Raw genomic sequence first — 72,089 nt, forward strand, 5'->3', positions numbered from 1 at the left:
AGTTAGAAGAGGCTCTGACCAAAGAGTGGCATAACATTCCACTGGAGACTACTTTTTTTTTTTTTTTTTTTTTTTTTTTGACATCAGTCTACTGACTGGTTTGATGCGGCCCGCCACGAATTCCTTTCCTGTGCTAACCTCTTCATCTCAGAGTAGCACTTGCAACCTACATCCTCAATTATTTGCTTGACGTATTCCAATCTCTGTCTTCCTCTACAGTTTTTGCCCTCTACAGCTCCCTCTAGTACCATGGAAGTCATTCCCTCATGTCTTAGCGGATGTCCTATCATCCTGTCCCTTCTCCTTATCAGTGTTTTCCACATACTCCCTTCCTCTCCGATTCTGCGTAGAACCTCATTCCTTACCTTATCAGTCCACCTAATTTTCAACATTTGTCTATAGCACCACATCTCAAATGCTTCGATTCTCTTCTGTTCTGGTTTTCCCACAGTCCATGTTTCACTACCATACAATGCTGTACTCCAGACGTACATCCTCAGAAATTTCTTCCTCAAATTAAGGCCGGTATTTGATATTAGTAGACTTCTCTTGGCCAGAAATGCCTTTTTTGCCATAGCGAGTCTGCTTTTGATGTCCTCATTGCTCCGTCCGTCATTAGTTATTTTACTGCCTAGGTAGCAGAATTCCTTAACTTCATTGACTTCGTGACCATCAATCTTGATGTTGAGTTTCTCGCTGTTCTCATTTCTACTACTTCTCATTACCTTCGTCTTTCTCCGATTTACTCTCAAACCATACTGTGTACTCATTAGACTGTTCATTCCGTTCAGCAGATCATTTAATTCTTCTTCACTTTCACTGAGGATAGCAATGTCATCAGCGAATCGTATCATTGATATCCTTTCACCTCGTATTTTAATTCCACTCCCGAACCTTCCTTTTATTTCCATCATTGCTTCCTCGATGTACCGATTGAAGAGTAGGGGCGAAAGGCTACAGCCTTGTCTTACACCCTTCTTAATACGAGCACTTCGTTCTTGATCGTCCACTCTTATTATTCCCTCTTGGTTGTTGTACATATTGTATACGACCCGTCTCTCCCTATAGCTTACCCCTACTTTTTTCAGAATCTCGAACAGCTTACACCATTTTATATTGTCGAACGCTTTTTCCAGGTCGACAAATCCTATGAAAGTGTCTTGATTTTTCTTTAGCCTTGCTTCCATTATTAGCCGTAACGTCAGAATTGCCTCTCTCGTCCCGTTACTTTTCCTAAAGCCAAACTGATCGTCACCTAGCGCATTCTCAATTTTCTTTTCCATTCTTCTGTATATTATTCTTGTAAGCAGCTTCGGTGCATGAGCTGTAAAGCTGATTGTACGATAATTCTCGCGCTTGTCAGCTCTTGCCGTCTTCGGAATTGTTTGGATGATGCTTTTCCGAAAGTCAGATGGTATATCGCCAGACTCATATATTCTACACACCAACGTGAATAGTCGTTTTGTTGCCACTTCCCCCAATGATTTTAGAAATTCTGATGGAATGTTATCTATCCCTTCTGCCTTATTTGACCGTAAGTCCTCCAAAGCTCTTTTAAATTCCGATTCTAATACTGGATCCCATATCTCTTCTAAATCGACTCCTGTTTCTTCTTCTATCACATCAGACAAATCTTCACCCTCATAGAGGCTTTCAATGTATTCTTTCCACCTATCTGCTCTCTCCTCTGCATTTAACAGTGGAATTCCCGTTGCACTCTTAATGTTACCACTGTTGCTTTTAATGTCACCAAAGGTTGTTTTGACTTTCCTGTATGCTGAGTCTGTCCTTCCGACAATCATATCTTTTTCGATGTCTTCACATTTTTCCTGCAGCCATTTCGTCTTAGCTTCCCTGCACTTCCTATTTATTTCATTCCTCAGCGACTTGTATTTCTGTATTCCTGATTTTCCCGGAACATGTTTGTACTTCCTCCTTTCATCAATCAACTGAAGTATTTCTTCTGTTACCCATGGTTTCTTCGCAGCTACCTTCTTTGTACCTATGTTTCCCTTCCCAACTTCTGTGATGGCGCTTTTTAGAGATGTCCATTCCTCTTCAACTGTACTGCCTACTGCGCTATTCCTTATTGCTGTGCCTATAGCGTTAGAGAACTTCAAACGTATCTCGTCACTCCTTAGTACTTCTATATTCCACTTCTTTGCGTATTGATTCTCCCTGATAGTGTCTTGAGCTTCAGCCTACTCTTCATCACTACTATATTGTGATCTGAGTCTATATCTGCTCCTGGGTACGCCTTACAATCCAGTATCTGATTTCGGAATCTCTGTCTGACCATGATGTAATCTAATTGAAATCTTCCCGTATCTCCCGGCCTTTTCCAAGTATACCTCCTCCTCTTGTGATTCTTGAACAGGGTATTCGCTATTAGTAGCTGAAACTTGTTACAGAACTCAATTAGTCTTTCTCCTCTTGCATTCCTTGTCCCCAGCCCATATTCTCCTGTAACCTTTTTTTCTACTCCTTCCCCTACAACTGCATTCCAGTCGCCCATGACTATTAGATTTTCGTCCCCCTTTACATACTGCATTACCCTTTCAATATCTTCATACACTTTCTCTATCTGTTCATCTTCAGCTTGCGACGTCGGCATGTATACCTGAACTATCGTTGTCGGTGTTGGTCTGCTGTCGATTCTGATTAGAACAACCCGGTCACTGGAGACTATACAATCATTATATGCCAGTATTCCAAGAAGAATCGCAGCTGTATTATGGGCTTATTTATAAGCCATTCCCAAGTAAGAACAGGTGTTCACAATATTTTGCCTATATATTACTTGCTTTAACTGCTACCTTCCCTAGGAAGCGTAGGACGACTGGGGTAGTCCGGGTTCTGCCGTGGAAACGTACGACTGACGTCTGTCCACTTGTCTTGGCGTAGTGTCCCTACACTTTCCAAAAAATTTTTATTTATTTTATTTTATTTTGTAGCAATCCGACCAGCGGATCTGTACTCACAACTACTTAAACGTTTGGTTAACTAGCATAACATAGTAATAATTAGGCAAAAAATTTATGATGGAGGTAATAATTACCCATATGACTAGGTTCACACGAATATATAAGTTTGGATTCAAGTTTTTGCGTTACAGTGACTAGTTCATAGTTAAATTGTAAATAATGGTATGTTTAAAAGAGCCCTTATCTTGAGTACTGGTCAAGATACACCGTCATTATTATAAAAAAAGAGCAAAACATTATTTACAATTTACAGTATTACAAAACACTGTTCACAATTTTGTTTGACCTGTAACATACAACATGAGTGTGTGATTACAATGTTTATAATATTGTACCTCGTATGTCTCCTCACACTGTGTAACTGACGTGCTAACAGAACTATCTTTGATGACTATCCATGTCCTGGTGATGGATATCATACCTGGGTAACTGACGAATTAGTGTTTTGGTTGAGTAAGAAAATTTGGTGTAAAATCTTTCAGATATGGAGCGGGTCTCTTCTATAACAGTTTTAATTTTAAATCATTGTGGCTTGATGAGGTTCCATGGATCTTGGGAGCATTTAATATTGTCCGCGATATCTTATTTTGGACAACCTGAAGTCTTTTGTTGTGGGTAGACGCAGCATAACCCCAAATGGAGCAGGCGCATTCCATTACTGCTTTTATTGTCGACTTGTAAAGTAGAAGACTCTTTTTCCTATTTAGTGACGACATTGTATTTGTTACGGGATATAAAGCAGCTTTCACTGTTTGCTTTCTTCGCTGAGTGTTACATGTTTGTTGAAGGTAAGGCGTTCATAGATGTGAACTCTAAGGTATTTAGCAGATTCAGTCCAAGAACTGTTTTAATTGCTGGCCACTGTGGCCGAGCGGTTCTAGGCGCTTCAGTCTGGAATCGCGGGACCGCTACGGTCGCAGGTTCGAATCCTGCCTCGGGCATGGATGTGTGTGATATCCTTAGGTTAGTTAGGTTTAAGTAGTTCTGAGTTGTAGGGGACTCATGACCACAGATGTTAATTCCCATAGTGCTCAGAGCCATTTGAACCATTTTGAACTGTTCTAATTCAAGAACGGCTGGGGGTTTGTAAATTCTGTCTTATACTTGTATAAAAGGCTGCCTTAGGTTTTACCACATTTATTTCGACCGACATTCAGTAAACCATTTTTCAAGCGTTAGTACACTCCTATGGCACTCGTCGTGAATGTTCGTTGCGTTGTTGTCGGTGTAACACACTATTCTGTCATCACCAGTGAAGAGAGCTACGTATAATCGGAGCATGTTCGGTATGTCAGATAAATATATTTTAAACCGTGTGGGTCCCAAAAGGCAATCTCGTGGTACTTCCGCGAGTGTAGGGTGGACATCAGCAACGAATACACTAAAACACGGCCTTTAAGATACGAAGTAATTGATCTGCCAATATAAAGTTGGAGCTTTGGTTTTGTTAACTTTTATAATAAGCTATTATGCCATGAAATGCTATAGTCTTGATCAACGAACAGATATATTTAACTTGCTGTGCTGCTCGTATTAATAATTGCTTCACGCGCTGTTTGCATTTTTGACAATCGCTCGTGTTGTTTCAATTTCAGTGATCGTTTACTATAATAATATTTATGCATAAAGTGTGTTACAAATGATGTACACGAAGGGTTGGGGTAGAGGTGGTGGTGGGATTCTATATATACCTCATAACCTCTTCAGAAGTATCAGGTGAATTTCCGTAAAGTGCGGTCAGAGTGAACTAACACAATAATGAGACCAATGGACTCGCGTTATGGAGGTAGAGGGTTCAAACCCTCGTCAAACCATGCAGAATTAGGTGTTCAATGGTTTAGCTAAGTTACTTGAGGCTAATTTGGGGAAAGTTCCTTTGAAAAGGACATGGCGTATTTCCTTACACTGTAATTGTCGATTACCAGATTGTGCTACTTCTCTAATGACGTCGTTGTCGGTGACATGTTACATCCAGATATTCCTTCCTGATATAGTGCGCATAACTACAACGAGGGCTTTGCCCTGTATTGTAGTGATTAATTATAGAAATTCAATCCTGGTGTACACCTTACTTTTCTACCTTGGGGAACTCCTAGCTGAGTATCTTCCTGAGTATCACTATAAAAAATGTCACATTTATTTACTTCATATTTCAGCGCTGTAAGGTCTTGCCAGGAGGATCCTAATGTGACGCCTGTGAACGTCTGGAGAAACTCTAAGTTTCCGAAAAATTTAAATGCACTAACCAAGAAAAATGTGAACTCTTAGCAGAATGAAAATTGAAGGACAATAGGAGCGTTTCTTGTTGAACATTTTACTATACAATTAGTTACACTAGTTGTTGAATTGACCTAATTGTAATTCTTTTTGTGAAGATCAATAAATTACATTTTTTACTTGTCAGTCCTGACTTGGAATCTGTGCACTAATTACTCGGACGCTTGAAACCTTAAGTACACATTAACAACATGTCTATCTAAAAAGCAGAGAAAAATCATGTAATTTCAGTTATAAGATTTATTCTAGAAATATCTAATCTGACAATCAAAATTATGGCTATTTTTTAAATTTGATCAGCATGTATGTTTCTTTCTGTTTATAGTACGTTAATGTCTGTAGCCGAGTTCCCTCCAAATAGTGTCCTAAATTCTAAACTGTATTTGGTCTGTGACTCATCTCTGTTGTTCCTAACACATTCCAACTGCATAATCGTCTTGATTTACATTTTATTCATCTTCTTTCCTACTTTTACTTTTTTCCATTGTTATTCCGTCTTCTCAATGACTCACTTTGCAGAACAGCCACTCTCATGGAATCAGTTGTCACCCGTGATGGTCTCCTGTTGAACCCAGAAAATATTCCTAACAACTCTAGGACTTTATGCATGCTAACTGACCCATAGTGAAACAAATTACATTCTCTAACACACATTATCTCAAAGTTTTGCGTCAAGCAGAGACTGTTTTTGGCAGGCGGTCCCTTATAAAATGGTTGAAACATTCATTCAAAATTTGTCTCTTCACATGCAAATATCATGACAATAGTTTCCTGCCACTTAGGTCCCCGTATGTAGGCTTAACTGCTTCTGACATTGCAGATGGCAGGGAGTAATGGTGAACGCAAACTTCACCAGTTTCAAGTGTTTTCCTTTATCCACAGCATGAGTCTACATTACGACCACAAAAACTGTGCTGTGGATTGTCATCTGTAGAAGGTTCACGAATGAAGATAGCCCAAACGCTTTCTTCATAGCTTCTACATCACCTTAATTCCTTCTTCTGGATAAACCATAACAGAATGTAGGTAACTGCAGACGAGTTTACAAGCAAAACATCGATGAAAAACCGAAGATATACAAGGGAAAACGTATGAGCATCGGCAAGCGTTTCCCTAACAAGGCTCCCAACTCGACAAACGGATATATAGTATACCTATCTCCAACGGGAGTCTAATGTCGACCATTGACGTGCGAAAGCAGCGGAAACATGGGTGCGGCCGCACACTGAGGGATCTTTAAGTTGTTTTTCAAACTACTTCTGAAGTCCAATTCAATTCTCTTAACTAGGAATTTGTTCAAAATACTTTTAATTTCGACTGATATGAGAACCTAAAGTTGATTTCTTGAAGCGTATTCACAAGCGAGTGACCGTAACAGACTGTCATTTTTATGAATGAAAAGCATCAACCACATCTGATGTTCTGGCTTACTTGTGTAGGGGCTTACATTCTGTTCGCATACATTATGTTTGGGATACACACAGTTCCTACGACACGATTACGGACAGGAAACGTAATGTGAACTTGGTTCAAATGGTTCTGAGCACTATGGGACTTAACATCTATGGTCATCAGTCCCCTAGAACTTAGAACTACTTAAACCTAACTAACCTCAGGACAGCACACAACACCCAGTCATCACGAGGCAGAGAAAATCCCTGACCCCGCCGGGAATCGATCCCGGGAACCCGGGCGTGGGAAGCGAGAACGCTACCGCACGACCACGAGCTGCGGACAAATGTGAACTATACTAGGCGTCATCCAAGAACAAAATCATTTCAGTGACGAGACGGTCATCTGTATTATACTCTGTTACTTAAGTAAACAGTTAATATCGTCTCACAAGGAGGTACATGAAGATGATAAGCGTAGTTCAGGGCGAACAGATACTGCGTTTCTGAACGTTGGAAAAAGTGCCACCTATAATTTCAGATGGAGAAGCTTCACCATAGTTGCTACGAGTGTCGTAAGATACATATTTTTTTGCGATACAGTTTATCCATGACATAGATGACCCCACGGTCGCCCGGCGCTGGCCAACGGTCGCTTTGTAAGCTGATTAGCCTTCAGTTAGCTGCTTGACTTCGTGACAGAGTGTTTAGCACTAAAGCAGACGCTACTATAGCTTTGGTGGTGAAGTTGGATACTTAAAGGTTTGTTTCCGGAAAGTTTACTGTAATTGATTTTACCATTGCTGGAATACTCTCTTTTCGTTCGTTCACAAAGTACGACAGTGAAAATAATTCAGTAAAAATTAAATGATTGTTGAATGACCCATGAAATGAACGCATATTCCATTGTGGGGCCTAGATGATTTAATATTCTCGATGTTGCAGATGTAGATCAGCGAAAATTATTGAAAGGCATGGAGATGACTTCAGTCGCATGAACTGCAGTGTATCTCACTGTCATTACCACTCTAGACTTGTTACCAGAAACACCGACTTTCCGTTGGAACAATTCGCGCTTCTTCTGTTTGTAGTATTTACGTGAGACTAATAACGACCAGGATGAATGACATGAGTTATGAAACGCAAGGTATGACTTAAGCTCTGCCCGGAAGATAGCTAGCCAAAAACAGTGAATACTGAGTACAATTGCGGTTTTCAGTGAAGACAGTCATAAAACGTGTGAAGACAATATTATGACACAAATTTTTTTCTACGACATATGAGAGGTAGTGGGAGCAAGCCACGTGTAGCGAGAATGTGTGCCACGTGCACAAGGACGATGGTTAACTTTATTCTTTTTAGAAAGTCGGATGTAATTTTTTGTGTATCTACTAACGGGTAATAATTCGCTTACAGTAGTCAGCGTGGTAGTAAGGCACACACCACTCTACACTGTGAAGAGAAAATGATAGATAGGATTCGTGTATTAGCACGTCAGACTGAATACGTTAAGAAAAGCACATAAGCGTAACGGGATACGCGCGTGGCAGTCCTTCTTCGATACGTCCGTTTAAAGCAGTTTCTTTTTATGTAAAATTGAGACGCAGCGAATGCACAGCATGCCATGTCTCGCAGAATATTCGTGTGGTGTTGCTGCAACTACTGCTGTTCGCTAACATTATTGCCTTCAGCGAGATAATTTCAAGTTATGAGAAGCACTTAAGTTGATTTCTCCATTATCTCTTCGAATACCGTTCATCAAGAGCGTATCTTCGTATTTCCACCTTAAGTGTTCACACTAGAGTAACACTTGTACTGTCTTCAGTAACTGTTTTTGAAGGCTCTGGCTCTGAGCACTATGGGACTCAACTGCTGAGGTCATTAGTCCCCTAGAACTTAGAACTAGTTAAACCTAACTAACCTAAGGACATAACAAACATCCATGCCCGAGGCAGGATTCGAACCTGCGACCGTAGCGGTCTTGCGGTTCCAGACTGCACCGCCTTTAACCGCACGGCCACTTCGGCCGGCGTTTTTGAAGGTGAAGGAAAGACGCCAACAAAATATCTCTGAGTATAACATACAGTGGAAGTTACGCTTCGAAAAAGTTCTGATCTCAAGGTATTCAAAAATGTTCAAATGTGTGTGAAATCTCGTGGGACTTAACTGCTAAGGTCATCAGTCCCTAAGCTTACACACTACTTAACTTAAATTATCCAAAGGACAAACACACACACCCATGCCCTGGGGAGGACTCGAACCTCCGCCAGGACTAGCCGCACAGTCCATGACTACAACGCCGCAGACCGCTCGGCTAATCCCGCGCGGCTCTAAATATTGTTAGATATGATACTTTCGCTATCGGGTATATGTAAAGGAACAAATAATGTATGTTATAGAGACGTTGTTGCAATTTCGCTGCACTAATACGTTCGTTTGTTTTTACCGTTGTATCGAAATTTACTTTAGCACTTCCGTGGAAGCATCATCTGATCAGTATCCTACGTTCCATCTTCGTGTTTTGGTATTCCAGGTTTGAACAGCAATTGAATGTTTAATTAAGCCCATAGAGACTGTTTTAACTGAAAAACGTATTTTTCTCGCACTGTTGAGAGATAAATTGTCCATTGTGGTGCGGTGGCACTTCTTCGAAAACATTCTGAAGAAAATTCGTGGGATAGCGTGGGAGACAGAGCAATGAGAGAAATGATGTATATTCTTTGTCGCAGAGTCATGAAATTCCTTGCACTGGTTTATACACGAAGATGATGTGCAATTCAGAGTCGCTGAAACAGTAGCAAGAAAACAATAAATGGTTTCATATATGAAACAGTGTAGCAACTTCTGGTACTAGAATTTACAGTAGGTATTATGGTGAATGTGCGCAGTTGCAAGCTGCGGTGATTACGTCACAGCCGATCCAACAAACACTCAGACGCCCACCACCACGGTAACAGTTGTGATGTCACTGCGTTCTGAGTGATGACACGATCGTTGACATTAGTATTTATTATCAGTGACTAACGATTAGGTACTGAGTTGCTTTACAGTTGCCGGCCGTTGTGACCGAGCGGTTCTAGGCGCTACAGTCTGGAACCGTGTGACCGCTACGGTCCAGGTTCGAATCCTGCCTCGGTCATGGATGTGTGTGATGTCCTTAGGTTAGTTAGGTTTAAGTAGATCTAAGTTCTATGGGACTGATGACCTCAGAAGTTAAGTCCCATAGTGCTCAGAGCCATTTGAGCCATTTGCTTTACAGTTATCAGTGTACTGGGGGACTAACCATTGCAGACAACGAAAACATTTGAAATTAAGTTTTACTTATTTTCAGAGACAATGAGACGAAACAAAAGTGGATAAATTCTTATAAACATGCAGATTCATTTAGAGTTGTTAACGCCTGTGTGTACTCAGTATATTTTTTCTGGTTAGTGTTATGAAAGGGATCTGAAAAAGTGAACTGTTGAAACTTCCTTCAAGAGGCTAGCTGGAAAATGACGCTTTTCCAACTCTCGTATCTTCCATCATTCAGAGTTAATTTTGGTGATAGTAATGAGTGTAATATCGAAAAATTCGAGCACAGAAACGAAGCTCCTGTAAACAAGTAGAAGCGATTTTACACGGAAGTATATTACCAAATAACGACGAAACTGTTAGTAGAGAAAACATTAATTATGAAGACAATGTTGTAAATGCGACAATATGCCTTAGTGTAAATAACTAGAAGTTAAGGAAAAAGAAATAAAGGAATTTAAGCAAAAGAATACAGATTAAAAAGGCTCGTCTCTCTCGGTTTTTAGCCCGCATCTCGTGGTCGTGCGGTAGCGTTCTCGCTTCCCACGCCCGGGTTCCCGGGTTCGATTCCCGGCGGGGTCAGGGATTTTCTCTGCCTCGTGATGGCTGGGTGTTGTGTGCTGTCTTTAGGTTAGTTAGGTTTAAGTAGTTCTAAGTTCTAGGGGACTTATGACCACAGCAGTTGAGTCCCATAGTGCTCAGAGCCATTTGAACCATTTTCTCTCTCGGTTTTAATGCTGAGTTACTTAAAGGAGTTTGGGGATTATTTCCCTGACTGTCAACAGCAAGTGCTCATGAAAGGACAGTGTCCTAAATGGTCATCTGAAGATTTTGCAAGTATTGCACCTTCATGACGTATGTATTTTGTTTTTAAATAAGGGGTATTTTTAACTAATAAATATGTTAATTATAATACTAATAAACTGCAACACGAAAATGCCGATTGTATTCACAATCGTGTATGAGTTGAACATGTTTATAAGATCCTATGTGACGCGATGAAGCGAGAGGGTCAGCAAATATGTCAGCTCTCACTGTATATCTGCGCATTATACGTACAGCTTATTCCAGCAGCCGTGGTAGCAACAGCACGAACAACACAAGTGGAGTGAGAAAACTAATCCATCACTGTTACTACTCAAGCAGTTTTCCTATAGGACATAATCACTCTTGATAGTTTCATTCTTTGCATATTAAGCCTGGCAGCGTCAAATAAGTGTAGAGCTTTTTATAGCTCGTATTAGATATCGTATTTCATTCGTGTAAGGAAACCATAATTGCAAGTAAAATAAAACCTATACGAAAATTCGCACTCTTGTCTTTCGTGTGGTATCACTATTACCACTGAGCCGCTGGAACTCTCATAGATCAGTTCATAGCATACACTTCTTACTTTCCACGTTTAACATGCACCATAGAGGATCTCTCCCACCGTACACCCAGTTGGAAATATAAATTGCGGAGAATTTGACCTCGCCACAGTGTCCGAGCTATCATTGAGACTGAACTTCTTTTAAAGCAAACCAGCTATTCGTACACGTGGCTTTGTGTTTTACAAAAATACAGTAATGCTCGAGAAATACAGGTTCCAAATCATGTACGATTTTAAAGAAGTGTTAAACCAGATAAAATATACGTAGAGACATCATTTTCAGCATTTCTGAAGGAATACAGCGACTACTTTGGTACCCGTTAAGACATTTTTGACTGCAGATAAATCTCATCTTTGGATGTTACACGTTTCCGGGCATTGTTCAATTTCTCCTGTGTGCATTTATTTTATGTTGTGAAGTCAGAATCTGAAATATGATGATTATCTATATTAGGAAAAAGGTAACAAGGTTCATGGTGCAGGGTCCGAGTTGAACGTTGCCTGCCTAGCAGCTTTTAGGGTGAAAACCATTATTTTCTATTTTGTATTTTATACATATTATAAAAATGTATATAGGTGCGTATGTAAGTATGTGTGTTGCACATAGTCCGGAACCGCGCGACTGCTACGGTCGAGGTTCGCATCCTGCCTCGGGCATGGATGTGTGTGATGTCCTTAGGTTAGTTAGGTTTAAGTAGTTCTAAGTTCTAGGGGACTGATGACCACAGTAGTTAAGTCCCATAGTGCTCAGAGCCATTTGAACCTTTTTTTTTTTTTTTTTTTTTTGTGTTGCACATCTCCTCGTACACCGCTGGATCGATTTCAACCAAGTTGGTACAGAAGATGGACAGACAGAGGGGTGAGGAAAAGAAGGACAGAGAGAGGGGAAGCAAGAAATGGACTTAGAAGGCAGATGAGGATATGAACAGAAGGGAGAAGAACAGATGGGCAGAGAAAGGAAAGAGGAGGAACAGAGAGAGAGGAATGAAGGACATGATGGACAAAGAAAGGAAAGAGGAGAATATGGACAGAGAGGTGGACGAGGAGATCATAGAGAAAGGGAGAGCACGAGATGGACAAAGAGAGGGGTGAGAATGTGACAGACAGAGAGAAGAAGAAGGAGGAGATGGTCAGATAGAGGAGGTAGGAGGAGAAGGATAGAGAAAGGGAGAAGGAGATGGATGAAGAGAGAGGAGAGATGGATAGAGATATGGGGAGGAAGAGTTGGACAAAGAGAGAAAAAGGTAGATGTTGGCAAAGACAGGGGATAGGAGGAGATGGATAGAGAGGGGAAGAAAGAGATGGAAGAAGGAGGGAAGTGGAGGTGTATGGAGAAAGAGGACGATACTAAGGACACAGAGAGGGTAGGACGAGATGAACTAAAAGAAGAGGGGAATAAATAGATGCCAAGGCAAAGCCGGGTACTCAGCTTGTTTCATATAATTATTAACCGAATAATTAATTCAAAATGCTGTCATAATCTACAAATTATGAGGTATAATCTCATATTAAAGATTTTACGCAGTAAAACAAATGCTACAGTTAGAAGCTGTTTATGTGTCTCGAGGCAGCGTGACTCATGGCAGCCGTATCACCCTGACTATATTCAGTAAGTAGTTGAGACTCAGAGACTACCAACAAAGCATAAACACTTTCTGATGTTTTTTCTCTCGTACATGCTTGGTGCCAAATATTTAACGCATTAACGCACTGGTAACGTAATCAACCGTTTGAAGCTGTTAACTAAATGCTAGTTCGATTCTTTAAAGGGTCGATTTTTGGGAGGTGGCGTGTTTAGTGATCTCTGAATAGGCATGGTCGAGACGACGCAAATCTATCGGCAGTCGTTACTTACCTGCGGTAGTATGCTCTAGGTATAGTATTATGTCTGCATTCATAACCGTTTCTCATGTGTCTGGAATAATATTCGTAATATTTATTATGTGTTTAAATTCGTACTTTTAATTACTGAGCTCGATACAGCCTAGAAACAATGCACACTTCACCGCTGACGAGGAACGCCAAATACATTATGTGATCAAAAGTATCCGGACACCGGGATGAAAATGACGTACAAGTTCGTGGCGACCTCCATTGGTAATGCTCGAATTCAATATGGTGTTGGCACACCCTCAGCCTTGATGACAGCTTCCACTCTCACAGGCAAACGTTCCATCAGGTGCTGGAAGGTTTCATGGGAAATGGCAACCCATTCTTCACGGGGTGCTGCACTGAGAAGAGGTATCGATGTCGGTCGGTGAGGCCTGGCACGAAGTCGGCGTTCCAAAACATCCCAAAGGTGTTCTGTAGGATTCAGGTCAGGACTCTGTGCAGGCTAGTCCATTACAGGGATGTTATTGCCACGTAACCACTTCGCCACGGGCCGTGTATTATGAATAGGTGCTCGATCGTGTTGAAAGATGCAATCGCCATCCCCCAACTGCTCTTCAACAGTGGGAAGCAAGGAGGTGCTTAAAACATCGATGCAGGCATGTGCTGTGATAGTGCCACGCAAAACAAGAGGTGCAAGCCCCCTCCATCAAAAACACGACCACACAATAACACCGCCGCCTCCGAATTTTACTGTTCGCACTACACACGCAGGCAGATGACATTCACCGGGCATTCGCTACACCCATAGACTGCCATCGGATCGCCACATTGTGTACCGTGATTCGTCATTCCACACAATGTTTTTTTTACTGTTCAATCGTCCAGTGTTTACGCTCCTCACACCTAGCGAGGCGTCGTTTAGCATATACCGGCGTGATGTGCGGCTTGTGAGCACTCACTCGACCATGAAATCCAAGTTTTCTCACCTCCCGCCTAACTGTCATAGTACTTGCAGCGGATCGTTTGGAGTTCCTGTGTGATGGTCTGGATAGATATCTGTCTGTTATACATGACGACCCTCTCTGTCAGTCAACAGACGAGGTCGGCCTGTACGCTTTCTGCTCTACGTGTCCCTTCACGTTTCCACTTCAGTATCACATAGAAAACAGTGGACCTAACGATGTTTAGGAGTGTGGAAATCTCGCGTACAGACGTTTGACACAAGTGACACACAATCATTTGACCACGTTCGAAATCCCTGAGTTCCGAGGTGCGCCCCTCTCTCGTTGTCCAATGACTACTGAGATCGGTGATATGGAGTACCTGGCAGTAGGTGGCAGCACAATGCAGCTAATATGAAAAACGTATGTTTTCGGGGGTGACCGGATATTTTTTATCACATAGTATAGTCCGAATCATAACCAGTAATGGTTACCAATAGCGATATTAGTACTATCGATGTGCTCTTTTTGTAGGACTTCGATGTTGGTGACAGTCCACTGGTTTGATTTTCAGAATGAGTTCGAGTTTGAGTTGGCAGAGGGGTTGCTGTCTCGACATTAGAGTGTCAAAGCTTCTCAACTGTAGTTCTTCATTATATTAAAAATGGTCACTGTGTCCTCTGACGTTATCTTTTTAATTATGTTGCTGATTAATATAGCCCCTAAATACACTCGTGTGCAAAACGTAGGGACGAAAGTAGCTTCCGAATGATGTGTCACTGCCGAATAACAAATAGCTTGATGGATTGTAGACCATAAATGCAGAGAACTGCTACCGAATAGTGTGGAATCTAACTGAAATAAAGTTTTAACATGGCTGTCTCTCAGTTTCAAGTAGAAATCACACAGCCAGCCGGTTGAAAACAACTGTTCCTAGGTTTCGACACCTGTAAGGATGTCATCATACGAACGAAATTTTAAGAAACCGTAAAGCTAACTTGCAAGCGGGCAATGGTCAAGTTTAGACCAGATATGCTCAAGTCAATAATTAAAATTAATTACGTTCCTTCCTTTGGCACGTCTAACTTGCTAGGAACAACATCAGACTGATGCTGATGAAGGCATCCTTAGAGGTGTCGAAACTTAGTTCAGTGTACCAAACAGTTATTTGCAACCGGTCATTCCTAAGCTGTAACTGAAATACCCAATGAGACGAACAGAAATGACACTGTTATTCAAAGACAATGCTTGATATATTCTCGTATAGAGAAACATGAGAACACCTATTGCATCGCAGCAACAGTGTCGACGTGATCTTTTGGTGTCCATGTGATATGGTGTGGGGAGGGATTGTGTTGCATGGGCGTACTTACTTCCACATCTCTGAACACGGTACACTCACTGGTAAATGTTACTGTAGAACTGTACTCCTTATCACGTGTATTTTCTCAGGGATGCATTCGTCCCAGACTTCATTTTCAAGGATGATAATGCGCTACTGCCTTAAATCGCACAGGCCTATGTGCTCTTGGTACAAGAGGATGTTCTCCGAATGGACAGACCTGGCCGTTACCCCCGACTTAAATCCCATCGACGACGTTGGATGCGCTGGTGAGACGTACTGCACCCGTCCACATACACCCACGACCATCCAGAAATTGTCAGCCGCGCGGGTAGAGGAATGGAACACCTTGCCACGATAACTCCTCGCCAAATGTGTGGCAGGGTTTGGATTGCCATTTATTAAGGTCACTTGCCACGTCCCGCCTTTTGTAATATCAAAAGGACCATCCAAAATCGTGGTTATTTCAGCATAATTATTTCATTTGAATACAATTGTCATTTCTGTTCGTCTCACTGCGTACTTTCCTTCAGTTACTTTCTGTACTATACTGAAGCAGTTCTTTCGACGTATGGCTAAAGTTTCATGGAGCTACGTTACTTCGCAGTGAGACATCATGCAAAAGTTACTTTCGTCCATAAGTCTGGAGCACCAATGTATTTAAACGACTTGCTGAGCTCCGTATTTTAACTATCACTTTTGGATACTGTCAGCTTCCTAATTCCAGTTGCGGGTGTTATCTTTGATTTATTCGTATACACACATCAAAAAAGGTTTTGCATCACCCCGTTTCCTAGAACTCCTGAAGATAGACTTTGACTGTGGATACTGTATCACAGACACAATCCCTTTGACTGTTCAGATAGGTCACTAAACCCACCCAAAGATGTTAACAACCATGCATGAGCAGCGACTATTAGACGGAAGGGATCAGACAGTCGATCAGTTCGAAATTCCGCCAGGAACGACGTAAACGGCTCGTGTTGTCTGTAGTTCAACCATTCTTAGATGGTCAATACCGCTGTTCGATCGCGTCCGTATTGTTACTATGTGTCAGGGAGGGCTCTCAACAATAGAAGTGTTCAGGCATCTCGGAGTGAACCAAAAAGATGTTGTTCGGACATGGAGGAGATACAAAGAGACAGGGACTGTCGATGACAAGCCTCGCTCAGGCCGCTTGAGGGCTACTACTACAATGGATGACCGCAACCTACAGGTTATGGCTCGGAGGAAACCTTACAGCAAACCCACCATGTCGAATAATGCTTTTCGTCCAGCCACAGGACGTCGTATTACGACTCAAACTGTGCGCAATAGACTGCATGATGCGCAACTTCACTCCTGACGTCCATGACGAGATACATCTTTGAAACCACGTCACAATGCAGCGCGGGGCAGATGGAGCCAACAACATGCCGAAAGGACCGCTCAGGATTGGCATCACGTTCTCTTCACCGCGGGTGTGGCATATACCTTCAACAAGACAATTGTCGGAGACGTGTTTGGAGGCAACCCGGTCAGGCTGAACACCTTAGACGCATTATCCAGCAAATGCAGCAAGGATGAGGTTCTCAGATGTTTTGGGGTGGTATTATGTAGGGCCGACGTACGCCGCTGTTGGTCGTGGAACGCGCCGCAACGGCTGTACGATAAGTGAAAAGCCATCCTCCGACCGGTAGTGCAACCATATTGGGCGCACATTGGCGGGGCATTTGTCTCATGGACGACAATTCACGACCCCATCCCGCACATCTTGTGAGTGACGTGCTTCTGGATAACGACATTGCTCGACTAGAGCGGCCAGCGTGTTCTCCAGACATGAACCCTATCGAACATGCGTGGGATACATTGAAAAGGGTTGTTTATGGACGATGTTACCCACCAATCACTCTAAGGGTCAAATGGCTCTGAGCACTATGGGACTTAACATCTATGGTCATCAGTCCCCTAGAACTTAGAACTACTTAAACCTAACTAACCTAAGGACATCACACAACACCCAGCCATCACGAGGCAGAGAAAATCCCTGACCCCGCCGGGAATCGAACCCGGGAACCCGGGCGTGGGAAGCGAGAACGCTACCGCACGACCACGAGATGTGGGCAATCACTCTAAGGGATCTACGCCGTATCGCCATTGAGTAGTGGGACAATCTGGACCAACAGTGCTTTGTTGAACTTGTGGATAGTATGCTGCGACGAATACAGGAATGCATCAGTGCACGAGGCCATACTACTGGGTATTAGAGGTACCGGTGTGTACAGCAATCTGGTCCACCACCTCTGTAGGCCTCGCTGTATGGTGGTGCACCATGCAATATGTGGTTTTCATGAACAATAAAAAGGGCGGAAATGATGATTATGTCGATCTCTATTCCAATTTTCTGTACAAGTTCCGGAGCTCTCGGAACCGAGTTGAAGCAAATTTTTTTTGATGTGTGTGTATAAATAACAGTCGTTCATTACACCAAGTCAAAAGTGCGTCCATGTATTTCTGTATTTCCTTAGCACTGTCCAACTTGCCAGTAGATAACAGAGATAAATGAATCTGAATAAAGGAAAATAGAACCAAATATAAATATTTTTCTGTAATTTATACTGAATCCGCCTCCGAGGCAATACAGTAAGTTTGTGTCTGTACATCCACAGGTTTCACAGTGGCGAAGGATATTCCGATCGAGTCTGTGGGGCTCCGAAGCGGCATCGGAAGCGCCTACCGCGGCAGTGCATCATCCCAGAGGTTGTGGCTAAAGGGTTATCACGAGGCCGACGTTCGGCCGATCTCAGTGGACTTGACGGCAACGGGCCAAGCGGCGACGGCGCGCTTCCGGTTGTACATACGGTAAAAGGGTGCCTCGCAGGTTTTGGGAATCTTAGCGGAGACCGCCCGCTCCAGACCTAGTCACAGGTGCTCCCCGAGTCTCCATGTCTGCCGCCAAAGTCATGGTGAATATCCAGCGTCGACGTCACATCTGCTCTACGCAAACTGGTATAGTCCGCATTCAGCATGCCTTTCCTCTACTGTCTAATGTAATGTAGTTGCTATGTCGCATAGCGGATATACCTCCTCAGTTTTTCTGAATGCGGTCTGTCTACTGATATTTCTTGGATTGAATCAGTACACAAGTCTTCATCTCTCAGCATTATTTTGGTTTATCATTTACGTTTATTTCATAACACACGTAAAGTCGTTTTTCAATTTTCAAGAACTGTAGAGGTAAGTAACGGAGTATAGTACAAAAGCCCCTCTCATCACTGAAATAGTTATGTACTTAGATGGCGCCTCGTATAGTAAACATTATGTTTACTATTCAGAGCCGTTCTAGTCAAGGTGTCGTAGGAACTGTGTGCCTCGAAAACATAATGTATGCAAACAGAATGTTTGCCTTTGCGAAAGTAAGGCAGAGCATGATATGCGTTTGGTGCTTTTCATTTAGAAAAATGGCAGTAAGTAGCTTTGACCAGTGTTGTAACTGATGTTCGGAAAAAAAACTGGTAATTTTGAGTGAAAAGTGTCAAGTATCTTCGCGTCACATAGATTTAGAAAGGCAGTTAACATTACTCGAGCCGATATTTCTGGTTCATTGTGATTTTCGTTAGCGTGGGCAGCCATTTAAATAAATGTGCCGTTCCAGTCTTGTTAACATTTCTTTTCATTAAGTAGTATCTGGAACGTTACTAGAACTAATCGAAGTAGATATTAATGACGATGAAGGGACAATATTAGACTGAAACGACTTCAGTTTGAATGATTTCATAGGTTCAAAAGGTACGAAAGTAACATAACATAAAATAATGGTTATGAATTAGTTTTCTGCTACTCCTATGTTCTGAATATGTATCCAAGATAACGGAAGATACTGCCATTGAGCGAAAGGGTAGTCATTACAGTAGGTGGATAATGAGGTAAAAGAACAAAAAGGGAAAAGACTGAATTGTATAATAAGGCAGAACTAGCGCATGGCCACACAATGAAAAGAAACTTGTACAAATTCCAGTAATCTCATAGAAAAGATGGACGAGCTTTTATACTTAGAGCAGTTGTAGAAAACGACTGAATCGACTGCAAAAGAAGTAAAACGATGAGTCAAAACGATATCGAATGATTTTGGTAAACTACACAGAGATTCAAATATGTCCGAAATAGCAATGTGAGAATCAGTGGTTTTGGAAGTAAGTAAGCTGAAAATTGTTCAAAAACTGGGGAATGCTCATCGATCAGTAATAAGCCGCCTATTGGAAATTATTTTGTCTACGATCCAGAACTACAGCGATGGATACATACATTCGGACTTATCGGATCATTTATGGAACAAGTGCTAATCATAAACGTGGTAAATGCTAATAAAAAATTTTCATCTTGATTTTTTTCCTTTCAGCTCTTCATCATTACTCGCCCTTATGAAGAGTGCTCGTACACTATGCTTCTCCTAACAGAAAGGAGAGAAAGGGAACAAGATATGTTTCTGTGTCAAACTTCTAACTGTAGTTGTTTGTCATACACGTATCACCAAAATTTTTCCATTGTCAGTTATTAATGTGATATTTCATGTTTTACAGTCAGGTTCTCTGATAGACCCGACGGAGATACTTAGGCCAGAGCCTATACATGCAGGAAAACCGATTGCCCTTTTCAGGGATTTCACCATCGATGTAAATGATCCCATTAAGGAGAGGGTTCGCTTGCACTATGACAGCATGCATAAGCATCAGACGGTGGAATTCGTCTTGGGTAAGCTCTGCCTATTCTTCACAGCACCTTCACTAGTTCGTGTCATTGCCCAGTTACATCTATACTTCCTTTCAGAACAACATGAGAGGTGGCTGAAGTTCGACAAGCTTCAAGCAACTATCATGGAAGCTCTGGAGACACTGAGCACGATGCTCGATCAGAGTGACCCGGACGTCGACTTCCCGAATATGCTGCACGCTTTTCAGACGGCAGAACGCATCCGCCAGGACCATCCAGACTGTGAATGGTTTCAACTCACTGGTCTACTGCACGATATGGGAAAGGTGAAGTATTCGAGGCCAGCAGACCTCGCTACCTGTTGCTCATTTTTCATTTGTCAACATCTGTTTAAGAGTTTCACAGGCATATTTTCCCCATTCTTTTACTGCGTTGATTTTTTCGCGCGACAAGTTCACTTCAGCTCTATATGATTTTTAAGACTGCCTGATTTGATGTAGATCTAAATCCATTACACTTTGTGCAGTGTCTGTCTACATTGATGGAAAACGATTCTGCATGCTTTTCATGCTTCCTTTACCCTCTTAAGCCTATTAATGCCAGAAGAAATGTTGGGAATTATGCTAAAACAAACTGTATTAAAATCATTGAGTCGATCTCTGAGAAACGAAGTCCTCATACTAAAAGAAAGGAAAAATGTTAGGTAAAAATGTGTCGGTAAATACTTCAGTTAAAATTTATAGCTCAATTAACATTTGATACGATGTGACCGATGGAAGTTAACCTGACGATGAATTTTTCCAAACTTCTAACTAATGTACCCCAAGCAGTGGGACGTGTATGCACCACTGGACCCTAGCACAGTTTAGTTACACTGATCCACGTTCCTTGCCTGATTTCTATCATGACAGTCTGATAGAGAGGGGAAGAGGAGTTTCATAGCATGGACGTTCACGTGATTTAAGTATCTTGGGAATAGTTAAAAGGAATTACTTTACGCAATGAACGTTCCATTGCAAAGGTGGTTTGATATCACGCCACAGCAACTTGTGATATCTGTAACAGCATTTGTGATTTGTAACAGCTCATTAATATGTACTTCCGTGTGCGTGTAGAAGCAAAAAGAGATTTTCTCTGAGTTTGATGACATTAAGAAATATGACTACAATCCGACAATTCCAAGCACATAATATATTATTGCACAATACTGAAAAAATTTCAATAAATATATTCAAACAACACGTTTTCTCTATTTTTGAGTGAGGACTTCTAATGCTAAAGTTCATTCAGGTATTTTTGATGCACTCTATATAGGTATTACTGTGTGTTTTGTATAAATACTCGCAGTTAATTACTTTTGACTGCATTAGAATTTTACCATCCGTTCGGGAAAAAGATTTTATTTGTTGATGAGACCAGACGATGTAATGTGTACTAACAGAAACTGAAAGATGCAATGAAATATAGTCTTCTTGGCCTCAAATACAAATGTGAATATTTCATCAAATGAAATACGGCACGGTCTAGGAAGGCCAACTATTAAGCAAAAGAGAAAACTGCATGGAAGTCTGGTAAGTATTAGACCTTGGTAAAAAAATACACACTTCAAGCTCTAAAGAAAGCATCGTGAGACGGCAAAGCATAAGCGATCATTTTGTGTTACATTCCGTCGCACATTAAAAATAAAGCATTAAAAAAATTTGAGAAATCATCACGTTAATCATGAAGATACATGGACACTACATGATGTAATAGGCTGAGGCGACAAAAGTCATGGGATACCTTCTAATATAGTGTCTGACCTCCTTTTGCCCGGCGTAGTTCAACAACTCGGCATGGCATTTACTCAACAAGTCGTTTGAAGTCCCCTGCAGAAATATATATCCATACTCTCTCTATAGCCGTCCACAATTACGAAAGTGTTGTCGGTGTAGGATTTTATGTACGAACTGACCTCTCGATTATGTCCCATAAATGTTGTCTCGAATTCACATCGGACAATCTGGATGGCCAAACCATTCAATAGAACTGTCCACAATTGTCTTCGCCGAACAATTGTGGCCCTGTGACATGGAGCATTGTGATCCATGAAAATTCCATCCTTATTTGGCGACATGAAATCTTTCAATTGATGCAAATGATCTCCAAGTAACCGAACATAAACAGTTGCAGTCAGTGATCAGTTCAGTTGGACCAGAAGACCCAGTCCATTCCATGTAAACACGGCCCACATTATTATGGAGTCACCACCAGCTTGCACAGTGCCTTGTTGATAAATTGGGTCCATGGCCTCGTCGGGTCTGTACAGTATTCGAAACGTACCATCAGCTCTAACCAATTGAAATCAGGACTCATATGATCAGGCCACGATTTTAGAGTCGTTTCGGTCAAACTGATATGGTCTCGAGTCAGGAGACGTGCTGCAGGCGAAGTCGTGCTGTCAGCAAAGGCATTCGCGTCGGTCGTCGTCTGCCACAGCCCATTAACGACGACTTTCGCCGCACTGCCCTGACAAGTATGTCGTACGTCTCATTCTGATTTCTGTGATTATTTCACACTGTGCTGCTTGTCTGTTAGCACTGACCACTCTACGCAAACGCTGCTGCTGTCGGTAGTTAAGTGAAGGCCGTCGGCCATTGCGTTGTCTCAGGTGAGAGGTAATGCCCGGAACTTGGTATTCGCGGCACACTCTTGACACTGTGGATCTCGGAATATTGAATTCCCCAGAGATTTCGAAATGGAATGTTCCATGTGTCTAGCTCCTACTACCAGTCCGCATTCAAAATCTGTTAATTCCGTCGGGCGGCTACAATCACAACGGAAACCTTTTCACATGAATCACCTGAGTGGTAAGGACAGTTCCACCAGTGGAGTGCCATTTTATACCTTGTATACGCGATACAACTGCCATCTTCATATGTACATCTTGCAGTCCAATGACTTTTGTCAACTTTATGTATCTACAAGGATAAGAAAGTAAAAGTTATAACTATAGTAGTTCATGCCTATTACTCTTTATTATTCGGTAATATTTAACATGTATGAAAGCTTTCATGACCGGATGACATATCCTCTGGTAAACCTTCCGGGATGTAAGGTCGTGATCCATGAAACTCGTCAGCTCCTAACGTTTCGTCCAGAGCTGCGCTGGACATCTTCAGAGGGGTGTTTCTCCTCCGGTGAGTCTTGCCGACTGACGGGTCGGACGTCTGAGAGCGACTTATATATCGTAGAAAGTGGGCGTGACCAGAGTTACACGTGATATGCAGAGATAATCTTTGTCAGAGATAAAACTTAACTATCGATCGTAATCTCGTCGCGGATAAAACTGTCTAGCAATTCTGTAGTGCTACTGTCCAAATATCAATAAGTTTCATGGTCTCTTCTTTCCGATTAAAATTATCCCTATGTTTATATATTTCAATTGCTTCTCTAGAAAGCCGTGGGTAATAGTTCGTCGTCGTAGATAAAATTTATGTTTCGGAAAAATTCACTTGATGATTTCTTAGCTGAAAAGCGTGTTCTGCTACAGCCGATTTATCTGTTTTTCTTAATCGGCAAAGACTTCTGTGTTCTTTTAATTGTGTATTTACGCTTCTTTTTGTTGTTCCAACATAAACTTTACCACATGTACACAGAATTTTATATACGCCACTGGCAGATAGAGGAGCGCGTTTATCTTTCACAGACCGAAGAACATGACAAATTTTCTTCGTTGGTCTAAAAACAGGTCTAATATCATGTTTACTTAAAATCTTTCCAATCTGATCCGTTACTTTCTTTATAAAAGGGAGAGAGACTGTATTCTTCCATCGTTTTTCGGACTTGTCCTTAAGCTTTTTGTTGTTTGGGTGCAGAATTCTGCTTACTTCTTTCTTTGAGTAGCCATTTTTCTCAAAAGCGTGCTTCAAATGTTTTAATTCGTCGTCTAGATACTCCAGCGTGCAAATCCGTCTGAATCTGTTAACGAGACTTGTAATCACACCTCTCTTTTGTTTTGGATGGTGGTTAGAGTTTTTGTGTATGTTATTTTTCTAAAAATCTGTTGTTTCAATCTTCCATCCGTCTGTCTCATAACTAAAACATCCAATAACGGTATTTTGTTATCATTTTCTCTCTCCATGGTAAACTGGATTCTTGGATTTATATTATTAATGTAATCAAAATATTCGCCTAAGGCTTCTCTACTGTGTGGCCAGACCACAAATGTATCGTCTACATACCGATACCAGCGAGATGGTTTCTTATCTGCTTTTTCCAAGGCTGACTGTTCGAATTTCTCCATGTAGAAATTAGCTACTGCAGGACCCAGTCGGTTACCCATTGCTACGCCATTAAGTTGTTCATAAAATTCATTATTCCACTGGAAATGACTGGAAGTAAGACAATGTCTGAAAAGAGCAGTCAGTGAAGTTTTCCGAAACAAAAATTTTATCTACGACGACGAACTATTACCCCCAGCTTTGTAGAGAAGCAATTGAAATATATAAACATAGGGATAATTTTAATCAGAAAGAAGAGACCATGAAACTTAGTGATATTTGGACAGTAGCACTACAGAATTGCTAGACAGTTTTATCCGTGACGAGATTACGATCGATAGTTAAGTTTTATCTCTGACAAAGATTATCTCTGCATATCACGTGTAACTCTGGTCACGCCCACTTTCTACGATATATAAGTCGCTCTCAGACGTCCGACCCGTCAGTCGGCAAGACTCACCGGAGGAGAAACACCCCTCTGAAGATGTCCAGCGCAGCTCTGGACGAAACGTTAGGAGCTGAAGAGTTTCATGGACCTCGACCTTACATCCCGGAAGGTTTACCAGAAGATAAATATTTAACATGGTGTCATAGTTCGATGCCTCTCTAGGGACTGAACAATAGTGCAGGAGTATATGAAGAACGTAACAGAGAGGCGTGTGACTGGTTTGGGGGGCGGTAATGAGGGATGGAGGGAGGAGTGGGTAGCTTGGACAGGAGGAGAAAGATAGGGTTTATGGGAGATAGGAGGCAATGACATCTGTGTCAGCTACAGGAAACCTAAAGCAGCGCGATGGTCTTTTCGATGGAATACTTGTATTAAGTGTTATACAGTCGACCATGTAAATGTGTAGTAAAGACAAACATTATACTATGGACTCCAGCTAGAAATAAATAGGCAGATGTCTGATTCAGATGTATAACATAGTTTTGGTCTTTAAAGTCAGTGAATTTCAACCCTCTGGGAAGGAGGACGTACGATTTGCCAAAAAAAGATGATGTTATGGAATCAGTGAAAGTCCGAGGCAAGTTGGTGAGGAATCTGGGAAGAGCGGAGGAGAAACGTTGACCCATCGGGCCGTCCATTTGGTCTGACTTCAGAATGATAAAGAACACAGTATCCAAGGCAATATATCCAGTCCCACTTTTTATCATATATTTCAACGTAATGTAAGACTAAAGGTGTCGTTACTGGTTTCAACTTAGTACCAAGTCATCATAACATGAACTGTTTAAAACAAAAGGAACTAGTAAAATATTAGGTTATTAAATCATAAACCAAATTAACTTTATTATCAGCCTTGCACACCTGAATTCAGTACATAATAACTCGTCAACTCAAGCAGCCCCAAGAAGCCCCCACAATGCTAAAATATCTGCTCTCTGATTTTTGGAACTGAAGGCTACATTTGATTACATAATACTGTAAAATAGGTAATCCTCAAACCGCAGTTATAAGATTAAGAATACTGACTGTGTGAGAAAGACATCTCAACGTAAATGCTAGTGAAAATATCTTAAATACCTGTGTAGAGAAGCTAGACTTGCAGTAGTAGTAGCATATTTGCCACTCTGAACGTCATGTGACCAGTGTTAATTGTTATAAGATTTAGGTTCGCATCTCACTTTCACAGAACAGAAATGCAGGAAGTTCTAGCCACATTCATCAGTAATTTCCATAAATTTAAGAACATAGAGATTCATGAATTTTGCCTAGAGCAGTGTATGGAAACATGTCCAACAGAACCAGAATTTCATAGTAAATCCTCCATAGGAGTAACTATATACTAAGCACCTGCTGATATCCTCAATCTGTTTATAGATCACCCTGAAGCTCTTCTGGCCTATGTGACACCAAAAACATCAAAGAAATAGTGGTTGCTGGTGATTTTAACATAGATTGTCTAAAAAAATTCAATAAGAATTTCTTACATTCAGGAAAAATATCATTCAATTCTAATTCCCAATCTAGGGTAGCTAATTTCTCACAAACACCCAGTGATAATCTATTTATAGAAAGGTATAATGAACACAATTATATTATAAAACCAGCAGTCAATGCTCTCTCAGACTATGACATGCAGTTACTTTTGTTAAATCTTAATAGTGAACAGGATATAAAATCTACTAAATATAAATTCAAGCGAGTAGTCAATAAGCCAAAAATTAATTTTTTGGGTTACTCCTCAAAGACATGAAATGGAGTCATGTATGCACTGGTCATGGTATGAAAAGTACAACATTTCTATTAATAAAGTCTTTACATTGTTTGAATACTGTTATCCTTCAAAACTAACCCAGATTATGCCAAAGTCAACAAACGGCCATTAATTGCTCAAGGAATCGGAAACTGTTTCTGTCAGAAAGATAGTAATACAGATATAAAAGCAAATGCATTATGAGGAAAAGATAATCACATCAGATAACAAAGTAAAGACAATATGTGATGTAATAAAGAACAGAGTTCTAGGATGAGATATGAAGAGGAGCAGGTAGTATTAAGAGTAAATGATACATTGGCACCAGTTGTGTGCAGCGTTGAGAAACTTTTTAAAAAGCATTTCTTAGCTGTTACTGAAAATACAGATATGGGACTGTCAGGTTCAGTAAACACTACCACAGGAATGTCTCAGACCACTCAATACAATTAATTTCAGAAACATGAATATGACACTCATTACACCAGTAGAAGAAATATCCATCATAAAATCTTTAAAATTAAGAATTCTAGTAATTAAATAAAACACAAACAAAGTGAATTAAAGAGTGTGATTCTGAGTTAAGTAACATATTAAGTTATCTTTGTAATGAGTCATTCATCTGTGGAACATTTCCTAAGTGGTTGATATATATTAAAGTTAAAGCTTTCAGAAAGGAGAGGTAATGCCATTTCCATCCAGTTTTACGTTTACTAGCATTCTCAAACATTTTATGAGTGATAATATAAAATTAGTTTCTTATCAATCTGACAACAAATAATATATTGCCAAAGTCACAATTCATGTTTCAAAAGAATTCTGATATTGAGAAGACTGCCTACACATACAGTGAGAATGTACTTCATTCATCAGGCAGTAAATTACAGGCTACTGGTATACACTCCTGGAAATTGAAATAAGAACACCGTGAATTCATTGTCCCAGGAAGGGGAAACTTTATTGACACATTCCTGGGGTCAGATACATCACATGATCACACTGACAGAACCACAGGCACATAGACACAGGCAACAGAGCATGCACAATGTCGGCACTAGTACAGTGTATATCCACCTTTCGCAGCAATGCAGGCTGCTATTCTCCCATGGAGACGATCGTAGAGATGCTGGATGTAGTCCTGTGGAACGGCTTGCCATGCCATTTCCACCTGGCGCCTCAGTTGGACCAGCGTTCGTGCTGGACGTGCAGACCGCGTGAGACGACGCTTCATCCAGTCCCAAACATGCTCAATGGGGGACAGATCCGGAGATCTTGCTGGCCAGGGTAGTTGACTTACACCTTCTAGAGCACGTTGGGTGGCACGGGATATATGCGGACGTGCATTGTCCTGTTGGAACAGCAAGTTCCCTTGCTGGTCTAGGAATGGTAGAACGATGGGTTCGATGACGGTTTGGATGTACCGTGCACTATTCAGTGTCCCCTCGACGATCACCAGTGGTGTACGGCCAGTGTAGGAGATCGCTCCCCACACCATGATGCCGGGTGTTGGCCCTGTGTGCCTCGGTCGTATGCAGTCCTGATTGTGGCGCTCACCTGCACGGCGCCAAACACGCATACGACCATCATTGGCACCAAGGCAGAAGCGACTCTCATCGCTGAAGACGACACGTCTCCATTCGTCCCTCCATTCACACCTGTCGCGACACCACTGGAGGCGGGCTGCACGATGTTGGGGCGTGAGCGGCAGACGGCCTAACGGTGTGCGGGACCGTAGCCCAGCTTCATGGAGACGGTTGCGAATGGTCCTCGCCGATACCCCAGGAGCAACAGTGTCCCTAATTTGCTGGGAAGTGGCGGTGCGGTCCCCTACGGCACTGCGTAGGATCCTACGGTCTTGGCGTGCATCCGTGCGTCGCTGCGGTCCGGTCCCAGGTCGACGGGCACGTGCACCTTCCGCCGACCACTGGCGACAACATCGATGTACTGTGGAGACCTCACGCCCCACGTGTTGAGCAATTCGGCGGTACGTCCACCCGGCCTCCCGCATGCCCACTATACGCCCTCGCTCAAAGTCCGTCAACTGCACATACGGTTCACGTCCACGCTGTCGCGGCATGCTACCAGTGTTAAAGACTGCGATGGAGCTCCGTATGCCACGGCAAACTGGCTGACACTGACGGCGGCGGTGCACAAATGCTGCGCAGCTAGCGCCATTCGACGGCCAACACCGCGGTTCCTGGTGTGTCCGCTGTGCCGTGCGTGTGATCATTGCTTGTACAGCCCTCTCGCAGTGTCCGGAGCAAGTATGGTGGGTCTGACACACCGGTGTCAATGTGTTCTTTTTTCCATTTCCAGGAGTGTATTTTGTCGTATGACAAAGCCATTAGTATGAATCAAAATATCTTTTCAAGTAAATTAGAATATTATGGGGCAATAAGAAATGCTGCCAATGGTCTAAATCCAACACCTTTCACAAGAAACAAAGGGTATCATTAGGAAAGTGATATGTATTAAGCTATGAGTCATCATCAATTTGCAATTAATTATATGTGGCATCTGACAAGGCCCTGTCTTAGGGTTCTTCCTTTTTTATGTTTGTTAGTGACCTTTCATCTGCAACACTGCCAGATGCCAAAATTTTTTTTCAGATGACACAAACATTGCAATAAATAGTGAATCAAGTATAATCTTAGAAATATCGGTTACTGGACATTAGTAAATGGTTTTTAGACGATTATTTATCAGAAAACTTTGAAAATAGCGCACTACATGCTTGCAACTTGTAAGACGTTTCCCGCCAGCAAATGCCTAAAATATGATGACAAACAAAAGAGGCTGGCAATGTTAAATTGTTGGAGTTAGAACTTCATAATAAATTCTGGGAGGAGAGATCTACAGAACTGCTGAAGTGCCTAAATGCATCTCTGTTTTAAATATGAATAAACTCAGTTTCTTCTCCATTGATGGATTTCTATGCAGAATCAACTGATACATTATGTTACATATAACATTAAGCAATGCGAGTAGTAGTGCAATCGGACTTGCGTACAAATAAGTGTTGTGCAATGATTTTTCTGTTTGATGAAGCATGGCTACATATAGCCTAAGAGTTATCATGTGCACCTCAGTCTGTTGAACATTTGTATTTAAATGACAAGTTATTTATTACTGTTTCAATGAAAATATGCTTGAGATTTCTTTGAATTATTTCACATCCACGAGCACCATTTCACTTGGTATCTGTGGAAGGTACATTAGCAGACTTGTTTTTCTTTGTAATATTTGTTGCATATTCGTATATTTCTACATCCTGGAGGATCTCCTGGAACGAAAAGTACATCTAATCTACCTAATCCGCTTTCAGATGCGATCCACAAGTAGCAAACTAGTAGCTGACTCTCAATGTAACATATCACAAGATACTTCGAAAAAGGCTTTGTATCTGATATTGTCTTGTTCATTTCATGACTGATTAGGGTATTGTTCGAATTAGCAAAAATTTCAAGCTCTTCCAGGATATTTAAATGGTATATTTTAGGGACGTAATGAAAGGTAACCAGATGTTGTTGTATGCATCCCACCTTGTGTACACATTTTTTAAAATGAGTTATATACAATAACATTTTTCATATCTATCACGATTATCCCAAGAGATTCCAACTGATACACTTACTTAGCTTCAACTTTTTAACTAATTAAAAAAAGTGACATCAGTTGTTAAATGTCAATTATCAAAGAGTTATCAGAATATTTGTATCTTTTTTTGCTTCTTTTTTGGTTCTCTTCTCCCTTTTCTGCCATTTCCATTGTTGGCGTTCTTTTTATTGAACACCTGATCTTGTTTAATAGTAGCTTAATTTACCAGATCCTTCTTATTGGCTGTTTAGTGCACACTTGTGACCGCCAGATACTAGTTTGGCGTTTGAGACCACATCTAATGGTGAAAATCATCTATCCCGACTCTACTTCACATCTAGCTAATCTACACGAGTTGATAAACTTTTTTTACTATTCGTCACTTTGAGATGGCTTTACCTCTAAATAATTTTTGCATTTTGAGTTCTTGTAGCTGTGATTTAAGAACTACTAATTTAATATTGTTACATTGTCAAATTTAGCCTTCAGTTACAACAATGAGAGCACAGAGTTGTTTACTTTGTTAGTATCCCTCTAATTGATGAGCTTCTGTGTAAGTATTTAAGTATGCATGGTTTTGTGTAGAAATTAATTGCACTCGTAATTTTGTGTCCTATTACTTCACTATTCATCCCTACTTTCTTTTTAAACAGATCTGATGTGACTTGATTATAAGCCGAAAACGATGATGGTACAGTTTGTGTGATCTGAGGTTGAACTGTTATATATTACAAGACAGTCACTGTGTTTTCCTTGGGCAGTATACCTAGACTGCGCAATTTTGCACGTCATTAAGTCTGTGTGATTGCATATTGCTCTATAGTGACCTTCATCTGTCATGAAGTAGAGAGAAGTTTTTAACCATAACTACCACATTTGAGTGTATAGAGGCGTGGATCACTATGTGTGTTGTATCAGTGTTGGCAGAGTATCAAGGGAAGTCCTAATTTAAAGGCTCCTGGCTGAAATGGAAAGTATTATTCTCACTCCGAGGAACATCGTTTTCTGTCTCTGCAGTAAAGAGAGCTTTGATCTCATAACGGACTTGAATCTATATTTTCTTCCTTTTAAAGCTCAGATTTAAAAAATGCCGTCGGTCACTATGCAGGGTGTTTAAAAAAAGATGTCGAATACTTTGAGAAACAAGAAAAATAAGTCCAGTAAACATGGATCTGGAAATTCGTACTTTCCGAGATGGAAATGGAAATGCCGTGTGGCTAGGGCCTCCCGTCAGGTAGACCGTTCGCCTGGTGCAAATGATGATGATTAGGACAACTCAGCACCCAGTCCCTGAGCGGAGAAAATCTCTGACCCAACCGGGAATTGAACCCGGGCCGTTAGGTATAACATTCCGTCACGCTGACCACTCAGCTACCAGGGGCGGACACTTTCCGAGATAAGACGAATAAACATGTGTCCGGAAATGCATACTTTCTGCATTAAACTCGTTCTTACAGGAGGTGTTGAACGTTGCGTCCATTCATAACAATGCAACCCTCTACCATCCGGCGTAAAGAATGACGCGCTCTTTTTACTTGGTTGTTGTTGTTGTACCTGCTGGCATACATCGAAGTCGCGACATTTTATTGTCCGGACATCGTTGATGGCATGGCGTAGACCAATTCCTTCAAGTGCCCTCTTAACCAAAAGTCTTGGAGATTAAGGTCTAAGGAACGAGCAGATTGAATTGTGCCCCATCCCCACCCAACCAATCCAGCGGTCCTGAAATGTCTGCGTCGGAAAGTGGCGCACATTGAGACAAAAGTGTGCTGGTGCGTCATCATGCATCAATCACATTTCTATTCGTTTTTGCAAGTTCAGATAATGCGCCTCAGTTAACCGTTGCGGTACGATGTATGCCCCTATTAATCTGTCGCCAAGTACGCCGGACCACACATTGATTGAGACTCGATGTTGATGCGCTCTTTCCTGAATTGCTTGGCGTACATCTGTCCATACACGCTGGCTATGGAAATTCATAACACCATCTCTTATGCACCCTGCCTCATCGGTAAACAAAATCTTGGATGTGAAGAGTGGATCTGCGGCACACTTCTGCAACAGCCTGGCATGATGATCCTATGGCGCTACAGCCTGAACCAGCTGTAGATGATATGGATACAGCACATGTTCATGAAGTAACCCCCAGATAAGATAGTGGCACAAGCATTCTGCTGCTGCTAATAGTCGCACACTGATCCAAGGGGTTTATTCCACCGAACCTAGCACATGCTCCTCTGCATCAGGTGTACGGTCTGTACCGGGCCTTCCATTGTCAGTCTTCTGAGGTACAAGGGTACCTGTGTCCCCCCGACGCTGCAAAAGTCTGCCGAACAGCTTATGAGAGGACACTCTGCGCTGTGGATATTATTTCAGCGTAGAGTGCACGGGCTCCCAGGCGATGTCCGTTTGCTAAACCTTAGCAGAATATCATATCCATGGTGGTGGTGATTCGTATGGGACCAAATTGCTGACGCCCTCAGTTCCTAGGCTTACACGCTGCTTAATTTAAGTTGAACTAACTTACGCTAAGGACAACACACACACCCATGCCCGAGGGAGGACTCGAACCTCCGATAGGGAACTGCGCGAACCGTGGTAAGGTTCCCCTAGACAGCGCGGCTACTCCATGCATCATATCCGTCATATCACTTGCCGTGTAGTAGGCTCCCATTTCCTAAGAAGTGGTGGAAGAGAGAAAATGTAAATGTACTATATCATTTTTACGTACCAGCAGGGTAATAACAGTTTGGAATAAGGTGAAACAGCATGATACGTATCCAGCATTGACAGTACTGTGCAATAAGGCGCAGAACACGACGAAAACTAACGTAGCCTACAACACGATTCCAACAACACAACTAACTGCAGACCACCTAATGATAGGTAGAGTACTTTAAGACATTGTAATACCCTACCGGAACATTTGACGGAGTGTCAAAGCAACGACTGTGCTAATATCCGCAAACAAGCGTGGCACAATCCTTCGTATAAACAAGTGTTTATATCGGATAGTCTGCGTTTCCGGAGCCGTATTTATTGGACTTCTTTTTCCGCTGAGTACTACCACCTCTCAAACTATTTGACACTTTTTTTGGACAACCTATGTATTTCAGTCGATGAGCAGTGATTAATTATTTCAGCAGCTGCGAGCTCTCTCCTGCCTCTAGGAGCAGCGTTCTGATTTTGACTTCCCCTGGTAGCCAACCGGTGTTGTGATGGTCTTGTGCTGCAGATACTCGCGCTGTACGGCGAGCCGCAGTGGGCCGTGACGGGAGACACCTTCCCAGTGGGCTGCGCCTGGGCCGAGTCCATCGTCTACAGGAACTCCACATTCCTGGAAAACCCCGACACTCATGACCCCAAGTACAAGTAAGCGAGCACTGGCTACCTACTCTACTCTAAATCAACGACGGCGATGCAGAGGGACACTGGAAAAGTTGTCGGAATGGAAAAGCTGCTGGCTTACTGAAGCTGAACTGTCGTAAGATCAGTTGTTGTGGTGTCGGTATTGTTCCGTTAGAATATTCAACCGTTTTACGTGTATCTACATAACATACATCACGAATTGGAAGTTTTAGAGGATTGTTGCGCCTTTGTGATATCCTGATTGTAACACAGCAAACAGCTCACGCCTAACTCACTTTTCGGTGGTACACACTGCAATCACCATCTGCACAGTGTATGAACTGAAACTGAGAAACGATAAGAGGTCGCCCCAAGTTCAACACCAAAAATGTAATAAAATAAATTACTGATTCACATTAACTAAAGCCAATTTTTAGCCTTTTTTTCACAAACTTCATAATTACAGTACGACCTAGGTTTCTCATCATAAATCCATTTTTTATGACATGACTGATCCCAACGATAAGAACCAAGCAAAGAAAAACATGTCAACTTTCTAAAGTATCGATTCTTGACTTCATAGCTCTCCTCCAGTGTTTAGTAATAATGAGTTTTGTAAATCCGTTTGCAATTTGTCAGAGTTGTCAACAGAGATGACTTTTACAGTTGAAGTCAAATGGTTCAAATGGCTCTGAGCACTATGCGACTTAACTTCTGAGGTCATCAGTCGCCTAGAACTTAGAACTAATTAAACCTAACTAACCTAAGGACATCACACACATCCATGCCCGAGGCAGGATTCGAACCTGCGACCGTAGCGGTCACGCGGTTTCAGACTGAAGCGCCTTTAACCGCACGGTCACACCGGCCGGCACAGTTTAAGTCATGAGCTGATAGTATAGGAACTTGATAAGTTTATCTTTGCTTGGTTCTCATATTCAGGATCAGTTGTGTACTAAAAAACTGGCTTATAACATGAAACCTAGGCCTTATAGTAATAATAAAGTTTGTAAAACGAGGACAAAAAAATGTTTCGTTCAGTTTATGTAACATACATTGTTTCGACAAGAGCCCACATCTTAATCAACTAAAATCACTGACTCACCAAAATTTTAATACGTTAAAATTTGTGAGATGGCATATATAAATCTCATGGCTGATTTGACTGAGTAGAGAATCGACTCAGTAATCGAACAAGTGTGGCGGCAATGAACTGTCTCCTCACACCAGTCGACAGAGTCAGTTTTGCACAAATGCCCGAGTTGCAGGTGCAAGGTCGGAGCAGTGCTATCATAATCCATCGTTCGTGTAGCGATGTATTGACGGTCGGCATCTTTCATCTTCCGTGTTCTGCAGCTTGGCGACTACACTTTGGGCGACTTGAGTCATTCCTTCTTCTGCTCTGGATGACTTAATCCCACAGGTATAGCGCTCCCTGCAGCTGTTGCAGTGTTTCCGTGCTTGTGCTTCTGGCGACCTTTGTCTGCGACGATTATCTTGCAGAGGCAGCACAACTTAATATTTGAAGGCTGAGGACACTCGAGAAAGTGCAGTTGCGTGATTATATTCAAACATCGAGCCGCAACGGATGTCCAACCGTTATGGAGTAGGGAAAAAGTATGCCCTAAAGTGACAACCAACATAGAAATTTGTATAAGAACTCACTGTCTCTCTCCTACTGCCCAACACGTCTATCTCTACATTGCTAACTCACTGACTAATCTCTCACTGGTTACTCACTGTTTGATCTGTCAGTTCACTGATGTAACTGTTTCATTTGATTCCTCTGACTGCCTGTTGTCCGTCATATTACCGTCTGATTAATCATCACGTGCTCCTGTCCACTGACTGACTGCACACCTTCTCCTAACAGAAGAACTCTTTGCTGCTCCTCCTTGTTACTGATCTCCCTCTCTCTGTCCTCCTGGGTGCTGGATGTTCCACCGATCATCTTGACATTGGCTGATTTAATTGGCAATCTCATCTAATGAACGTTCGACACTGTAACCACACCTCCCACCTTCATATAGGATGAAAACTTCTGGTTTTCCATCTTGCAGCATCTGGCATCTAATTTGGGAACTACTATATTTTCTCATGTGTTCTGTATTGCGGTACTTCACACCACAGCCTGTGGCTTCCTAGCATACTGCTTCAAGTATCTGCCTTTATTCAAGAGCTTTCAAGAAAGGGGCCTCCAATAACAAATCCACCTGTTTGTAATGGGAATGACTGTGCTTTGCTCAAGTGTCAACAGGTGCTTGTGACTTGAAATCATCCTTCTTGCTTCCTGTCAAACTTCAAATGGGGCAATACTTTCAGAGTGAGGCAAACACTCTAGTTAACCCGTCGCTGTCTAGATTCTGGGAAAATCTCACGTACCAATTGGGGAGCAAGTGCTCCTCTTGTCCCCAGCACCCGGTACCGAATTATTACAACTGCCACAGGTCATAGTGGAAGGTGCTCTGCACACAGATTGAAATATTTCTCAAACGTTGTGTAAATGTTCGTCACATAAGGGTTATCAAGCGTACAGCTTTCGTTATATTCGAAACTGCCATCGACACACCATGTGCGTGCCCCTCGGGAACTGATACACCCTTGTGTTTGTTGTGCCATGGAAGCAGCCTGCCTCCATATAATATCTTGAAGAACATACTGTCATGACTCAAACATAAATATTGCTGATACGAAAGTTTATGCCCTTCCGTTACATCACAGACGTGCTCTATAGGTGAGAAATCGAGGGACTGAGTAGATTGGTCAAGAGTTTGCACATTCCTTAAGGTATTTGCCATGTGAACTGCAGTGTGATTTCTTGCATTATTCTGATGGAATACACCATTTTGTTCCATGGTCATGACGGGGGTGATACCAGGGTTTACAATTCCTACCACATACTGACTGAAATAATTAACAACTCAGTCCTATTACCATATCCAATAATACCTGACTCCATGATTCCAAAAGTTGTCTCAAGAGTTGATACTTCAGTGCACCAGCCGTCTACTGACACACTACCGACATTTTAACCGTTACCAACAGAAGGAAGATCCATCTCTGAGCATCATAAAATGACACTCAATGTCACACTTGACGCAGGTTGTACATCATACAAATCTCTCATGCCTGTGGTACGAAGTCAGTAGTAAATGACGTATCGCAACTGAGGATCACGACCCAATTTCCATTATTTCTTGGTGCACTTTTCGCTGTACCCCATGCCTAGATTTCACTACAGTCATGTAGCCATAAGAACCAGCAAAACAATTCTACTATCTTCTCGTGATGTAGTTCTGTCACAAGGACTCATGCCTATTTTTCTAGCCACACTGTTGAGCCAAATCCATACCGCTACTAACTGTTCTGCAGTCATTCTACTACCGAGTCAACTTTCTGTATGATTGTCGGTACGTTCCCATGTCAGTCACGCCAACGATACGGCCCTTCTTAACGTTCAGAGGATAGAGATAAGCTATATGACTACGTCCTCTGGGCGTACTGTGTTGTGGTCTCCAATGAAAAGTACCTGTAACGTGAGGTACACCGAATAACATTAATGTACACACACCATTCTTCGTCTGTAGGCATTGCTTATCTCTGTACTAAAAATAAGTTCGCATAAGGATGAAATTTTAATGAACATGTAAGTATTGGAAGATCACTTTGATAGTGTTCGGTCCAGGAGTTCATGGTGTATCACTCCTCATCTCCAGAACTGTGTGCAAGAAGTAGAGGTAGTATTGAATAGCATTTCGTAAGTTCGAAAATACACCTTCATACATGCAGATGACGTTCTACATCCACACCTACACAGATACTCCGCAAGCCAACATTCGGTGCGTGGCGGTGGGCATCCTCTACCACATTCAATGTTATTTGATGATTTTCACTGTACATATACACAGTTCAGACACATTGATTAGTTCACCGCCAATGTTCGACGTCAACGCTCAATAATCACTCCCAGATGACAGGTGGCAGCACTAACAGAGCAAGGTATATGACACGCGTGGGGGGGGGGGGGGGGGGGGAAGCAGTAAGCAGTACAGCCGTTGTAATGAGGAAGTGGAGCGCATATATCTGACATCTAAAACGGCATGGTCATTTTCTTTCGGGCGAGGGGGTAGAAGCATTTCCGGAATGGCTAAGTAAATAAACCATTCGCGTGCTGCTGCAGTTGGCTTTGCCTGGCTAAATGGGGCTATCCAAAACCAGTGCCGACTATGGTAAACCACAAGTCGTAGATGACATAAATGAACGACGGCTGCAGAGATGTACACACCCGAATAGACGTGCAATAGTTCAACAACTGACTGTCCTGGTGGGCCAAGGGGCTACCATCAGTGTCTCTACAACGACCATTCAGTGAATGTTCCTGCGTATGGGCCTCCGCGGCAGGTGCCTGGTTCATGTACACATGCTGACTGCTGTTCATCGGAGATAGAGGCTGGAATTTGCAAGCCAGTACCGCTACTTGACATCCACTGAATGGCGACAGTTGCCCTTTTCAGTTGAATCACTTTTTATGCTCCATTGGACACACTGCCGTTGACGTGTAGGGCGTGAAATGTCTGGAAGGAAAGTGTCTAGACCGGAGGAGGGAGCTTTATGATCTGTGGAATGGCATTCCCTGGGTGATGTCGTCATTCAAGAAGGCACAAAGTATCAACACAAGTATACATCTATCCTTGGGAACAATGTCCAATCCTGCACATAGAGTGTTTTTCCTTGGGACTACGGCATCTACCATCAGGATAACGCAATGTGTCACACAACTCGCAGAGTGCGGGCGTCATTCGAAGAGCGCAATGTAAGCTTACCGTACTCTCGGTGGCCATGATGCTCTCTAGATTTAACCCAATCGAGAATCTGTGGGGCCATTTCGAACGGGCTGTATTGACCATCGATCTTCAGCTGAAAAACGTAACGCAGCACTGGAGTCGGCGTGGCTTCACATCTCTGTCGGTATCTTACACAATCTCACTGACTCTCTTTCTGCACCTCTCGCAGAGGTCCGTGCTGCAAAAGGTGGTTATTCGGGATTTTCACAGGCGGTCATATTAATGTGAATGGACAGAGTATTAGCACACGTTCCGGTCTAGATACGATTTATATATATTACCCAAACACTGATTCATTATTACCCTTATGCTTTATAAATTAACCGTTCATGAAGAACATTATTATTCGTATGTTCTCTTGTGTCACGTATCATGCAATTGCATTACACTTGTGTAAACTGAAGTGATAGGTTTACATTTAAAATACGAGGCCGTGCCAGTAATAATATAAAATAATTCAAAGATAAATGATATGTGAATCCACATGATCGCCGTACCGATTTTACTCACAAGGTAAAAATAAATAGAAAATAAAAATCACATACATGCGAACAATCTTGTTTCATGATATGATTTTACATACATTCTCCGTGTTATGGAGTAGTCTACGTTCCTAAGTAACTTTTTCACCCTTACGGCTCACCGTTCGGGGCAAGCGAATGCTATTTCAGCGTGTTGAACGTGTCAGATTCGTAATGTGAATGAGTCTGATGACAGCCTGAAGAGTTTGGTGTTGCATTTCTTTTGTTCGTCGTATTTATAATGACAATGAGAGGATGAATCTCTCTGTCGGCATACAGGCTAGTATTCTTGTATAGCAGTAAGGGACCCATTGAGTCTATCGCCTTCATCCGACGGACTGCAAAGTCTGACCAAATAATTATGGTAAAAATATTACCCTGTTCACGTTAGAGTAGAGTAAATACTGGTAATGAAGATACACTGCGATCATATTTAGTTTTTCCACGTACTGTTTATAGACCTCAAGTTAGAAACTTACTTATGGCACGAGTTACAGGACGTTCAAACGAGGAATTATATCAACATATACCAGTAGTATACTACAACGTTGTCGTGGTTCGTCAAGTAGCCTACCAAGGGCATAATGTACTTCTGCTTCTTCAAGGACTCGGCCTACGAGACCATGTAAACAATCGAATATTCTTTACCTCATTCTTCACTTTCCTATAACTATTTTTTCATCGGGTTTACTATTTTTTCTTTTCTCGGAGAGTATTTAAAGTTTTAATTAAATTTTCGTTTGCTTTGTACGATGTCGTCTGCCGTACTCGTTTCTTCCAATCTCTCATTCTATTTAAATCCACTGAAGTTCTTTCCTATTTCCGCAGTCTTTTGCTGAGCCTACTGGAGTCCATTCCCACAACATTTTGAAAGAGGAAGTCTTTATCTCATCAATATCCATACTAGTCCTTTTCTGTTCATGATTTTTCTCAAACTTTTCCTGTTCTTTTTACCTTTTCCATGCCTCGTGGTATGTTGAGTTCATTTATTCTGTCTCATAAAGATCTGTTTCTTTGACAACATACTGCAGAGTGTTAACTTATCAGTCTACAAAACTTAATCTATTTTTTGTTACTAACAATGTGGCCAAAGTTTATATACGGACCATCAACTTAATTTTTCAAAACATATCTGATTTCCAACGCTCTTTTTTACGTTTGTCAGAATATTTTCTTGTTAAAGTCTTCTCATTAAATTTCCAATAAATATAGCAAATGTAAGCAGTGAAGCAAATTATACGTATACCACAGTATGTTCTCATGATATTGTCGTATTTCTCGAATGTTCTCTTCCTAGTCTGTTAGTAGTTTATCAAGACCGCAGATTGCGAAATATGGCATCAAAGAGCCTCAGTATCTGAAAAACCCCTACTTAACAATTTATACCCTTGGTTTGTCTGATTTTTGTGTCTGTGGGTGTTTGTTTAGTCACAATCATGCCCTGAACTGATATCATACTCGTTTATGATGTTATACGAACGCATTCATTCTGTCACAGACTTTTATTATATTCTGAAAGTAGATGTTGCATTTATCTCGTGTTATTCTTTCTAGTTTTACTGGCTTTTTTTTGTTTTGTTTTTTTTTGACAGTGGTGGTAAAATATTCTGTTGATCGTCATAGCACATCAGGTTTCATTTGCCCACAAATACAGTGTGGATAATAAATAAGTGAAGACATTAAAAACTGTTCTCAATATCGATATTCGCACACTCATGATGAAATCAAATTTTGTATGAGAATGTTGAACGTAGAATGCCAATTTTTCTTACTGTCGCATCATATACAAATGACTCAAGAAATTTCTCATTTCGCAGCTCACAGTTCATGGCGAGCTGCCACTCACTCGCTATTTCGCCTACTGACACATATCATGCTGAACTTCCAGTTTGTGACGTCCTCCCTCTCTTACCAACATATTTACTTATTATATTAGTAAGTCGGTTGTGCATTTATTTAGGTCTCCTGACTGCGTCAAGAGTGTCAGATGTTGCGGCTGTCAGCGTTTGGTCTCCAGACTGGCCGAACAGTAACCCAAACGACGACTTAAAGGAAGAAGGTAGTGTCTCCATCTGTTAACGACTGCCACACAATTTGCCAAAGATTTTTTCATGTGTTAATGTACATCCACCCCTATTCTTATGTGCAGCGGCGATGCAGGCAACAGAAGAATTTGACAGATTATTCTGAAAAATTCTATCTAGAATGATCAATGCGTCGCCATTTCTGGTAACCTGACAGAAATAGCTTCGTTTCCTTTTTTTCCCTTTGCATTTCTTCGTGCATTAAATTGCTCATATGTCAGTGAGATATTATGCTGCAAACATTTTAAAAATTCAGCGTTCAGCTCTATTTTATTCTGGCGATTTTTCAGGTGACCCTCTGTGTGGTCTAAATCAACCCATGGGTACAGATACAAGACGCTTCTCCCCATCTTTCGTTAACATATATCGTTGTGTTTATATCAGTCGAATTTGCCTTCATCAACAGCACCAAGTACGGGATATATTCACCGCACTGTGGCCTGGACAACGTGCTGATGGCGTGGGGACACGACGAATACATGTATCGCGTTCTCAAGCACAACGACTCAAAGCTGCCAGAAGTGGCCCACAAGATCATCCGCTTCCACTCCTTCTACCCATGGCACTCCGCTGGCGACTACATGCACCTCTGCAACGAGGACGACATGGAAGTCTTGACTTGGGTCCTCGAATTCAAGTAAGTCTAAGAAGCACAAAGAACCAGTTTGCGCAATTAACAAATTTCTTCTGCAAAATCTTACTTATGAATAGTAACGCTGTCAGCCTCTGTAACTGTGTGCCAAATACAAGTGACAGAGTATAGAGCTAGTTTCTGAGTATTGCTACTCCTTATTAATACGAGGGTTGGAATTTAATAGTGGCAACTATTTATTCACAGCCGATACAAAACAGTTACATGTTTTCACCTGTTACTAGCCTTCAAAGTACTCACCAGTGTTATGTAGAACCCGTTGTCAGCGATGTGGAAGGCTTCGTATACCGTTAGCAGAACCTGTTCTGTTGATGGTGCGAATGAAGCGGTCTCTTGCCGGTCGAATCTCTGGAACAGTTCTGAAGCGAATGCCACGAAGTGGTTCCTTCATTTTCGGAATCAAAGCAATGTCACAAGGACTTAAGTCTGGGGAGTATGGTGGTGTGGCTGCTCTGTTCGGTCGATGGGACTGGGAAGTACTGTAGCATCCACCATACTACCCGGACTTAAATCCTTGTGACTTTGATTTGATTCCAAAGATGAAGGAACTACTTCGTGGCATTCACTCCATTCGCACCATCAGGCTCTGCTAATGCTATACTACGCCTTCCACATCGCTGGCAACGGGTTCTACACAACGCTGGTGACTACTTTCAAGGACAGAAACAGGAGCAAACATATAACTCTTTTGTATCGGTTGTGAATAAATAGCTGCCACTATTTAAGTTCCAACGCTCGTTTTACTTTGACTCGACCTTCATTTCTGTCATGAAGGGACCTACGAGATGCTGAGCTATTCAAGGCTCTATTCTTCCTCAAAGTTTTGTTACGTGTAAAGTAATTCCTTTGCTGTAATGTTCTGTTGCAGCAAGTACGACCTCTACACTAAGTGTGACAGAGTCCCAGATCTGGACGAGGTGATGCCCTACTACCAGAGCCTCATTGACAAGTACATCCCGGGCGTCCTCAACTGGTAGACCGTGCTCAAGAATGCCAAACAACTTGTGTTCCCTGAGATATAATTTCCAGCGCCCATGACGGTCGTTTTACGTCATTCAAACATCAGGAGCACGTATTTCTTTCTTTGCTGACTGTGATACTGTACTTTGATTCTATCACCACGTTGATGTTATTGATGATGTGAACTTAGTGAGTAGATGGTAAGATAATTCTTCCAGTAAGGTAATTCTTCTTCTAAAGTTATTATTAATATTTTTTACCATTACAAACAAGTATGGCCTTTACTGAAGTACGCTACACGAGGAAATAAAATATCAGTGATCTCATGATTGTGATGGGATCTGTCTACACCAATTTATTTTAAATCGTAATGTATCAGATCGAGAAATTAAAGTGACCTAATTTTCAGACCTATTGCATTACTTTAGACAAACGGTAGGTACAAAAATTAAAAATTATATTATATCTTACAATACGTAAAAAGTATTGGCTCTTCAAATCAGCTAACAGTTGTACTGCAGCTAAACAACAGTTTCTGTCCATCTTGTTCTCTCTTTAATATTAAGAAGAATACTGATGTAAAATATTATCATAGGTAATTGGCAGTCGACAAGGGAAATTGACAGAATTAAATTACCCGTATTTCTTGCGCTATTCATAGAAAGTACCTACAGAATATATTCGACCCTTCTCTAGCGACGTGGCGTAGTGGTTATGACACTAAATTCACATTTCGGGCCCATATTGTTAAAATTCCCTGACATGTGGATTTATATTATCCATTGTTTACCTAAACCACATTATGCGAATACTCTGATAGTTCCTTTGAAATGTTATCCTTCGATAACATTCGATCCAAGCTTGTGACTCTCATGAGCTTTTCGTCGATGAAACATTGAATCCAAATTTTCCTCTGTATAGCAGACTGCCATTTATCCTGCACAAACATGGGATGGACGAGAGAATTTCATCGTACACAATTTTCAGCAATATTGAACTACGTTTGCAACTGTGGGCGCCTTCGGATCGATTAACACTCACTTGGATTAGGAGACGAGAGCCAACGTCTCGATCTAAATTCTGCGCTTGTAAACACAACCGATGAACATAGACCTGGAGTATGCCTTTACAATCTAGTTCTAAAATAATGATGTGTCCAGGAGCATTTTTACATTTAACATAAGAACAATAAAGTATTTGTCTAAGAGCAAATCCAAACGTTTCGCCTTCCGAAAAGAAATACATGTGGCATGGCAAGCGGATCTCTACAAGAGAAACATTCATTTCATAGTTACTTGCAAATCCTTATACTACATAGAAAAGTTGTGACGTAGAAAGTGAAACCTACAGTGAGAATAGGAGATCGAAATATCTGTTATTAATATATACTTCATGATGTTTACTTCTTGATATTACGTAACATAAGGAGTAAAAAATTCTATGAAAACTTACTTAAAATAGTTCTGTATGAAACAACATATTCATCCTCGTCACGTATTTTGTGACTCGTGGACGTTGCCTACAATTTGGTCAGAAAGTCGTTTTCGTCAAAAGGCTATTGACGTATGTAGACCTCATGTAATTGCATCCGTATCATATGAAGAACTGGCCACGTACTGGAAAGCATTCTCTTCGATGATTCTTCAAAACGTTGTTTTGTGAGAAACTTGTGGCATTCATTTTATCACCTAGAGCTTGAATAATCAATAGTCGCTCGGCGAAATGAAATATGAACGAAAAACATACTGATGGAATAACACAACAGTTACCCAAACAGACAAATAGGATCGAACCACAAAGTTTTGTTTTTCTAAAACATAGGCCTAATACAAAATTGAAATTTAGGACTTTTATTATATAAATACTTCGGCTTTCAGATGGCATTTCGCTTTAAGAACGTTACTTCGCTTCACATTAAATTGGCAATGAAATAAAAGACGCAACTGAGCATACCGAGTCGTATAAAAATAAATTATTCATATTTGGAACTCTAAGGATAATGTAAAAACTACGGACAGAGATGACATGTCAGTGCACTATAAAATTGTTCTCAGAAAAGTAAAATGACCTATGTGGTGATATAATTGCGACTTAAACTATTTTCTTGTAGCAGGACATGACCCATATGCTCTAATGGGTACTAGTATAAGCTCTGCATGAAGTTTCAGGTAAAATATATCGTGAGTAATCTCAGTCCCCATTGCACAAAATTCTGAAACATTTTAAACAAGAAAAAAAAAAAACAAAGAACCTTTCCCTAAACTGGCAATTTAGACAATTACAAATATAAATTTGGGAATTAATAATTCTCCAACACCAGCGAAAAAAAAACCGCTTTTAAGTACGGATAATATGTTTTTATTCATCAAAACATGTTATACGCATCTAGTTTTTGCATAGATAAATGTATTTTAAAGTATATCTTGCAACAACAGTGAATCTTGCCCATATTCATCAGTAGCGACTCACGTAAACGTTCTGTTCCCAGCATTAGCTATCCCCTTATCTATGCGACTTTGACACAATTCATCTGCAAAGAAGGTAAAATAAAAGTTGTGCTTGTCGTTTAAACAACTATAACAAGAAACATAATTGAGAAAGGGCCGTACACTAACACCACCTTAGACAAGTCCAGCAATGCGAAGAACCGTAAAACAAAGGATATTTACATTCACTTACAAATATCATTTTTGTTCATCTTTCTAGCTAGTGCTGCATTAACCAACAATTGCGACTTTTTAAGTCGTTCCCTTCCTTCTCTATGTTTTCCATTTGCAAACTAAGTCTACTGCTGTTCATTTGATGACATAATACAAACATAAAAAGCGCTAACCTACAAGTTCAGTAGCTCGTAAAAGTGTAACCAACACCGACAACATATTTCAGTCCGAGTAAATAGCAAGTTAACTAATCCACATACACACAGAGCGAATAAAAACAAGCACGGAAAGAAAATTTGGTTTTTTGACTGTCAGCTAAATTACAAGAATCTGCATTGACTGTGTTTTAAGCAAGAATTATTTTGTATTAGAATCTTGAGCATCTATGAGAGGAACCTTTATACGGTTATCAGCAAATTAGTGGACACTATCTTACAAATAGCTAAAATATTTACCTCAGTGTTGGATGACTTCACTTTTGAGTTCCTGGGAAGTAAGTCAATACGTGATCTACCGTTATGGTAACGAACAACTTACTATGTTTTGCATACTATTCATTATCTCTAACAGAGTGATAGGATTTCCCGTTTCAGCAGTTCCTTTACAGTCAAGGAACACAAACCACAATCCTTGATCATAAATACAGTAGGGGCAACGAGGTAATGCAATCTGTTTAGATTAATTTATGGGCTGATGCGTTCCTTACTAAAGCGCAGCATCGTAGCGCACGTATAGTAGTATTCGTCAGATGCAATAAACGCGGAGGCGTTGAAACAAAGAATTGGCACTTTACATCAACACTGTCAATAAATGATTGCTATTTATGTAGCCGACTGCGAAAAATGTAACTACTTGCTTTGTTCACAAGGCCGTATGGAATTTTTACGTTGTGAAACTGTTTAACTGACGCTGCCTTTCACTATTATTTGCGGCGCACTAAACATGTAAGTCAAGCAGTTTCATACTTCAAGAGGAGTTAGAAATAACCTTCAGTTAAAACAGTCACCTGTCGTAGCAAAGCGTGGCAGAAGGCAACTGTTTTTTGGTTCGGCTCTGTGTTGAAATGCAGTCTATAGGATGTGATGTCTCTAAGGTGCTTTGCGATGTCAGAACACTCGGATGCACGCCTGTAGTTATTTCACACTGTGAAGTTTCTTGCAACAAGTAAACATTAATTTCGAAACGTACAGCTTCTACACTTACTATGCATAAGCTCCCAGTCAAAATTCCTCACCATTTTTGTCAGGAATGTCGGTCCAAAGAGCATGTATACTTCTGTATGATAATCTCTTGCACTTTACTTGACTGGACCTCACAAAAATATTTTCTTCATAAATGGACATTAGTTAATTAGTAATATTCTTCTGCTATAAATTATTTAAACTTCCTCTATACAGAAAATCTCCACCATTAAGTGTGGAAATCAGACAACAATGACCTTGACAGAAAAGCTGTTATCTGTTGCACGCAAGATAACGTTAATTTGTCTTTGGCAGTGAACTCAGCGCATGTTTGTCAAGAAATATAAACGCACTATCGTCATTATACAAAACAGGCACATTTCTCGGCTTGTGTAGACTAATAAAACGTTGACATGATATTACCACAAAATACTATTATGAACTATGTGAACATGAAACATCAAAATTGCTTTGAAATATTTTTAATTCGTATAGATGGAGGACATCTTTACGATTGTTCAAACACTCGGTAGATTATCTGCACCCGACATTTTCCACCTTATACACTGAAGAGCAAAATAAACTGGTACACCTGCCTGATATCGTGTAGGCCCCACGCGAGCACGCAGAAGTGCCGCAACACAGCGTGGCATAGACTCGACGAATGTCTGAAGTGGTGCTGGAGGAAGTTGACACCATTAATCCTTCAGGGCTGTCCATAAATCCGAAAGAGTACGAGGGGATAGAGATCTCTTCTGATCACGTTGCAAGGCATCCCAGATATGCTCAATAATGCTCATGTCTGGGGAGTTTGGAGGCCATTGAATGTGTCTGAACCCATAAAAGTGTTCCTCGAACCACTCTGTAGCAATTATGGACGTGTGGGGTGTCGCACTGTCCTGCTGAAATTGTCCAAGTCCATCGGAATGCACAATGGACATGAATGGATACAGGCATTCAGACAGGATGCGTATGTACGTGTCACATGTCAAAATCTTATCTAGACGTATCAGGGGTCCGATATCAAATCAACTGCACACGCCCCACGCCATTACAGGGCCTCCGCCAGCTTGAACAGTCCCCTGCTGACAAGCATGGTCCATGGATTCAGAGGATGTGTCCAAACCCGTACACGTCCGTCCGCTCGATACAATTTGAAACGAGACTCTTCCTACCAGGCAACATGTTTCCAGTCAGTCATCAACAGTCCAATATCAGTGTAAAGCTTTGTGCCGCGCAGTTATGAGGGGTACACGAGTGGGCCTTGGGCTCCAAAAGCCCAAATCGTGACGTTTCATTGAGCAAGCAAGGTGGGCTGCCGACCTCCTGTCAAGAGCTCATATCAAAATATCGTCAGTGGTTGTAAACACCAACAGACCTCTCGCATAAACACGGCAGTACGTCGTGAAATGCCATGTGACAGAGATCCCCCAATTGTAACTAATGTGACTATGTGTAGCACTACACCGAATCGGCGTTATAAGCATGCCAGCAGAGTCAGACCAACAGTGTGTACCTACAGCTAGGGCAGCTCTGGCCAATACCAGCTTTAGGCTATTAGACACTCGCCACATCTTTCATTAGAAAGTTGTACCTTGGTAATTGTGTAAAGTAGTATGTTAGTCATTATTTTCTTTTCATTGTCTTGTACTCTTATCTGTTTTTTTCCACCACAAGAATTGTTGTGCTTCTTATTAATCTCGTTTGTGTAAATTAGAGCACGCCAAGAAGGCGTTTTAGTTATAATAAAGTGTGTTCAAACTTGATCGTTAGTTCTTTCCTGACGATTGCAGGACACTATAGTTATTGGCGACGAAGGTAAAACTTCCATTTTCGAACGAAATGGCCTCGTCAGAGGAATTTCTTCAGTCCTTGATGGAAACTCTATAACAGATTCAGGCAGCGCTCAGAAGGTCAGAACATCGCCCTCACTCCGCAGCGTTGCAAGAGGTCGCTCATAGAGTTGATTTCATCACGAGTAAATTAAACACTTTGCACATGGCCCCATCAACGTTTCTGGCTTTCGATAGGTCTGTCAAACCATGATGAAATTATGTCGAACGGTTGGAACAACATTTACTGGCACAAGACATCCACGACGAATCGAAGTCGCGATTTTTTTTCAGCACCAGTCTGTCCACAGGCGTATCGTTTAATTCAACAATTGAACGCTCAGCAGTCCCCTCGCGATCTCTCGTTTATCCATATTAAGGGCTGCCTTTTTGAGTACTTTGACGCACAAATGCACGTCATCTCCGCCCGTCAGACTTTCTTTTCTTGCCGAAAGTCCCCAGGTCAGACATATCGGGAATTGATTACGACGCTCCAGGGTCTCTCCCGCGATTGAAAATTCCGGTGCGGCAACGTTGCCTGCATATAGCCTTATGTCCCTTCGTTGATTCGCGATTTGGTGATGTTTCACACATCAGACGTGGATCTTCAGGCTGATATTTTGAAGTTATAGGACTCGTCCCTCGACACCTGTCTGCCGATCTTTCGTGCGTTCGAACAGTCTCACCAGCTACAACCACCACGTCTTGATCCGGCTGTTTCCGCGGATCACCAATTGCCTAGCGGCGATGGGGAGTCTCGTCGGTCCGTTGGGACATCCTATGAGAGAAAGTCTTTCGCCCATTTTCCATCATGTCCGGACTGTTTCCGGACTCATCAGTAGTCGGAGTGCCCCCACTGACGAGCAATGTGCCGGGGTTGGAGCCGTATGGGCCATATCGCCGTTGTGTGTCTGGCTTTGCAGAAACATCGTGTAGAAGCCACGCTTTGTGCGGATGCACAGACTCATCACCAACCATCGCCTAAGGATCTACAAGCCGCGCATTCCATTGACAGACAAGTATTCTCCATCATTCCCCAGTCAGGAGCCCGTTTCCTCCTTACCTTGTAGGTCACGCATATTCTGGATGTCTTCCAAATTGATACGGCATCTTCTGTTTCTATTGTGGATGATGCCAGGGCTCGCCAGCTTTGCCTCTGTACACTCGCACCTTGCATAGTTTCAGTAATCACCATATATCAGTCGACGGCTTTTTTTTCAACACCCATCTCCTACAACGGTCGTTTCTTCACTGCTCAATTTTTGGTTGTCGGCTCCCCCGGCGCTATTAACCTTCAGTGTGTGACAATTTTGGTCATCTGGGTTTATCAGTGGGGGACGAGGTACAGGCAACTTCGATCCCTTCGTCGGATACCATGATCGCCCCGTTGCTCAGGAAATATGAAACGTTCTTATCCTCTGCCGTGGCGCGCACAGCCATGCAAATACATCGGGCGGCTATAAAAAAAAAGTTCAAATGTGTGTGCAATCTTATGGGACTTAACTGCTAAGGTCATCAGTCCCTAAGCTTACACACTACTTAGCCTAAATTATCCTAAGGACAAACACACACACACCCGTGCCCGAGGGAGGACTCGAACCTCCGCCGGGACCAGCCGCACAGTCCATGACTGCAGCGCCTAAGACCACTCAGCTAATCCCGCGCGGCGGGCGGCTACCGCTGCAGAATAAGCCGCACCTGCAACGTAGTTCCGGCGCGTTCCGCGTTTCCCGCCAAACATGAAAGCAGCCGCGGAATACGCACGCGCGCAACCCCTTTTTCCGACGCGGATGGTAATACGTTGACATCACCATCCGCCAATCGGGTATCAACAACGGCCGCCAATCCTCACGACAGAATCCGCGGAGGAAGACTAGAGCCGTCGGGTTAAATAGCTGGCAGGAAAGGAAACAGGCGTCTTTCTACCCGCCGCGGACCGCCGCCAGGAGGAAAAATCGTCGCAGCCGGATCGACCAGGTGCCCGTCTTCAATACGCCAGTCTTCGACCCGGAAGCGGCACCCGTCTAACTCCTCGGCATCCGTTGGAGAGCATCGAGAGAGCAATACCAAGGAACGTAAAAACAGTTCAGTTATAAAAGTTAATTTTATTAAAGTTGTATCTTCGTGTTTTGATGCTAAATTTTTGGGCAGGAGAAAAGTCTTTTTATTTTCTAAAGAAGGTTATCTGTTGTAAAAATAAGTGGTGTCCTGGCTACACCTAATAAAGCAAATTTTATTACCACGTGGGTGTTGATCAGTGTATATAACATCCTCCACACCAGGAGTGAAGGGTTTCACTGCTTATATTCAGCTTCTTCCCTGTGCTGTCCACCCGGTCCCGTTTGCTCTCCGAGACAGGCAACAGGTGGTACTTGGCCGCTTACAAGACGAAGGCATCCTTTCTCCTGTCACGCACAGCCGCTGAGAGACGCCTATCGTGTTAGTCGATAAGCTGAACGGTGTTTTACACATCTCTAGGGATTTTAAGATCACGGTAGATTCTCAGTCCGTCATCGATGCGTATCTTGTCCCATCAGTGGATGACATACTCACACATCTTGCTGGCTCCAACCTTTTCGCCAAAAATGATTTGCGCGATGCTTATTTGCAGATGCCGTTGGATGAGGAATCGCAGCAGATCCTAGTCGTCAATACCCCATGTGGTGTTTTCTGGTAAAACCGCCTCCAGTTTGGCATTACCAGCACATCTGCCATTTTCCAACATTATTTGGAACACCTCACCAGTCAGGTTCCCAGTGCGGCAAATTATCTGGATGATGTCACTGTCGGTGGCTCGCCCACGGTGGACATCGCGGAAAGAGAAGTGTGACTTTTTTGCATGCGAGGTCAGTTATCTGGGGCCCACGATTGATGCCCGTGATCTAAGGAGTATGTCAAGGTGGTGGTAATGCAGTTTAAAAGGGAGCAAACAGGAAAACGTAAACACTAAACTCTAAAGTAGTGCTTACATAACAGATGACATCAGATCCAATAAAATCCAATAAAATGCATTAAAATAGTATTTGAAAAGACTGCCTCAAGATGTATTAAGCATGGCCAGCTATACAGAAACCAATTAAAAGAAAGAACTATGAACTGTAACAACTGAATATGTGGATAAGATAAGATAAAAAGAAATGAATATAAACAGAGAAATGGAGGAAAGAAGGAACACACAGTAAAAATTATGTTTGACACTGTGGTGGTAAAGAAGTTTAAAAGGTCAAAAGCTGTACAGTAAGTAAATACTGTATAAAGATGAGCAGCCCGCCGAAGTGCCCGTGCGGTTCTTGGCGCTACAGTCTGGAACCGAGCGACCGCTACGGTCACAGGTTCGAATCCTGCCTCGGGCATGGATGTGTGTGATGTCCTTAGGTTAGTTAGGTTTAATTAGTTCTAAGTTCTACGCGACTGATGACCTCAGAAGTTAAGTCGCATTGTGCTCAGAGCCATTTGAACCAAGCCAAAGGTGAGCAAAGGAAAAAAATTGAGAGTGTACTCGAAAACATTCGGTAAACAAACCAAATAAATAAAGCTATGTTTATTTGGTTTACTTATTTCGAGTTTAGTGTTTACGATTTCTTGTTCGCTTCCTTTATACACTCCTGGAAATTGAAATAAGAACACCGTGAATTCATTGTCCCAGGAAGGGGAAACTTGATTGACACATTCCTGGGGTCAGATACATCACATGATCACACTGACAGAACCACAGGCACATAGACACAGGCAACAGAGCATGCACAATATCGGCACTAGTACAGTGTATATCCACCTTTCGCAGCAATGCAGGCTGCTATTCTCCCATGGAGACGATCGTAAAGATGCTGGATGTAGTCCTGTGGAACGGCATGCCATGCCATTTCCACCTGGCGCCTCAGTTGGACCAGCGTTCGTACTGGACGTGCAGACCGCGTGAGACGACGCTTCATCCAGTCCCAAACATGCTCAATGGGGGACAGATCCGGAGATCTTGCTGGCCAGGGTAGTTGACTTACACCTTCTAGAGCACGTTGGGTGGCACGGGATACATGCGGACGTGCATTGTCCTGTTGGAACAGCAAGTTCCCTTGCCGGTCTAGGAATGGTAGAACGATGGGTTCGATGACGGTTTGGATGTACCGTGCACTATTCAGTGTCCCCTCGACGATCACCAGTGGTGTACGGCCAGTGTAGGAGATCGCTCCCCACACCACGATGCCGGGTGTTGGCCCTGTGTGCCTCGGTCGTATGCAGTCCTGATTGTGGCGCTCACCTGCACGGCGCCAAACACGCATACGACCATCATTGGCACCAAGGCAGAAGCGACTCTCATCGCTGAAGACGACACGTCTCCATTCGTCCCTCCATTCACGCCTGTCGCGACACCACTGGAGGCGGGCTGCACGATGTTGGGGCGTGAGCGGAAGACGGCCTAACGGTGTGCGGGACCGTAGCCCAGCTTCATGGAGACAGTTGCGAATGGTCCTCGCCGATACCCCAGGAGCAACAGTGTCCCTAATTTGCTGGGAGGTGGCGGTGCGGTCCCCTACGGCACTGCGTAGGATCCTACGGTCTTGGCGTGCATCCGTGCGTCGCTGCGGTCCGGTCCCAGGTCGACGGGCACGTGCACCTTCCGCCGACCACTGGCGACAACATCGATGTACTGTGGAGACCTCACGCCCCACGTGTTGAGCAATTCGGAGGTACGTCCACCCGGCCTCCCGCATGCCCACTATACGCCCTCGCTCAAAGTCCGTCAACTGCACATACGGTTCACGTCCACGCTGTCGCGGCATGCTACCAGTGTTAAAGACTGCGATGGAGCTCCGTATGCCACGGCAAACTGGCTGGCACTGACGGCGGCGGTGCACAAATGCTGCGCAGCTAGCGCCATTCGACGGCCAACACCGCAGTTCCTGGTGTGTCCGCTGTGCCGTGCGTGTGATCATTGCTTGTACAGCCCTCTCGCAGTGTCCGGAGCAAGTATGGTGGGTCTGACACACCGGTGTCAATGTGTTCTTTTTTCCATTTCCAGGAGTGTATTTGTTTACCGTCAAGGTTGACATTTATTGTGCGCTTGTGCCTCAGTCAAGATGAGAAATATCTTTTCCAATGTTGTTTATAAATATTGTAACTTCTTTGACCATGAAGGACAGTTGCACTCTGATGATGGGCTTGTAAGCCGAAAACTGGTGAACCCAATAAATTAATCCTGTAGAACATAAGCGAGCCAATGCTTTCAAATTATTTCCACTTTCAGCTTTCAAATTGTCGGACTTTTCTCCAGTTACACTTGCGTTACTCATTTTAGTACATATATATTCTGAGCGTGTATCTGATCACTGGAAGATGTACCTGTCGACACCGTGGATGCTGCTTTTTTCTTAACTTCTTCATCTCGTCAGGCTTTTAACTTCCTCTTATGAGTACCATTTAAATATGACCTTGAGGTTTTAACTTAATGCAAATGTTTAAGAGCGCTTCATATAAGAAAATATAGCAATCGTTTTACATAGATGCAAGCACAGCTTACATGAAGGGGAAATAAAATGCGTTACACGGATAACAGATGCACACACGTGTAATGTCGGAAGAACTTTCTGTTAGCAGTTTACGTACGGTATTATATTGCATCTTTCAGCAGCATACAAAAAAAACTTACAGGGTTGTTAGTTGGAGAGCCTACTGTTACCAACACGAATTGAAGGAAATACTTAATAAAGAACGTAGCATATTCCAGAGCGCTATCCGGTGTACTGGCCACTGCCTCTGTAGAAAAAATGGCAATGGTGTAATCCATGCGTTACGCACAATGCTGGCCGCCACACCCTGTAGCATTCTTGTTAACATTAAACAAGAGACATTAGGAAGTGTTTGGCCACATACATCCGTTCACTGCTCCTTAATAAGCTTTGCCACTGAATGTGAGAACAGATACTTTCCATATAAATCCACTTAGTACGGAGCCGTCTCGTCTCCCCCCTTCTCCCCCCGTTTTCACACACACACACACACACACACACACATACACACACACACCTGTGGCGTCGTTATTTACCCCGCTGTAAATGTGATACAGTCTGTCTGTGAACTGAAGAGCGACCGTGTGAGTCCACATTCTCGCTACCGAACTACGCCGCAAGGAGCTCCTACAGCCAGTTGTTCTCAGTGTGACATAGGCCCTTCCGCAACTCGCCTTTCAAATGAATGGGAGCGCAGCACACAAACACGCCTAGGAGTGTTATTTTCAGAACTAAATATGTTAAAAACATACGGAATACAGATATTATTAACTAATATAACCAACACAGGTATGCATAAGAACAGAATCTACACCCGATGTCCCCAAACTTCTTTGTCTCGTAAACCACGTACAAATTTTTGTGTTTTGGAAAGACCTCTGGCTTTCATATGCTGATTTTTTTACAAATTCACCAACATCAAAATATGTTGCCGACAGCTGATGCACTTGATATCGTTAATTGTAGAAGTACAGCGTGAAAAAATTAAAAAAGAAACATATTAAATTTTATACCATTTTCAAGCGTACTTTAAACGACATAAAATGCCTCGTCCGGTGAGGCCGAGCGGTAATAGGCGCTTCAGTCTGAAACCGCACGACCGCTATTGTCGCAGGTTCGTATCCTATCTCGGGCATGGATGTGTGTGACGTCCTTAGGTTAGTTAGGTTTAAGTAGTTCTAAGCCTAGGGGTTGATGACCTCAGATGTTGAGTCCCATAGTGCTTAGAGACATCTGAACCATTTTTTGAACATAAAATGCAAATCCAGTGAAATTAGTACACAAATTCTTTTAAAGGGGGGAAGGAATGAACATGTTGCTACACTAAGGATATTTTAAATAGTTGGCTTCGATTTAGTTAGGTTTAATCTTAAATCTCCTCAGTGAGGAGATCCCTTTCCTCGAGGTATGAAGATGGAGAAGCTATCAAATACTGTCTCACGATAGTCTATAGCACGGAATTGGTAACCGGTATACTTCAGGTTTTTCGTTAGTGCTTGTTCGCATCAGTTCTTCTTGTAATACGACATCCGTTTCTTCAATGCACTGGATTGATAGTCCACTGTGATATTTCCATAGTTAAAAAATCCTCAAACCCAGATCCGAAGTCTGTGTGAAGGGAATTTAAATGTTGAACATAGACTGAAAATACATCATCCTGGCAGTTTCTCTGTGACAAACTGGGAATGCTGAAAAATTCGCACCATCCAATGTTTGCTTATTAGTTTAATTCTGTCAAGAAAAAGTTGAATTTATGGACTTCATTTTTGTAAATTTAGCCTGTTTCCTTGTAATTGCAAGTTAACCTCATTAAATTTAGTAAAAAAACACATTAAAGAAGCAATGTCTGATTTCCACTAGATTAAATTGTGTTTTAAAATTGGATCGAAAGCATCCGGAAATTCTAAAATAACCTCAAAAAGTGAGAAAAATGTTGTCAAACACATGTCATTCTACATCCAGAGTACTTCAGTGTGAAGGAGTAAACAATCAAAGCTTTCGTCATTTTCTTCACATAACTGCGTAAAAAATCTAGAATTCACCGTGTTGCTTCGGATATTGTTTACTGTGTTAATGACATATTGAAGAGATTTATGCAATCAACCACTAAGATTATTAGCAACTAAATTTTGTCGATGGATGACACAGTGCACTCAAACATCCCGAGTACATTTTGTTTTAAATTCCTTATAAATCCACAGTAGTGCAAATACATGGCACGTGCTTCATCTTCTGCCGATGGCGTTATATTTGGTAAAAGAATCGTTTTTGGAAGAAATAATATTTCAAAAGATTAAATATTGATTCACCTTAAGTGTCTGTTGTCATAGCTCTAGCAAAGTGCATGTCTTCATTTATTTCTTGGTCCATAACAAAACGAACATAGGCCACTAATAACGCTTCGTTTCCAGCTAAAACTGACTCGTGCAGCTGTATGGTGAAATAGATCGTTTGCAGATAATTACACAACAAGACGTTTTCAGTATCATAACTCATTTCATCAATACATTTTTGAACTGTGCTGTTCCTTACAGGATTTCTTTCGAATATATCATAAGCAGCTTGAAGGAACAGTTTTCAAAACCTCTTCAACTGCTGACAAAAATTAACTGTTCATTGATAGTATACTGTTTTCCAAGTTTTGTTGCAAATAGCAAGATATTTTGGGTGCCCACAATCCATCATGACGTTTTTGTGATGTCGAAGTGAACAAACTGTAAGAGTGAGGAAGCGGTTCCTGACACATCCAGGGCACTGCTAGATACGCCTTACACTCCTTGGAGAAGAGAAAGAGGCTGTATATTGTGGAATTAAGGTAGGAAAACAATATCGAGCTGAACGTTGCGAGAAGGAGAGCGAAAATAAAGAGTTGCTCTACCCCCTCTCATAGCCGATGAGATGCATTTGTGGCACACAAAGGACCAAGCCTCAGTCTTGTGTGGAGAATTCAGAATTTTGATAGCGACCTCCCAAAATGGAATCCACTCTCGTAGATGTCATTTACATCTAATATACCCCCTTTGTTTCGCTGACATGGACCGCTTGCAGGTTGAACTCGACCTCGACAGTCGATATAGGCCGCTTTGGAGATCAGTCGCTCTTTCCAAACATTAATCCCGACTTGCAGGGTCTGCTGTTTTGGTTAAATGGACGTGGCATGTTAATTGTAAGGGGAGGCTGGATGCCCTTCCTGTCGCCAACCCATACCCCCCAGGACGGAATCAGTGTGCCACAGCTGTCGCCGTCTAGTCTATGCCATGGAATAGTGCGAACATTTTTCAAATGTCTGCGAGTCATGTTAGTAAGGCATAACGTGGAGACCAGCCCGGTATTCACCTATCGGGATGTGGAAAACTGCCTAAAAACCACATCCAGGCTGGACGGCACACCGACCCTCGTCGTTAGTCTGCTGGGTGGATTAGACCCGGGGCTGGCGCGCCTACTCGAGTCCAGGAAGCAGAAGCTTTCGGCTACTCTGGTAGCTGCCGTTTTGGAAATCAATAATCTACACAAATCACAGCACGCTACTCTTCACTGCTCGATGGAAACTCTGTAGTCTTCTTGTTCAGTAGACTAGGCGTTCTTCTGGAAGAGGTCATTCCCACGCCTCTTCGCCTCACCCACCCCTACCCTCCCCATCCCAACCCACAATCGCTTTTCGCTTTACAGTCGTAAAATAAGAATGAGCCAGAAAAGCTAAGACGTTTCATGTAAAACAGCAAGTACCACATACATACTGGAACAGGTATATGTAATACATACAGTCTCTCTTAAAGTAGAAGTAGCGGAACGTGTTAAAAAACACGAATCCGGTACCCAGAGTCTCACAGAAAACCTGTTACTCAGACACAAATACACAGGATTTGTAACAAGCTAGAATGTTATAACTGCTGGGCCATATGGGCCGTACATAGCATACGCTTTTTATTTCGCCCTATAAGGTGATACTGATAGGTGTATGTTGTAAAGATATTTGCCGAGTGGCGGAATTAACGTGCAAGTCGCAGATAAACATTGCGTGAACTATTTCAAAAAATTGTTTCGGGGTATAACCAGTCACAACGCATTATTTACATCCGCCAGGGGCCGAAGTACTGGTCTACTATAAATAATTCATTCGTTTCCAAGTTTTGTATTTTTCAAAGTATTACGTGCACAAATATGATTGGTGCATTAATAGAACCGTAAACTCGCCAAGTTGGCATTTTACCTACCATCTGGCGTTACTAGTGAAGTGCCTTGGCAAAAATGGGGACAAAGCAAGGAAAGATCTTTGCGGGTTGGAAACTGCAACGTTTTTGTCTGTGACATCAGTGCAGTGTGCGTGAAGAGGAATTATGGAAGGAACCACCATATGAAAAGAGCATTTTGCGTTGTTATTGAATATTTACGGACACTGGATGTCTCCATGAACGAAAAGTACTGCGTCGTGCAAGTGAGCCAGATGAAACCGTGGAGAGGATGAGAGAAATTTTCGTAAACAGTCGAAAAAAATTAAGGGCCCCGCAGTTCGTACAATTGAAACCGGAAAATAATGGTTGACGCCTTTAGTTTTGCACCACTGTGCAGGGAGCACTTGAAGATAAATATTTTGCCTCGAACTTGAAATTCAGTGACCAATCAACCTTCCATTTATCTGGAAAGTTTAATCGCCAAAATATTAGAGCGTGGGGCTGTGAAAATCCTCATGAAATTGTGGCGCTTGAACTATGTTCGCCGAAGGTTAATGCTTCCTGTGCAGTGTCACATACAAATCTGTATAGGTCGTTTTCCTTCTGCGAGAATACTGTGACAGTTACCTCTTACCTTGACAAGTTGCAGCTGTGGTTGTTTCCGCAACTGACCGCAGATTTCGAGAATTACATTTCCGAACAAGACGGGGCGCCTTCTCACTGGAACATAAATGTTCGTCGCTACCTAAATGACGAATTTACACATCGTAGTGATAAAGATGACGTGGCTCTCTTCCCTGATCCCCCATTTGGGCTTTTCACTTTGGAAGTACGTTAACGACCATGTTTACGTATCCCCACAGCCAAGAAAGACTCATCGTTTCTGCTGTGACAGCCATCGAGAGGATGTTGCTATAAGATATGGAACGAAATTTACTACCGCTTGAACGTTTGTCGTTTGAGGAGAGGGGCATTCATAAAACATTTGTAGAGCGCAAAATGCCAACTTAGTGAGTTTAAGATTCAAGCCCCATACCTGCTAGGAGGAGGCGTGAACCGTGACGGCAAGGCAATAATTACTCGCGCTGCAGCGAACGTAAAGAACATATTACCGATTAAAATAATACACTAATCATATTAAACTTCCTGGCAGATTAAAACTGTGTGCCCGACCGAGATACTGGCAGAAGTAAAACTGTGAGTACCGGGCGTGAGTCGTGCTTCGGTAGCTCAGATGGTAGAGCACTTGCCGGCGAAAGGCAAAGGTCCCGAGTTCGTGTCTCGGTCAGGCACACAGTTTTAATCCGCCAGGAAGTTTCATATCAGCGCACACTCCGCTGCAGAGCGAAAATCTCATTCTGACACTAATCATATTATCAGTCGTAACATTTTATTCTTTTGAAGTTTATATTCCTACCATTGTCATAATGGGGCCGATCTGTAGTATCATGAAATCCGGAAAAACTCCAGACTGCCAAGATCGCTAGTGAAGTATTCACGTAGATGACTGGTTTCGGGAAGACTATTTACCATCTCTGCATCTTCAACTTTACAGTTCATACAATCTCCACCGTCTGCGCTTTGTATCGTATCATATCTCAAATATATGTGTTAGGATCGTGGAACGTGCTGGATGTCTTCATTTCATCAATAAAATAATTGTATATATAAAACCTACGATCAGTTCGCCGACTGCCAGTATTTATGTTCGTACCACAGATGAGTTTGTACACAGCTATGGTATGAGCAGTCAGTCCACCCGGCCTCCCGCATGCCCACTATACGCCCTCGCTCAAAGTCCGTCAACTGCACATACGGTTCACGTCCAAGCTGTCGCGGCATGCTACCAGTGTTAAAGACTGCGATGGAGCTCCGTATGCCACGGCAAACTGGCTGACACTGACGGCGGCGGTGCACAAATGCTGCGCAGCTAGCGCCATTCGACGGCCAACACCGCGGTTCCTGGTGTGTCCGCTGTGCCGTGCGTGTGATCATTGCTTGTACAGCCCTCTCGCAGTGTCCGGAGCAAGTATGGTGGGTCTGACACACCGGTGTCAATGTGTTCTTTTTTTCCATTTCCAGGAGTGTAGCTATTCTGAGGTTTAAGACGGAAACAACGTTCATAATCCGATCAATCCGTCTCATTGTTAATTTTCATTTTGTGCCCATTTATGCCACGCCACCTTTCAGTGAATGTTAGGTTCAGATGAGGTGTCACCTGACGAGGATAATGTGCAAGGGAACCGTCATGTTGGAAGAATATGCCGGACAAATACCCAAAATAACATCCTCCAATAATGCTGGAAGTTTGTTTTCAAGAAAATCTACTTAACCGTGTCTGTAAGACGATGCGGTAACTCAACAGTCCCAATAGGCCTGTTATCTGTCAAACTACACGACACATTTACAGAAGAGTATTCTTGAAAATTTGTTTCTACAAAGGTATTTGGGTTTCCTTTGGACCAGCAGCGTGAGTTACAAGAGCCATTCATACCAACAAGAATGGCTGCATCAGCAAACACTGTTAATAGAATTCCTTCTTACTGGCAATTAGCAACGATAAAATTGTGTGAGAACAAAGTACGTAAGCTACAAACTGACGCTTGATCCTTGGGTTGCCCACATGCAGGGGCGGAGAGAAACTCATGACATTATCATGCAACTCACATCTCTCCTAAGCAAGAGTCCCATGCCTACTCCTTCCACTCCTCTCAAAATGTATGCCCATTCCGCATTCCTTCCAACTTCACATCGATTCTTTCTCTTCTGATCACATTCTTGTAACTTCGTACCCACTGAAACGAAACAGCCAGTAAGAGGCCAGCATTTTACCCGCCCTTAAGATGAAACAGCCAGTTAGCATGTAGTCAGATAGCTGCCTTCTCGTCCATGCTCAACAGTTTCCACATGACCTGTATTGTCTATCAAAATATATAGAGATATTGACAGGTTAGTGTAACACGATATTTTCACATCCGTATTCTACATCGTCAGTGAAATTCATCTCTCTCTCTCTCTCTCTCTCTCTCTCTCTCTTTCACACACACATACACACACACACACACACACACACACACACACACACACACACACACATACACACACACACATTTAGTTCTCCAAACAGTAGCCCAGTGTTTTACCCATTATTTGGTGACCGATTGACCTATGCTGTTCCACAGTGAAAGCTAAATGATCCTTCGATGAAATAACATAATGAAAAGAAGTTCTAACAAATGAATTTAATACCCGTTCATCATGAGAAATAAATGTTGCTATGCTTGCAGTACCCACTTCAAGTTACTTTTCGAAGTCAGTGAAACATTTCAACGATTCGTTTCTAGGAAAAGGCTCCATCCTGTAGTGCAAAATATTTGACACCTTCTGCTGATAATGCTAACGTATTCTGTCACACAGTGGGGACCACATGACATCTCGATGTGATAACATAATGAACAGTAGATGGTGACTGCCGTTAGCCTGGTCATGATGACTAACATTACCCCAAATGTATTGTGGATACAATATAATTGCGTAGGCTTCCGCGGCCAGAGTCAGTCGACATAAAAGTTTTCTGGGTTTGGTACCGCGTCATAATGTAAAAACTACTGCTGCTATAAAAAAGCATACGTTTCGGCCACGATTGCAGCGGCCTTCTTCTGGGTCTAATGGTGGATACCACTGGTGGTTGCAATACTAAGCTGACATGGGGACTGCCATTACCATGAACAGTTGTTGGTTACTATTGGGAGGCAACAATGGTCAGCTGACATGGTGACAGGCATTACTCCCCAGTGATGGTGACTACCTTTATACCCTGAACACATGGTGGATACTTGGAGGAAATAGTCGTGTGTTGACATGGTGATCGCCACAATCTCTGCCCCCCAACCCTCGCTGACAGTTTAAAAAATAATTTGTCATCTGTCCTTATCAGCTGCTGGATCTTGAGACCATATTGTAAAACATAAATTGACGTTGTAAGTGTCAATACCTGATACAAAGGTACTAAAAACGGTTTGCATGATTTATCAAAATATAGCTCCTACGAAATTGTAACAAATTATTCCCATTTCATATTCGGTTACAAATTGAAATACATTGCCATTTTACATTCAGTTTCTTTTCTCTAAAACAATTGTTCCACACACAGCTGTCTTCTCGAAAATGACTCCTCGTCACTAAACATTATCGTTTCATTGAGCGAACTCAACATTGCTCATATTCTATACGAATTTATGTGTAGAACTTCAAGTTTACCACTTTTGCAGATGAATGTCTGATCGAAGTAGAAATTTTAAACCGTAAGAATGACAGCGCGTTCATTGGAAATGGAATACAAACTCGGATTACAAAGAGGTGGGGAAGGAAAGTGGCTGTGCCCTTTCCAGAAGAACCATACTAGCATTGGCCTGGAGGGATTCAGGGAAATCACGGAAAATCTACGTCCTGAAGCCTGGATGGGGATTTGAACGATCACCCTCCCAAGAGCGAGTCTAGTGTGCTAACCACCGCGCCATCATTCTGGGTCAGTTTTAAACTCTGCAAATAGCTTAGATGCAAACTGTTGAGATCATCACATTTTGATATTATTTAACAGTTTGTACCACGACAAAGTGTATGTGGCTAGGACTGAATTATATTTCAATTTATCATCATATTTTAATACCTGGTCTAAGTGATACATCAATTTTGCAAGCTTGTTCCTATTTCTTCTTGGTTCAAGTAAAACTAACAGCATATCATGACCAGGGTAGAGTCTGACTCTTTGCTAGATTTTCTGTTTCCGATATAGGTATTACGAGCAGTAATGTATATGTGTTAACGTTGCAGGCATCACCAACAGAAGGTAACTTAATTTCATAAAAAATGGTTCAAATGGCTCTGAGCACTATGGGACTCAACATTTGTGGTCATCAGTCCCCTAGAACTTAGAACTACTTAAACCTAACTAACCTAAGGTCATCACACACATCCATGCCCGAGGCAGGATTCGAACCTGCGACCGTTGCGGTCACGCGGTTCCAGACTGACGCGCCTAGAACCGCACGGCCACACCGGCCGGCACTTAATTTCATAGTTTAAAATTTCGCACGAAAGAAAAATTTGAAGTTACATGTTTCCACATCAAAAACAGTAACTTTTTTGTTTTGTTTTGTCGTATTTAAAAGTGATTACAATTTGAATCACCTACAATATAATAAGTGCTTGACAACAATCCTCAAGTTCAGGTAAAGACATTGAGTAAGTGCCTCACATTACAGAACACCTCAGATTTTAGTGACTCACGAATACAAAGAAACACACACACACACACACACACAACCTTATTCCATGTAAATACACTATGTATGAAACATAAGAGAAAGCTATAAGCATGTCACGTGACTTGCATTAATGAATTACCTCGGAAAGTTTATGAGTGGTTAATACCTGTGAAGACTTGTTACAGAATTATATTTTCCATTTAGTTAATTGCAAAAGCAATCCACACAGCATTAGTGAGGTACTGCTTTACACACTCATGTCGTTTAAATATCTAGGTTCTATGGACAAGCGAGTATTATAGAGATGGAGGGAAGAAGTCGCAAAATACTATTGAGAACTGATGCGATTCTACTGCCTGCAGTGTACATTTCACGCAATGATCGCAGAAATCAGCACATGCAGTATGTTTCGTGTTCTCCTTTATTGCGTCTCGAAGATGTGAACAGCAGTAAGTATATAATCTGCTTCCTGTCATCGCAGTGTGCTGTTCATCTAAACATTACATGATTAAAAGCATGACATAAAACTGACTTTGACTCTCCCCTATTAGCACGCAGTGCCGGTGATGTAACTGGCTATGGCAGCGATCACCCGCGGATGATGAGCAGTAGTGTGTCACGTAAGCATGCTCATTCACAAAGCAAGCAGCTGGGCAGACGTTAATTTGATGATGCGTTCATCCACAAAATGCTTCCCATTGATACACTCCTGGAAATTGAAATAAGAACACCGTGAATTCATTGTCCCAGGAAGGGGAAACTTGATTGACACATTCCTGGGGTCAGATACATCACATGATCACACTGACAGAACCACAGGCACATAGACACAGGCAACAGAGCATGCACAGTGTCGGCATTAGTACAGTGTATATCCACCTTTCGCAGCAATGCAGGCTGCTATTCTCCCATGGAGACGATCGTAGATATGCTGGATGTAGTCCTGTGGAACGGCTTGCGATGCCATTTCCACCTGGCGCCTCAGTTGGACCAGCGTTCGTGCTGGACGTGCAGATCGCGTGAGACGACGCTTCATCCAGTCCCAAACATGCTCAATGGGGGACAGATCCGGAGATCTTGCTGGCCAGGGTAGTTGACTTACACCTTCTAGAGCACGTTGGGTGGCACGGGATACATGCGGACGTGCATTGTCCTGTTGGAACAGCAAGTTCCCTTGCCGGGCTAGGAATGGTAGAACGATGGGTTCGATGACGGTTTGGATGTACCGTGCACTATTCAGTGTCCCCTCGACGATCACCAGTGGTGTACGGCCAGTGTAGGCGATCGCTCCCCACACCATGATGCCGGGTGTTGGCCCTGTGTGCCTCGGTCGTATGCAGTCCTGATTGTGGCGCTCACCTGCACGGCGCCAAACACGCATACGACCATCATTGGCACCAAGGCAGAAGCGACTCTCATCGCTGAAGACGACACGTCTCCATTCGTCCCTCCATTCACGCCTGTCGCGACACCACTGGAGGCGGGCTGCACGATGTTGGGGCGTGAGCGGAAGACGGCCTAACGGTGTGCGGGACCGTAGCCCAGCTTCATGGAGACGGTTGCGAATGGTCCTCGCCGATACCCCAGGAGCAACAGTGTCCCTAATTTGCTGGTAATTGGGGGTGCGGTCCCCTACGGCACTGCGTAGGATCCTACGGTCTTGGCGTGCATCCGTGCGTCGCTGCGGTCCGGTCCCAGGTCGACGGGCACGTGCACCTTCCGCCGACCACTGGCGACAACATCGATGTACTGTGGAGACCTCACGCCCCACGTGTTGAGCAATTCGGCGGTACGTCCACCCGGCCTCCCGCATGCCCACTATACGCCCTCGCTCAAAGTCCGTCAACTGCACATACGGTTCACGTCCACGCTGTCGCGGCATGCTACCAGTGTTAAAGACTGCGATGGAGCTCCGTATGCCACGGCAAACTGGCTGACACTGACGGCGGCGGTGCACAAATGCTGCGCAGCTAGCGCCATTCGACGGCCAACACCGCGGTTCCTGGTGTGTCCGCTGTGCCGTGCGTGTGATCATTGCTTGTACGGCCCTCTCGCAGTGTCCGGAGCAAGTATGGTGGGTCTGACACACCGGTGTCAATGTGTTCTAATTTCCATTTCCAGGAGTGTATTTACAGTAGTTGTTGATATAAAGCCAGCCGACGTTTTTATGAACCATTTTGGAAAGAAACTGAACTTTTTTACAAGGTATTTGTGATACATCTTACAGATGACATGGCAGAGGCTTCTAGAGTGCAGATATGCGTTTACGCAGAGGACAGCACTTGCTGAGTGGAAAGTTATGTGATAAAAGGGGAGCAAGTATTACTGGTAGAAACTGTTCCTATCCTCTGTGCAGGTGTCGTAGATTGTTTCCGAATTTCAAAACGTAAGTCTGACATGCACTACAAGCCACTACTACATTAACTTTGAATTTCGATTATCAATTACTTGTTGTTACAGAAGAATACACAGACTTTTCTGCAGCCATGTTGCGGAATTTGAAGCATCTGGATAAAGGGGGAAGAGCAAAGTGCACCAAAACGATGTCAATGTCAGTGGGAGGACCCATATCTGAGTGCCAGGTACACGAACATGAAATCTGTAGCAATGAAATCTGGTTTGTTTGAACCATGATTACAGCAGTGGTCTATGGGTAGCGTCTTTGACTACTAATCGCAGACAGAAGATGAAAAGATAGGGAAAGTATATTAAGATACTGAGCTGGAAATTCAGTACGTAAATGGAGACAAAAATCTAATAATCAACGATCATTGGAATGCCGTTGTAGGGGAAGGAGTAGAAGAAAGGGTTACAGGAGGAAGTGGGCTTGGTGGTAGGATTGAGAGAGGAGAATCAATTCTGCAATAAATTTCAACTCGTAATATCGAATACTCTGTTCCAGGATCTCAAGAGTAGGAAGTATACGTGGACAAGGCCCGGAGAAAAGGAAGATTACAGCTGCATAACATTGTGGTCTGACAGAGATTCCGAAATCAGACAGGAAAGGTGATTCTGAAGTACTGAAGAATGATTAGGCGCTTTTAAATTTCGCTTAAGATGTGGATATCGCGATAATGAATAATATAGTAGACAGTTCATCTGAAGAGGGGTGGACATCTATAAAAAGAGCCATCGTATGTGTTGGAAACACACGCATAAATACGCTACTGGCCATTAAAATTGCTACACCACGTAGATGACGTGCTACGGGCTCGAAATTCAACCGACAGGAAGAAGAATCTGTGATATGCAAATGATTAGTTTTTCAGAGCATTCACACAAGGTTGGCGCCGGTGGCGACACCTACAACGTGCTGACATAAGAAAAGTTTCCAACCGATTTATCATACAAAAACAGCAGTTTACCGGCGTTGCCTGGTGAAACGTTGTTGTGATGCCTCGTGTAAGGAGGAGAAATGCGTACCATCACGTTTCGGACTTTGATAAAGGTCGGATTGCAGCCTATCGCGATTGCGGTATATCGTATCGCGACATTGCTGCTCGCGTTGGTCGAGATCCAATGACTGTTAGCAGAATATGGAATCGGTGGTTTCAGGAGGGTAATACGGAACGCCGTGCTGGATCCCAACAGCCTCGTATCACTAGCAGTCGAGATGACAGGCATCTTATCCGCAGTGGAAGTTACATTTCAGATGTGTTACGACCCGTGGCTCTACCCGTCATTCGATCCCTGCGAAACCCTACATTTCAGCAGGATAATGCACGAGCACATGTTGCAGGTGCTGTACGGACCTTTCTGGATACAGAAAATGTTCGACTGCTGCCCTGGCCAGCATATTCTCCAGATCACTCACCAATTGAAAACGTCTGGTCAATGGTGCCGAGTAACTGGCTCGTCACAATACGCCAGTCACTACTCTTGGTGAACTGTCGTCGATCATCCTCCTCACAGTCCTGACCCCGACCCGGATTCGAACCCGGTATCTCCTGCTTACATGGCAGACGCTCTATTCATCTGAGCCACCGAGGGCACAGAGGATAGTGCAACTGCAGGACTATCTCGCGCACGCCTCCGGTGAGTCCCACATCTTTTATGTCCACACACAATATTCGTAGTGTCCCTATCCAAGACACTCATTACTCGTAGAAGACATTCTTACCAAGTCCAGCCGGCCGCTGTGGCCGATCAGTTCTAGGCGCTTCAGTCCGGAACCGCGCGACTGCTACGGTCGCAGGTTCGAATCCTGCCTCAGGCATGGATGTGTGTGATGTCCTTAGGTTAGTTAGCTTTAAGTAGTTCTAAGTCTAGGGGACTGATGACCTCAGATGTTAAGTCCCATAGTGCTCAGAGCCATTTGAACCATTTACCAAGTCCCGTAAGCGTTCCGGTAATATGTGTGCATCCGCATAGAAGTAGAAGGTCATAGCCGATATTGCCAGAACTATATATTTTTATGGATATAGTGTCTGTTCTTTCGGACATTCTACAGGGATGGTACCAAGACGTTGGTCTCTTGTGGGGAAAATGTGTCCGTTTCCAGGGTGAATATAAGGAGAAATAAATATGTACACTTGAAGAATAAAGATGTAGCATTAATAAAGTTTGTTTTACTTAAAAAAAACTCTAAGCGTTTTTACATAGAAAATTCGGATTACATTCCCAGCAAACCCTTCCATCTCCTTCCTTTACAGATACATGTTACTGATGCCAACGCAAGCTTATATGCACTCTGCATACCACATAAACTGGGCATCAACTAAATGGAGGAGAATTTAATGCTTCGTACTTCGCACTCCAGAGAGAAGAACTTTTTAGAACAATGACCACGCGACGTCTACTTAAGAACGAAACATTTTCTCCATGATTGGGTACTTAGAACAAGCCTAAGGGCGTGCAATATTCCACCGGAAACACAGTAGCACTAAATATGCGTGTTGGGGAAACGTTCGAAACTTCCACACATCGTATGTGTGATAGTAACGCATAATCTAAATCTTTAAGATCGAACGAGGATTTTAACTACACTCCGCCCGAGTTTGAACCCTATTTCTTAACAATGTGCCACTTCGCTTGTTACATAAGAAATCGTGTGGCTTTGTAAATCCTTAGTACTTGATATCTATTACAAACACACACTGCCGATGTGGTAAGAGCCTGGAGATGATAAGCTCCGCACATTTTCTGAACGACTGTAAATTATTATATCATCTTAACAGTGTCCACGACCAGCCCGGATAGCTGCACGCGTTAGCAAGCCGCTACCGGGATTCGGGGAGGGCCACTACCCTGGACCGCATGCGTCCGGCGGATTAACGACGAGAGCCGGTGTGCAGGTAGCCTATATGTGATTTTCAGGTGATTTACCACATTCTACAAGGTGGATATGGAATTGCTGAGTTACAGGAGGGGCATACGGCCGTTCTCTCCCATCGACTTTGCTAAATCAAGAAATACACATGCAGACCCCTTGAAGATACGGTATAGAAACAGGAAAAAGAAGAAAAGTCTTCGAGTGTCAACATCTGCCACATATCTCAGGAGGAGCCGAACGTACAGACATCTCGTTGCCAGAGATCGCAGATATGGAGGGGTGGTGCGACGCCCGAACACGTGGCGACGTCGGCGTCGGCACGTGACTGACAGTCACGTTGCAGCGTCGCGACACCCACGGACATGGCGTCAGGGCGTCGGGTCAGAGGGCGCTTGCGATTGCGCAAGTCATGCCTTCTAGAAACAACATCAGCAGCTGCACGATTAAGCAATCAGTGCCTATAAGCAGAAATACTTCATGATGATGACTTGCCACGGGAACGTTATTGAACTCAATATCTCTCCATGTTCAAGAGCAGAAGATACGTTTCCGAAGTCTTTTTTGCCTTATAATATTTTTAATAATTCGAAGGCCTTAAGAGACAGATCTCTTCAGATTTAGCAGAGACTGGCCGTTGTCCGACAGTCGGAAACTACGTACCTGGAATGACTGTAGGGAAACCATTTAGTATGTACAACAGCTTGGCTACCCCGGGAGTCAGATAATATCCATTTGATTGAGAATTAAATAGCGCATATGTTCCAATTCATACATCTTTCCTTGACATGAAGAGGTATAGGTCAAAAAATTAAAGCTCTGAATTTATGCTCCTGTCTTTCTTTAAAACGAAGAAAAGTAGCACGCTTGTCTTAAAAAGAGATCAGAAACAAAGAAAAGTATTGCAGTTATTTTAATAAGTCCCGGATTCTCAAATTTGGTTACATAAAAACTGAAAAAAGTGCTTTAGGTTCGTTTGTGAGTCTGTTTGCTTGGGGGGGGGGGGCGAGGGGGGGAGGAGGAAGCGGAGGAGTCTGAGCTATGCATGAGACCCACACGGCTTTCTACATCCGCATCTGTACGTCTAGATCATCACTCTGCAGTTCACAGCCGTGTGCCTGACAAGGAGTCGATCGAACCACCGTCAAACTATTTCTCTCGGAAAAAACGAACACTTAAATCTTTCCGCGCGACTTCTGATTTATTTTGTAACAATGATCATTTCCCCTGCGTACGTGCATGCCAATAAAATATTTGCGCTTTGGAGGAGAAAGTTGAAGAGTTAAATTTCATGAGAAGAACCTGGAGCAATGAAAACCGCTTTTGTTTTAATACGAGTAACTGCCGTCCCAATTCGCGCATCATATTCGCAGGGCTTTTTTCCTTGTTTAGCGATAACACGAAACAAACTGTCCTTCTTTGAACTTTTTCGATGTTCTCCTGACATCCCAACTGATGTGTGTTCTAGTGTTCTATACCGCCCAGTAATACTCCAGAAGAGGGCGGACAAGAGTAGTGTAGGTAGTCTTTTTGGTAGATCTGATGCATTTTCTAAGTGTTCTGTCAGTAAATCAAGTCTTTTGTTCGGTTTCCACACAACGTTACCACTATGATCGTTCCAGTTTACGCTGTTGTAACCGTAATCCCTAAGTATTCAGCTGAACTGTCAGCCTTTACATTTGTTTGGGTTATCTCATAAAACTACAACTCACTTTTCATTATTTGGTCAACTGCTACTTTTCACGCCAAACAGATATTTTGTCTGTCATTCTTCAATTGTTTTTGATTTTCTGATGACTTTACTGGACGGTAAATAACAGCATCATCTGGAAGCAATCCACGGGAGCTGCTCAGACTGTCCCCTAAATCGTTTATGTAGAACAGGAACAGCAAAGGGCCTATGACACTTATTTGGGAAACAACAGATATTACATCTTTTTTCCGTCAAGAACTACAGGAGTTTCCCTATTTGGGGAGCAAAATAACTGATGATGGTCGAAGTAGAGAGGATATAAGATGTAGACTGGCAATGGCAAGGAAAGCGTTTCTGAAGAAGAGAAATTTGTTAACATCGAGTATAGATTTAAGTGTCAGGAAGTCGTTTCTGAAAGTATTGGTATGGAGTGTAACCATGTATGGAAGTGAAACATGGACGATAAACAGTTTGGACAAGAAGAGAATAGAAGCTTTCGAAATGTGGTGTTACAGAAGAATGCTGAAGATTAGATGGCTAGATCACATAACTAATGAGGAGGTATTGAATAGAATTGGGGAGAAGAGGAGTTTGTGGCACAACTTGACTAGAAGAAGGGATCGGTTGGTAGGACATGTTCTGAGGCGTCAAGGGATCACCAGTTTAGTACTGGAGGGCATCGTGGAGGGTAAAAATCGTAGGGGGAGACCAAGGGATGAATGCACTAAACAGATTCAGAAGGATGTAGGTTGTAGTAGGTACTGGGAGATGAAGCAGCTTGCACAGGATAGAGTAGCATGGAGAGCTGCATCAAACCAGTCTCAGGACTGAAGACCACAACAACAACAACAACAACAACTACAAACTGACTTTTCTAATACCAAATCATGAATCCAGTCGCACAAAAGAGACGATTCTCCCTAGGCACGCGATTTGATTAGAAGTAGCTTGTAAGGAACGGTGTGGAAATCACTCTGGAATCCTTGGAGGAAAAAAACGCTCTTCGAATAACAGATACACGGACCCTTAGTGCTGAGGCTAGTGGTGATAACTCTGAAAAACTCAGAGCAATTTCTATCAGCTTGGTACGTATATGGGTTACTAACTGAAAAAATAGTGTGAAGGGAAAGACAAATCTCTACACATTCGGAAGGTGGTGGCTGTGAAACCGTTGGATTAATTGGTACTGTATTGACTCCAAACTCAGAAGCGTCCCAAACGGTCGGAAATCTGCTGACCTGTACGACCTTCTTCGCACCGTTTGAAGACCTTTAGTGAAAAAGAAAGCTACTTAAGAAGAACGCTTCGATAGCGGGATGCACCCGCTCTACAAAATTCATTTTTCTCAACTACTCGTTTCCTGCAACATGCGACTCCAAACGTGAGACATCCAATAACTACGTGTTCACAACGACCGTAGACATTGATATGCGATTAGGACATTCAATGATGGGGCGCAAGTGTCTGATTAAAAGACATTTTCCTTTCCGATTTTAAGGCGGCAAGGCTGTACCCCTTCACTAAAGGCCTCCGTAACCGATCATACACGGTTCTCAAATTGACGTTTGCTTTTCGTGAGTTTGTCAAACAAGCGCGAAGACGTATAAATTAAGAAGCAGTGGACACGCTGTGCATATCGCATCTTGAAGCCTTTTTTTTACGCACGTGGGAATCGCTACCAGCGCAGGCAAAGCATTTTTTTCATTGACTTCAGCACTGTCTATAAAGGAAACAAGACACTGGTCCAGGGAATGGTTGAGAAACGGATAAGCACTAAAAATTGTTTAAAGAAAAAAATCTGTTCATCTGTTACTAAATGTAATAGTTTGGATTTCATAATGAAGAAACCGACAGGTGCGGTCGAAACTAGGCTAAAGTAAAATCTTGTTGTAACTGATTAGCTCTGCTATACGACTCACGTT

The 72,089-nt window shown here is 42.5% G+C and overlaps 1 protein-coding gene across 3 annotated transcripts; it reads left to right on the top strand.

Annotated features, from left to right (window-relative positions):
- Positions 1–7,282: 7,282 nt before the first annotated feature.
- Positions 7,283–42,997, top strand: LOC126416597 (inositol oxygenase-like). 3 transcript variants are annotated; one of them, XM_050084350.1, is made up of 7 exons: positions 7,283–7,414; positions 18,083–18,422; positions 19,994–20,165; positions 20,241–20,449; positions 33,416–33,552; positions 41,384–41,614; positions 42,498–42,997. In XM_050084350.1, exons 3-7 carry the CDS (start codon positions 20,132–20,134, stop codon positions 42,604–42,606), a joined length of 720 nt encoding a protein of 239 aa, XP_049940307.1. In that variant the 5' UTR covers positions 7,283–7,414; positions 18,083–18,422; positions 19,994–20,131; the 3' UTR covers positions 42,607–42,997. The 3 variants fall into 3 exon arrangements, with proteins under 3 accessions (XP_049940307.1, XP_049940306.1, XP_049940309.1); XM_050084349.1 differs by having other exon boundaries at positions 18,083–18,379; XM_050084352.1 differs by lacking the exon at positions 18,083–18,422 and having other exon boundaries at positions 7,338–7,414.
- The last annotated feature ends 29,092 nt before the right edge of the window (positions 42,998–72,089 follow it).

Source organism: Schistocerca serialis, chromosome 8 (genome assembly GCF_023864345.2).
Source record: "Schistocerca serialis cubense isolate TAMUIC-IGC-003099 chromosome 8, iqSchSeri2.2, whole genome shotgun sequence".
In the NCBI taxonomy this organism is placed as follows: Eukaryota; Metazoa; Arthropoda; class Insecta; order Orthoptera; family Acrididae; genus Schistocerca; species Schistocerca serialis.

Bases quoted from the DNA above. Each gene is read 5' to 3' on its own strand.
- LOC126416597 (XM_050084349.1), top strand. From the start codon at position 18,359: ATGTCTGCCGCCAAAGTCATG. The intron at 20,450-33,415 runs GTGAAGTATTCG...CTTGTGCTGCAG, and splicing joins TACTGCACGATATGGGAAAG to ATACTCGCGCTGTACGGCGA. The intron at 41,615-42,497 runs GTAAGTCTAAGA...GTTCTGTTGCAG, and splicing joins ACTTGGGTCCTCGAATTCAA to CAAGTACGACCTCTACACTA.